Source organism: Eublepharis macularius, chromosome 5, assembly GCF_028583425.1.
Source record: "Eublepharis macularius isolate TG4126 chromosome 5, MPM_Emac_v1.0, whole genome shotgun sequence".
Lineage (NCBI taxonomy): Eukaryota > Metazoa > Chordata > Lepidosauria > Squamata > Eublepharidae > Eublepharis > Eublepharis macularius.
This window is the reverse complement of record NC_072794.1, coordinates 115,358,942-115,431,030: the sequence shown is the minus strand read 5'-3', so window position 1 is coordinate 115,431,030 and position 72,089 is coordinate 115,358,942. Positions and strand designations below refer to the sequence as shown.

Sequence of the window (72,089 nt, the reverse complement as noted above, 5' to 3'; positions counted from 1 at the left end):
AATTTCAAGTTTGGTAGCTGTAGTCCACCTCTCTCCTTTGCATCATATAACACCTTCATCTTGACTCTAGGCTTTTTCCTTTGGAAGGCAGAGATCTTGAAGGATATTGTACTCCCCACTTTCAATGGAGTTCATCTGACCCTTGCAGACTCGGTTAAGAGACTAGGAGTTATACTGGATCCAGCACTACTACTAGAAAAACAAGTTAAGGCAATGGCAAAAAATGCTTTCTACAACCTCCCTCTAGCCTGGAAGATAGCTTCTTATCTGGACATGGCCGACTTGGCCACCTGAATCCATGCTATGGTAACATCAAGGCTTGACTATTGCAATACATTATACATAGGTATCCCATCTAAGTTAACTAGGAGGCTCCAATTAGTCCAAAATGCTGCAGCTCGACTGTTATCAGGAGTGAGCAGGAGCATGAACATCACTCCCATCCTACAGTCACTACATTGGCTACATATCAGTTACCGTACTCAATTCAAGGTATTGGTTATAAATACAAAGCTCTTCATGGCCTTGGTCTGACATACCTATGGGACCGCCTCCCTCCCTATGTTCCTCCACGGCAGCTTCGCTCATCTGAACAGGGTCTCCTGCAGGTGCCAAGCTGCACACGGGTGAAGTCAACAGCAGCCCACACATGGGCTTTCACTGTGGTGGCCCCTATCCTGTGGAATGACCTGCCTGAGGAGGTCAGGAGAGCCCCCACTGTAGGGCTGTATTGTAGGGAGGGGGTCTCAGATGTTTCTCCAATGAGATAGGGACCATAGACTTTACCGCTATGTTGCCTTACATATTATCTGTTGCTTTAAATATGTACTCCTGTGCTTTATGTTGTCTAATGTTAGCACTAGAATTGATTATGTTCTGTTTCAGTATTTCTTCTACTCTGTATTGGATTCATGCTAATGCTGTCTTTTTAAACATGTATCTATTTACCCAATGGCATTGCTTATGGAAATATTCTTGATACTGTATGGACATATATTTGATACTGATTGTACTAATCTCATACTGTGTAATCCGTCTTGAGTCTCAGGGCCAAGCTACACATGCCGAATGACACTTGAACGGCAAGTGTATTTCTCCCTGTTCACTTGCCCTCCACTCAATCCACTTGCCGTTCAAGTGTCATTCATCATGTGTAGCTTGGCCCTCAGTGAGAAAGGTGGACTATAAATGACACAAATAAATAAGTTTTGAATGTTCATCCATAGGAACAGATTTAATACTATTCCCAAACTTTTCCTTTATTGGTAATAAAATAAATTAGGAATCTAGTGGTACCTTACAGACTAACAGAATTTATTCTGGCATAAGTTTTCATTTATTTATTTACATTTTTTATAGCCTGTCTTTCTCATTGAGACTCAAGGCAGATTACAGAATCTAAATCAATGCAGTCAATAGGATGAGACATCCAATAAACAATGTAATAGGATTAGGACTGCATAAGTTAAAACAAAATAAAAATCTGAAACAAAGTGTAACTATTAATGTGTTATATTAAATGATGCAAAAATTACATTATAGGATAACACAGTAACAGATAATATATACTATATACAGTTGTATACTTCACAATTCCTTTATTAAAGCAACCTGAGCCATTCCATTATATTATAGTCTTCTAATCTTTGTAAAAATGCCCTCCTGAACAATTCAGTTAATGAGCTCACTTCATCAGATGCATGACGTGTACATCTACAAAGTCAATGAATTTATGTTCACACCTGAATGACATAGTGGTAGAGGGGGAGATGTTATCAAGAGAAGCTAGTTTAAAATAATATCTAATCAAAAGAGCAATCTGCTGGCTACCTCCTGTTGTTAGATAGCCAATGTAGGATTAACAAAAAATCTAGGGCAGGGTGAAATGAGATAAAAACATACAGTAGGAAGTTAACATATGTAAGGGATGTGATATGCAAAATAGGGAGTGAGGAATCCCACATCCTTTGTTAAGCCATGGGGGTAATATTCATGAACTTATTAATGAATTTTATTTTAGCAATTTCCCTGTTGGATTCTCCTTTTAAAATTCTTCCATAGGATAACCATGATTTTTAGATCAGCAAGATTAAAATGCTACTCCACTAATATATTCTCTTTCCCTGGTTGTCCCAGAGTCTGCTTCACGTGACCTTGACCTTCTGGTCCATATTCATCAGAATTGTGTGCTCCACATCAGTAGCCAGGGCAGAAGCAGAGGATCGTCATGGGCTCACCCTTCACCTCCTCCCACGTCACTGATGGCCAGGTCGGAACTAAGTGACCCACAATGCTGCACGGAGGACTCTGATCAGATCTGACTGGTGCCCAAGTGGTGGAGGCAACAAGTAAACTTCCACTTGTTGTCATGCATACTAACCAGGTATTAGCCAAGTGACCAGTGACTCTGGGACTTAACTTGGATTGTTCCTGGCAGTCAGCAGCCCTCTAGGGCAACAGCCCATAGGAAACTGGCCCAGTAAGTTCAAGTGCCAAGCTGTCTCTATGAGCAGCAAACAAAAGGAAGACAAGAGTTGTTAAAGAGCAATGAGCATTAACACAGCAATAATGTAACAATGAACATCACAATTATTCCAAGTAATGCAGGTTTCAAGGTTTTTAAAAGATGTGTGTGAATGTAGCCTTGGATCCATTTGCTTACAGTCATATGTGAACACACAGGAAGCTGCCTTATACTGAATCAGACCCTTTGTCTACAGAGGTCAGTATTGTCTATTGTCAGTGGCCCTTAATGGTCTGAAGATGAGATCTTTCACCTCACCTACTACCTGCTCCTTTTAACTGGAAATGCCAGGGATTGAACCTGGGACCTTCTGTGTGCAAAAAAGCAGAAGCTCCAGTACTTGGTCACGGTTCCTCCCACACATCTGCTGTGGTGGTGTGTGTAATTACATGCCACACAGCACTCTCAACAGCAATGGCTGTGCTCTCTCTGTCTGTCTATGTATTTATATAGTTATTTATTTATTTAAACATTCATATTTTACTTTTTGGTCCAACAGATTTATTCCCCCTGCATAGTTTACAGCAAAATATCCGTGTAAAATCTAGAGCAGAGGTAAAAAAATTAATAATACAGAGAAAAATCAAAACAGTGGAGTAAAACTCAACAAAACAGCCTTGTAAAATATTAAGGTTGCATAGCAACAGGGTTAGAAGGCACAGAGCTGGATTTTACTGCTCAAATTAAAAGCCCTCCTAAACAAAATAGTCTTTACTACCAGGTTGTGAACTAATCAAGAGAGATAGAGCCCAATGTGTCTCTCGGGAGAGGGAAATCTGCAGCCTTGAACTTGTGTAATCAACCACATTCTAAATTTATAGGAGTGATTGAGCAATACCTCACCGGGGGATATCAATATATGAATAGGTCTCATATACAGGTAGGCTATGTGGGGGGGGGGTTATAAACAGGGGGGATGTAACAAATATCACATTTTATTAGACAATTTATTATGCTCTGAATTCTTAGAAAGTCAACAAAAAGTGAAGGAAAGATGTATGGACTGCATGCAACATGCTGATTTGCATAGAAGAAATGTGATCTTGCAGAAAGACCCTAACCCCGGTGTTGTTTAAACTCTGAGGCTTTGGTGCAAGGCTGTGCATTGACTTCATCCCAAACAAATCCTATGGCTGTATTCAGATACTGGAAACTAACTTTAGTTTATTCAAGATGAGACCAAGTCAGGGAATATTTGGGCTCACACACAGTAATCATTTAGAATCTTGTCTTGGAGACAAACTTCAATTTGTTACAACACCAAACCTGAGCATCACCAAACAATCTTCAACCTCAGCTCTCCATACACAAGCAAAAAGGGGAGGAGGAGCATATGAACCCAGCCATCAGAACCAGGCTGGCCTAAATGTAGCTCCTCAGGCTCATGTTCCAGAGGAATTTTTTAGCAAAAGCAACACACACACATACAAGAACACTAAGGGTGGTACATACATACTTGATTCCAGAAACTCCCTATGAGCTGAGGACCCACAAGCAAGGCCTATTCCATACACAATATCACATACAACTCAAAGTATAGGCACATATGTCTACACACACCCCTGTAACCAATTCCTACACTTTTCTGATCCAGTGCTGGGGAAAAATAGCCTAATCTTTGGTCACTGGAAGGTACCACATGTGCAGTGATTAATTTCTATTCCAAAGGTGCTGTATTGACTCTAAGTGGTGTGACTTTTGCAGTGTAGATTTCCCCCCCCTTCAGCTTTATCTCAAGGGTTGGGCTGGATTTGTGGATATAAGTGCAGGGCTTTTGTTCAGTTGCAACAAGTTACAGAATGCGTAAGACCTGCGCCACCAGAATGAAGCAGTTGATCCTTCTGATGTTTTTACTGTGTGTGGCCAGTGGAATACAAAGGTAAGCAAGTTTCCTTGGCCTATTGTTTGCTTCTTCCAGGCTATTGAAGTTAGTTACCTAGCCTCAAAGTCCAGATCTGAGGAAAGTCCCTCTGCACCATAGACTGCTGTAGTTATCATTTGATTTCCTACAAAAGTGGTACAGTGCACAGGCCCAATTTCAGAACAAGTGCACCAAGAAGGGAACTTCATTGATATTCATACACATAGTCCAGGTTCACAAGCAGCACTGTACTTAGGAACCACATAGCAGGCAACAAGAAATGTCAGCTAATTGATGACTCACAAAAGAAATCTACCACTTAGACATATTGGATTATTTGATTTTATTGTATGCTGTGGATGGAACTCCCAAAGTTTGAACAATTCATACAAATATAAAGTGCTGGTAACCTTAGAACTGCCTTATAAAACAGGGTGTTTTTAAAATTTGATTAAGAAACTGCATTTATCATGTGATTTATTTTCCTCTCCCTGCAGAGTTCCCCTAAAGAGACACAAATCTTTGCGAACAACTTTGAGAGAACGCGGGCAACTGTCTGAATTCTGGAAGGCCCACAAAGTAGATATGATCAAGTACACCCAAGAATGCTCAGCAGTCCAGGAAGTCAATGAGCCACTCCTCAACTATTTTGATGTAAGTTATGAGCAGTGCATATGTAACTATGGGGAGCAGAAATGTGACAGCAACAAAGGGAGAAAAACCTGCATTAATTTTGCATGAAAATTCTTGAATGTGCTGAAGATAAACTCTTAATCATCACCACATTCAATGGAGCCGATATAAATTCAGGAATAATGTGGTAACGTGCCAGATATTATCTACCTGCTTGATAAATGGCTGGTTTATTAACCTTTTCAAAATTATTTGTCACTTAGGAATACAATGCTGGTTTTCAGTATGGATGTCTTTGTCTGTCTAGGAGAAGGAGACAGGGCAAGTGAAAATGGATCATTCTCACTGAATTTAAGATGGATCATTCTCATTGAATTTAAAAAATTGTATATTTAGTGCTGTGCTCAGACTAGCCCTGATCCAGCCTCATTATTATGTCCATATAATGGATTTTAGGGTGGCTGGGAGACTGTCTTGCTACAGATTGTAATTCCTTGGGTGGGGGGAGAGAATAGGCCCAGGGAAACCCTACTATAAGTGGGTGTGTGGGAGAAATTAGGTATATTTATCTCAGGTAAAATCAAGACTGGTATGCAAATTGAACCTCAAAGTTCGTGGGGTGTAAATTAATCTTAAATTAGGGGACATTTTTTCAACTGGGAATACTTAGCTATGTTTTCATTTCAAGTCAGTAAATGCCAGGGGATGTATCAGTTTGTTGGCAGGCTTATCAAAGACCACAGGGGAGTCAAAACAGCACCCTGCCATTTCTTACTGGCTCTGTGACTGCACCTTAACCATTGAATGCTGTGGGGGGGGGGAAGGCTTAATCAGAGGGATGCCCATGGCCAGTTGTTTCTCGCTGGACAGTGGCAGTCAGTAGGGGGTTGGGGATTTTTGCACTAAGATGTCTGAGTTGACCTACTGTATAATGTGAGCAGGAGGAGCAACCTATCTGAACAGTGAAGGATAGTCCTTTTGAACCTGTTAGTGCTAGTGTCTCTATATATACTATTAGGAGACTATCCTGGGTGTTAAAAGTGAGTGCACTGCAGGTAAACAGTCTGGCATTAATTACCACACAGCCCGCAAATGACAGAGTTTAGGGGAGGAAGTGTTCTTTCTCCTTTTCAAAATGTTTTAAAGAGCTGTCCTGCACCACAGCTATTCACTGCCAGAGCAGAATATGAAAATACAGAACATTCACACAGTAGTATGGGCATGGATCAGAAGTGTGTATGGGTGTGTGTTTGTGGAAGGAGCAGTTTCATCATTATTTTTCAGACTTTGGCCAATAGGTGTGACCTGAACTACCTCCACCACCTTCCTTTAGATAATTATAATATCAATAGAAGCACTCTCTGGGGGAACATTTTTCCCTCACTGAAACTTAAGTGTTAGGAATAATAATTACTCTTGCTGGATCAGTTCTAGCCCAAGGGCAATGCTAAGGGTCACCATTTTAACCTCTAAGGCTCTTAGCATAGGTGTATAATGCAAGCCATCTGACATTTTCCTTCACCTTAGGAGGACTTCCTGCTTTGTGAAGCTTTATGGAGCTCTGCTTTCTGAGACTTCCTTGTTTTTTGTTTTCTGTTAGGTGGAATATTTTGGACAGATCTCCATTGGGACACCTCCTCAGAATTTCACTGTGCTCTTTGACACGGGTTCCTCCAACCTCTGGGTCCCATCTGTTTACTGTGTCAGCAAAGCTTGTGGTATGAACAGGTTGGGGGGCTGGCTGCTCATGGATGTTTTGTTTCTGCATATAAAATGTGCATGCATTGATAAACTGTACAAAAATAAGTGGCATGCAGAGCTTCAACGACCTGGACAGTTTTATGGCTGAGGCAGTGATTTGGTTCCCTGGATACAAAATGCTTTTTTTATTATTATGTAGGAGCTGGATTCCATTTAAACTGGCCATGAGTCTACTTTAAGTTGATCCATTTGGAAGCTGAGTGAGAGATGTTCTTGTTTGTTAACCATTCATACTGGGCAATTTGCCTCTCGCATCCCACATTGTTATTAATTACAGTGGCTTGATTTCACAGTGAGCCATTGGATACAGATGGCTCATCACATGACTCTGCTGTTGTATATAACTACTTACAGGGCTCTGTGTTTGGGCCAAACACTGCACTCTTCCCAAGCTATAAAACTTGAGTAGATACCTTTTAACCAGTGTTTTAGGTTGCCTTGTAAGTTTGTTTGTTCGTTTGTTTCTAGTCCGTCTTTCTCACTGAGACCCAAGGCAGATTACACAGTGCAAGCTAGTATAAACAATAGCTAGGACATTCAGTGAACAAATACAATAGGGTATAGGTTGGAGAAATTTGAAAATAAGCATAAATCCAAACACAGAGATGAATAAGTAATCAAACATGAAGTACTGGCTGCGGTTACATTATAATTGTGACCCTGGGAGTTTTATATATCAAATGCTTTCAGAGTCCAATGTGTCAAATTGGTCAGCATATATTGTGGAAAAATTAAAGGCATGGGTATATCTGTGGACTCACTGTCTATGTTAACATCAAATGCCGCATTTCAACAAATTAAGAGTAGGATGCTAGATATTGAGTGCCAGAAGTTATACAGCCTGGCTACTAAAGCCTGCTCTCCCCTGAGCTTTGAAATTCCTCTCACTGTAGGGAGGATGGCTCCATATTTATCTTTCCTACAGGTGCCACAACTTCATAGAGCATTTTCTTTGGCCAGGTGCAATGCTATGCCTTCGGCCATTCTATATGGCAGATTTAACAGGATAGCCTATTCAGCTAGATGCTGTTTATGTGAACAAAAATGTGTTGAGTCAATTTCACATGTTCTTTTGCATTGTCATTTGTACGCTGGTATACGCCAAACATATTTAAAATCTGTTCTAGCTAGTATGATGGATTGCTCTGACTTGCTCAAAGTCTATAGACTGTGTTGAATTATTCTTTTCCTGATGTCACTGAGAAGGTGGCTAAGTTTCTCCATTCCGCTTTGAAGTTGCATCAAAGGATATCACAGAAATAAGCTATCATTGTATTATGTATTTGTAATGTAGTATCCTTTTAACTTTGTATTTCTTCTTTTGTAAGTGGATAACTTGAATTGTTGATATATGCCAATAAAGGCTAACTTGAACTTGAAGTAATTAAACATGACATCTTTAACAACACAGAAACTACCCTGTAGAAATATATTTACATCAACCGACAGGACCCAGTAGAATGGCCTACAGTTCCTTTACCTTTAACAAGGCATCTCTCTGAGCCATTTATTATTGCCCATTTCTATTACCTGAGTGAAAAAAGCCCTCCTGAATAATTTGGTTTCGCACAGTGTGTGGAAGGACAGGAGAGTGGGAGTTTTCCTGACCTTCTCAGGCAGGCCATTCCACAGGGTGGGGGCTACCACAGAAAACGCATGTGTCTCAGCTCTGTTAGTCTGTTGTTATTAGAACTGGTTTGCAGTTGGCAACAGCCAGCAGCATTGACAAAAGGGAATATAATTATGGGACGTTACTTAACTGTAAAAAAATATCTGCACTGGCCAGGAGAGATTGTTAACTACAGAATTCTTATGTTCATCTCTATGATATTGGTCTCTCCACATCTGGGCATATTTACAATAATAAAATATGCAATCATAAGTATCATCCTTTCAGAAGACAGATTCAGCATGTAAAATTGAGGTGAGGAGACAGAATTCAGGGTGATTTTCTATGCCAAAAGTTATTGTCTAAATGAGATCTTGGTGGACTGTGTATATGAGGCCTAATCAGAATATACTCTGAGGCTGCAGTCTTTTGAACACTTGGGGTAAGTTTCACATATACAGTTCTGACTGAGGAAACTTTATTTTTAACTACAGTTGAACATTCCAGATTTCATCCATCGGCCTCCAGCACCTACAGTGAGGTGGGGACTCCTTTTTCCATTCAATATGGCACTGGGAGCCTGACAGGAATAATTGGATCAGATCAAGTGACTGTGAGTGGAAGATCTCATTGTTTCATTTACACTCCCCTCTCAATACCTTCTTTTTGAGCCTTGTTAAAAACAGGATCTAACCAACACTTACCTTTTCTTTCTTTGAGGAGGGACAACAGTGTATCTATGTATGAGTATACCAAATGCAGAATATTCTCTAGCTTCAATGACTTAAGAGGGCCCAGCCTAGGAGTATATTCTGCAGTTCACCGTGGTCTTATATGTTGTCTTATATATCATTTCCATAGCCTATTAACAAGACTACACATTAATATTATGGCCATTCTGCTTGAATAACTGTACATTCATTTTCTGAATGCACCTTGAGGTGTTCATTGAATGAAGGAACACGCTTTGTTTGTTATTGTGCACACTGTCCAATATCCATTCCTTTAATGCTTGTAACAAAGGAAAGAGCAACAGATTTAACCTTTATTTGAACATTATACCTTAAACACGTGCATATACATATGTGTGAACATATAATGCTGCCTTACATTGAACAGATCATTGGTCCATCTACTTCAGTATTGTTTGCCCTGACTGGCACAAATCCATGCTCAAATCTCTGCAATTGCAGTCTTTCTTCATATTTTCCCATTATGACCTTTCTCAGCCCCCCAGATGCTTTGCTTTTTGCTCTCTCTTTACTTTTCCCCTGGAGAGGCATTATTCTTGGGGGGAGGGTTGTTTATTAGTTTGTTTTCATGACTATAGGATCAGAATTAATGAGTTTCTGCCCTTCAGGTTGAAGGAATTACTGTAGCCAATCAACAATTTGCAGAAAGTGTCAATGAGCCGGGCAGCACCTTTCTGGATTCTGAATTTGATGGGATTCTTGGTCTGGCCTACCCATCCCTGGCAGTGGATGGAGTCACTCCGGTTTTTGATAACATGATGGCCCAAAACCTGGTGGATCTACCAATATTCTCCGTCTACATGAACAGGTGACATAAGTGAAATTCTGGAACCAGCTACCAATGTTTCCTTCAAACCTAGGCCCTGCTTTAACTAAAATGCTTGAAAGTGAAGACTAAAAGACAATCCCATACTGGCTATTTTAAAAACACATTCTTTTAGAGGATGTGGGGACTTCATGATGTTCTTCCCACATAAAAACACAGAAAATGTAAAATGAAATAATACTGAGGAGAATGTCCTTGCTAAATGAAATCTCAACTGAAATGCCAATTCTTTTTTCCACAGAAACCCAGAATCCTCTGTAGGAGGGGAACTGATTTGGGGTGGCTTTGATCCTTCCCATTTCACTGGGAACCTCAACTGGGTTCCAGTCACTAAACAGGGCTATTGGCAGATCCAGTTGGATAAGTAAGTGTCTTGTTTTGGGAATCCTTTGGGTCAACTGTGGAGATAATGTGGGGAAGGTTTGTTGAGGGAATACAGTAAAGAAAATCTATAAGTTTCAATGTCATTGAAGAAGGCCAGACTTTAAAAAAAAATCAACCTGTGCACTTAGGTTTATGTATCCAGTGGATTTCTGGAGCCCCTCCCTACTCTACATAGCAAATTGTTCCATTTTGAAAGTTGGGGGCATTTCAAAAGCGGTATAGATCTAGGGACTATAGAAGTTAATGGCTGCTAACTTCTGATTTCAAAAATAGTAGTAGCTGGATGAAGCTCACAGGATGTGCTAGAGAGAGCCTACTCGACTTTGCTCTGCTGGGGGTGGGGGGCTGGGGGTAGTACAAATTGGAATAGCTTTCTGTTTCCTCCTGTGGTTGGTGCTGGCAGCTGTAAGGCAGTAATCCTGTGTGTGGGATCCCTCATGGGGTGGACCGACTGCTTATGGAAGTGGATGTGAAACAGTTTCCAGAGATGTTTCTACCACATCAAGTTATTTCTGCACCACTTCATCCTTTTTTTTCTTCTGGTTTTCTGCTACTCTGCATCCCTCTGCTTCGAGCCTGTGTAGGGAGGTACAGAGGACTCACAGACATGTACATATGTCATCATGACCCCCTCTGACCAGCCCAGTGACTCTGAGTACTCAGTGGAAGAGCCTGAAGAGCCAAGGCCAGGGAACCCGGAGGACCAGTAGGATCACGGAGGGTCTGATGTTGCAGAGGCACCTGCTGACCATGTTCCAGCAGCACCAGAGGCCAGCCTACCAGAACCTGCAAGTGAGCCTTTGCCACCAGCTCCCTGCCTGCAACTCCACACTCCAGTCTGCCCTCCCAAGTCTAGCTAGCCAAGCCTGCGGCCCTTGTCCAGAGAAGCCCAGACCTGGCCAGCCTGCAGAGCACAGGACAACATGATAGTCTCTCATGCAGTAACGGAAAATGGAATTCTGAGTCTCTGTTCAATGAGCTGGACCCTGACTGTGCATGCGTAGGCTACATAGTTCAAGCATGCTCACTGACAGAAAATCCTGACTTTTACAGATATAAAAATGGCAACTGCCCTTGGCAACCAGCAACGTCTTCTGGAGCTCACAACCTTTTGGCACACCCAGAAATAATTCCCTGGATAGTGTCCTAAATCAATGGCCTATGTCCAGCCATGCATACACAGAAGGCATTCCTCTCATGCTTCTGGCACCACTTTCTGCCCCCCCATAAACGTAATTCCTAGGTCTGTTGAACTTACATGAAAGAATAGCCACATGAGTCAGGGCACTATAGTAAGGAGGAAGGAGGGGTCAGATTGCCCTGCCTTCTCTTTTTCATCAGCAGCACTGTGCTTGTGGAAGACACGGAAGGAGCTATTCCTCTCCCTTCCCTGCAGTGCCCCCAACCTAGGGCTTTCCTCTGTATGAGTCCCTCCACAACCCCAAGAAAGATCTTTCCCATGATTGGAACGGCTGATGGAATTGAGGGTAACCCAGATTTACCAATTTACCAGGTGCCAATTTATTTTCAAATTATAACTTGTAAAGTGCAATGTTAAAGAGGCCTATTTCAAATATTGCATTGCAATATCCTTTGCATCTGTCTTACCTCTCACCCCACTGAAAATTAGCCACAGAAGTCAAGCAGTTGTTTGAACTCCAGTTGCAGAGACGTCACAGAAGATGTACCCACCAGCTTTAATTCTGATATTCTTTCCCCTGGCCCTCTAGAAAATGTGCATGTGTGTGAAGGGGCGGGGGAGACTGAGCTAGAATTAAAACTTGAAACAAATTATTTTCCTGGACAAGTATACCAAGTTCCATTACAACATCTCAATTTTCAGCAGAAATATCCTAGTTGTATATTTCCTGCCTCCCTACCCTGAGAAAAGTGTGTTGTAGCAGAGGGTCAAACACAGGATGTTGTCTTGGATGCCTTCATTCTGACATCTCAACTTTTGAGGAAGATATTACAGTGTGGTGTTTTTCATTTTCCCAAGTCCTCTTTAAACCAGCATACATACTTACAATGGCTTTCAGTAGTTATTAGGTATCAGGTGCAGAACAAAGGGATAGATCAGACAGGACGAGAGAGTCCAAATTCAAACCATGAGTCAAGTAGCCACGGGATCAGACACAGGCAGTGGTTCATTAAGGCATGACATAATCATGGTCAGGCCAGAAGTCAGGAAACTACATGGCTGCTCAGGGAAGAGAAAAAACAAAGTCAAACAGGTAGGAACCAGAATAAGCAAGGCTTCCACAGCATGGACCATTTGCTGAGACTTCATACCTTCTGGTGAGATTTTCTTGGCCCTTCAGCCAGCTACTCACAGCTGCTTTCATTGGATCCTCCAGGCAGGGTGTACTTTGGCTGACCATATTCAGGAGGGTGCTGCAGTGGAAAGGAGATTAGTCCAGTGGCTCTTCCCTGAAAGCAGGTGAGAGTGTGCAGAGCAAGGCTGTAGAGCTGCTGGCCTCAGGTTCTGTGTTCATGTTCACCATGACGCCTGATATGGGTTTGCAAATGTATTAAACTGCCAGTAAGAGCCCAAGTAAGTTAAACTTGATCCTATACTTTGTACTCTTTTTAAACTGTTGAATAGATGGTTGAGTAGATGATAGACCATGACAAACACCTTTTAAGCATAGTGCCCCAACATGGCACCTGAGTCAAAGCGCTGCCTTTCCCATTTTTCTCCAAGACACATTTCATTTTCTTCCTTTTCAGTATCCAGGTTAATGGGAACATTGCATTCTGTGCAGAAGGATGCCAGGGTATCGTGGACACTGGAACATCTCTCATTACAGGTCCTTCTGAGGACATAATACAGATGCAGAAATTAATTGGGGTAGTACCTCTGGATGGAGAGGTAGGTGCCTATTGGCAACTCAATCCTGGCATGTCAAATGAGCAGATGGAACAAGCTGTGTTCGCAGAAATTCCTTTTTCCACTTGGTAATAGCAGATATTGATCTATGAACAGCCCTATCAGTCCTTAAAGCTATATCTAAGGACACATTTTGTACATTTTCTCTGCACTATTATTATTAGCTTTTTACTGTATTTAAGTCTTGAACCTCTTATTTGTTTCTTCAATAAAGTGATGTCACAGGCCTCAGAGTGCTCTAGGAATTTACCCAATATCTATTCCTAGAGTATTGCAGATGCTGTAAAGTCATTTCTGGGGATTATGAATGCTGTGACATCATTTCTGGGGATCACCCAGAAATGATGTCACAACATTCATAATGTCATCTCCCACCATTTTTCTACCATTGCTCAGTTGCTACTTTATACAGTATTTGATACGCAACTTCAAGTCCCAAGTGTGTTAAATATAGAATTGCTTGGGTTTTGACTAGGTGACTATTTTGGAGCAAGCTATACATTACTTGCAAACATGTGTAAGAAAGCTCCAGTGCTATTTTTTTAAATGAAAAGTATCTTTTGGAGGGGACCGTTCTGAAGGGAGAGAGGGCAAGGTGGGTGCTTAGCTCTTTCCCTAATATTTTTCTGCTACAGATCAACCTCTCAAACTACCGTTCCTCTGTGGGGTACCAGATGTATGTGTATAGGCAGGGCTTTTTTTCAGGGGGAAAGCGGTGGAATGGAGTTCCGAAACCTCTTGAAAATGGTCACATGGCTGGTGGCCCCGCCCCCTGATCTCCAGACAGAGGGGAGTTTAGATTGCCCTCTGCACTGCACGGAGGGCAATCTAAACTCCCCTCTGTCTGGAGATCAGGGGGTGGGGCCACCAACCATGTGACCATTTTCTCTGAGGGCAACCCACTGAGTTCCACCACCTCTTTTCCCAGAAAAAAAGCCCTGTGTATAGGGCACTATCTTTAAGTGCATATCCCTTTTATATGCTGCAGGGCAGCAAGAAAGGATTCAGTCAGTGCTATTCCCCAGATGTTCCCTCCAATTTTGTACCTTCCAACCCTTAAAACTGAGTGTATTGCTTGTTTTTTTAATTGCTTGTTTTTTTAATTGAAAAGCTTTTGACAATGGCAAATATATGTATTGTTCTGCAGTATGCCACGGAATGCAGCAACCTGAATGTGATGCCTGATGTTACTTTCACAATCAATGGGAATCCTTATACCCTCACTCCAGAGGCCTACACCCTTATGGTATGTTAGGGTGGCCGGCCAGCCCTGTGTATGCCAACCATGGGAGTTTGGGGGGTGGCGGGTGGTTGGAGACGGAGAGCATTGAAGACACTGTAGCATCTCCTTTGGGCGATCACCCAGAAGTGATGTCACAGCCCCCACAGTGCTCTAGGGATTTGCCCAATTTCTATTGTAAATACCATAAAGATTAGGAGAAATTCTTAAGAGTACAGTGGATGCTGTAAAGTCACTTCTGGGTGATCATCCAGAAATGATGTCACAGCATTCATAATGTCATCTTCCCTTCATTTTTCTCCCATTGCTCAGTTGATCAAGCATAGGCAATGGAGGGTGGGGGTGGGCTTTTGCCCACTATGGACAGAAAATTGTAAGCCTATGGGATGTACAGCATCTCAATTCCTTTCGTGCTGGATTGTGAAAAACACACAGTTCTTAGGAAAATCTAGAGAGAGAGTTCCGTCAATCAGCTGCCACAAAAATAGCAAAGAATCTTGTGACATCTTAAAGGCTAACACATTTATTATAGAAAAGGTTTTTGTGAGCGAGAGCCTACTTTGTCAGATGCAGAAATAACAAATAAATTCACTAGCTTTTAAGGTGTCACAAGACACTTGGTTATTCTTGGGAGCATGTGGGCTATGTGTGGTGATCTTATTTTAGCATGACATTGACATGAGACCAGACCACTTCTGTTTTATGAATCATGAAGAAATACAGTTACTGTTAACAGCTTTGAACCAGAAAACTCTGAATAAAGGTAGTGTGGCGAAATATTCAAAACAGAATTTCTAGTGATGCATAGTCCATATAACTTAATGGGGATTACTTATTTATTATAATATATAATAATAATATATAATGTTTATTATTCTCTGCAGTACAAATGGTTAATTAATGGGGAAAGGGCAGGGAGGTTTTTCTGCAATCTCATTTTGTAGTATTGTGTAGTGGTCAGAGTGCTGAGCTAGGATGTTGGAGATTCAGGTTTGAATCCCCACTTTGCCAGGGAAGTTAACTGGGTGACCTTGGGCCAGTCCCACTCTCAGACTAACTTACCTCATAGGCTTGTTGTTGGGAGGATAATCATGTATTACAGTAGGGCACGTAACAATAAGTTGTCAGCATCTGCATTTATACCTTTCCAGCAATACAAGACAACATTGTTTACAGTACAGAGGATCTCATATAGTTCTATAAATGAACAGTTAGGTCTTCAAATAATCAAAGTTACATGATTTCCTCAATGTGATAGATTGAGAGGTCATGACTAGCATTTAGAAAGGTCTCTGTACTAAAAACACTCTGCATGGCAGAGTGGTTTTATAACATAACATAGGAAGGAATATGCCCAAGGCTGAGACTAAAAATTGTGGACATAAACAATTAATCTTTGGTTTGTAATGAAAATTACTTGCAGTTCTTGCTGTGCTTTTTCAAATCCTTTGTAGGAACAAGAAAGTTAAACAAAAGAGTGCAGAAAGAATTCATTCACAAGCATTAAGTAATCTAGATCAATGGATTTTAATGGGTATACAGGGGGCTCCCCCAAATTCCCTAACACTCATACATAAGGGTGCACCAATATCCATCAATTCTCCCCTCAGAATTTGGGAGAGCTCCAAAAAGAGGTGCCGGTAGTTAGTAACCAAGAGTACCATCACAAAAAAATCCTGATCATCCTGAGGGCTTGCAGCCATATGGCAGCTGCAAGTTCCCTGTGTGAACTCAGGAAATGCCAAAGGGGCCCAGCTCAGATCACAACCACGGAGATGAAGATGGAGGGCTCCTTCCTCCTTCTATGCCATTTTCATTATCTGAAATGCCCCAAGGCTGTTACTCATTCCATCAAGAACTGCAGTGCAAGTGCACCCCCCAGGGTAATTTTGGGTTGGAAAAATGATACAGGAAGGAAGGCACGTAATCCTCCTCTCCCTACACTATGGTCCCAATCCAAATCAAGCCCATGCAGCATTTCCAAATTGAGTTCTCACAGAGAACTCACAGATGACTTCCTGCATGTGGTATATGTAGTTTGTTCCTCAGTCCTTGAACCTCTGGGCAAGTAACATTTAGCCAGAGGAGAGTCACCGGCTGGGTCTTGAGAGAGGGATCAGTCCTGGCCACTCCTTAAAAAGTTTACATATCTCAAGGACTGTTCTAATTAGGGCTCATCTATACAACAAGCTGAAAGTTCCATGAACAAAGGGAGGAAGTCTTAAATTCTCCCTCTTTATAGTCCTAAAACTGAGTCCCTCCTCCCCACATGACTTCTTTAAAAAACCCAAAAACTCAAGGTGAGAGCTCAATATACACAACTCCCCATGTCTGAGGTAGTTGAACCTTTATAGTATATAAAGGTGCAAGTCTACTCTCACCTTCTTGGGGAGTTAGTAATGCCAGTTCTGGGATCTCAGATGCATACCTGGCAGTTACAGACCATCTCTATGGGCTCATTTCTGGCTCAGACACGTCGTTCTTAAACTTAGTTGACCTTAGTGATTCAGGCACTTAGAGATTGTTTTCTGTTGAGTCTCAGCACCCAGAAGTACACTGACAAGCTCTCAGAAGCATTCTGGTACTTATAGGACCATCACTAAGTGCCAAGACTGAGTCTTGATCCCAAACCTGGCCAGGCTGCTCATTACAAGTGCCTTGGAACTGAATTCAATCTGATGAGCAGTCCAAGGAAGAGGGGGGACCTGATTCAATTGTGAAATCTGATTGAATCAGACACTGCAATCATTCTTAGTTCTGATCAATCTGGCACTGAACGCTGATTGCTATATTGTGAGTTAACTGTTGCCATTGTGAGTGTGATTGATCTATAGTTATTTAAGGCTTTCAAGTTTCACTGAAAGCCTTAAATTACTATAGATCAAACACACATAAGTGTATTTTCACTTATTCAAGGAAAATACATTAAGAGATCATAGATGGCAAAAATGCAAAATTGGAAAAGAGAAACGAATTCAGGTCTAGTAACCTACAGCTCCAAGCTATCTATCCTGCCTCGTGACAACTTTGTGTGAGGATTTATAAGGCGCAACAATAAATGTGTCGTAAATCAGTTGGGCCCTCAAAAGATGACATTCCTGGAATCCTAAAAACATGACAGTTGTTTATCTCAAGAAAATAAAGCCCATTGTTTCTGGATGTTAATAAACTTTCTCTACTACACTCAGAGGAAATAGTATCAACATAGTTTTTGTCAGCTCCTTAAAGTAGGTTCAGGAATTGATCTGACTTTCTGATGTTAATATGCCAGGGTAGGAGAAAACCCTTACATGCATTTATTTATATGAAATATTTCTAACACATCTTTCTTCATCAGAGGCCAAGGCAATTAACAACAATTCTACTAAAGACATATTATTAAAATTAAAACCATAAAAACTGTGGTGGCAATAGCCCAGTATTTACTTGTTCCTCAGAAGAAACCACCTTCTAAAATAAAAATTCCTGCCCTCCTATAAGTCCACAGTGAGGGGCTCAGTAAGGGGCTGTGTCAGAACTGCAAAGGAAGTGTGTTTGCCAATTGACAGCAACGGAGACAGCACAAGAGGTTGTGATCAGGTTTGGAATTGGAGAGTATATCCTTAAACAGCAGAAATGGCACTAGATGCATTTTTAAGATTAAAAAAAATAGCTACCTAGTTTATTTATTCTAGAAGGGAAAGTTCATGTGAAAGCGGGGACTGAAAATTTCTGAGGTAATTCAACATATATATCTCTGAGGTAAAATCAGAACATGTACAGCCTTTAATTCTTATGCTCTTCACTAGAGGTAGGCATGGATCAGGAAAACCCCACAGACCACCGTCTCGTGGCCATTGATTTTCATGGACCACAGACTACAAACTTTTCACAGACCAGCCTGGTTCATGGACTGGTTTGTCGGTCTGTGGTCCATCACATCCGGCAGCCCTGGCTCTGCCTCCTTCAAACCCAGAGAGCCCAAACTCACTGAGAATTGTCATCAGCCTTTCCTCCAGCCACCCTACAAGTTTGGTCAAAATTGCATTTCAGACGTCCGAGTTACAGACTCCCAAAGCAGCCACCCCCAGGAAACTTCCAGTAGATACTAGGAGTCACAAATGCCAGTTGACTTGCATTGGCTAGCAGCACCAAAAAGTTGCAATGAGGCAAAATCAAACAGAAAAGGGTGGGGGAAGAGCCCCCTCACTCACCACACAGACACTTTCCCAGCCCTTGCCTAAGGAATTAATTCTTGCTCCTTGCTCACATAGAGAAGAACGGGAGCTTTCTGGTTGGCAGGGAGAGCTGCCTATCAAGGTTTTGAGGGCTAAGATTGGCTGCAGAACGTACACTCCTCCATTGTAGAATGGGAGCTCTCTGCTTGGCAGGCAGAACTGCCTATCAAGGTTTTGAGGGCTAAGATTGGCTGCAGAACATTCACCCCTCCGTTGTAAAATGGGAGCACTCTGCTTGGCAGGCAGAGCTGCCTATCAAGGTTTTGAGGGCTAAGATTGGCTGCAGAATGTACACCCCTCTGTTGTAGAATGGGAGCTCTCTGCTTGGCAGGCAGAGCTGCCTATCAAGGTTTTGAGGGCTAAGATTGGCTGCAGAACGTACACCCCTCCGTTGTAGAATGAGAGCACTCTGCTTGGCAGGCAGAGCTGCCTATCAAGGTTTTGAGGGCTAAGATTGGCTGCAGAACGTACACCCCTCCGTTGCAGAATGGGAGCTCTCTGCTTGGCAGGCAAAGCTGCCTATCAAGTTTTTAAGGTCTACAAAAGGTCTGCAGAGGTCCCTTCCACTGCTTAAGGAATTGATAGATCATGCTAAAATGTCTGGACTCGCAGACCATGGACCAACCCAAATGGACCAAAATTTGTGAAAATGTGAGTCCCACAAACCACGTGTTCACAACCACAAATGGGACTGTGTCAAAATTAGGTCTGTTTTCTGGACCGTGCCCACCTCTACTCTTCACAGATACTTACAGGCTTCTATTTTGAGACTTTTGTTCCCTTGTTTTCCCCCAAACACTCTGGTATACTTTCTTTTAGTATTCTCTTTCTCTTTTGGAGTTAGGAATGCTGGTACCCAATTTCTAGTACCCCAATCCCTTTTTCTTTACACACCAGTGATTTTCTTCATTGAATAACTGAATCTGAAGGTCTCCAAAGACAGTTTCCAACCACACATGATCAGGGATCTCTTTGCTTCCCAAAATTACCTCCCTGTTTGACTGGGTAGGGAAAATCTCCTCTCCTCAGAAGACCTATCCCCTTTCTTTGGTCTGTTTGCAAGTCTGCACCTACTTCCCAAACCTCCTTCCAACTTTCCCCAGTTTTCCTGCAAGAGTTAAAACTGCTTTTCCTTAGTACTCCATCTCCCACCTCACACTCAATTCATCTCTGCTAGAACTGAAAAAAACCCTCCTCTCTCCCACCCATGCTACCCAATCAGATACCTTGCAGTAGCCTGTCACTCAAAGCTCTCTGTTTCTGTGAGACTTTAACCCTTAACAGGCCTGCAGCTATGTCTGCAGCACTTCCAGGCTTTTAAAAGCATGTAATCTGTCACAGAAGCCAATAGGTCTGAAGAAAAATATCCTATCCCTTTAATAGAGGCTTAAGGTTTGAAACCTGGCATATGAAGCTTTTCATGGCATTGAGATAACTAATATCACCTGGTAAATAACATCCCATTAGGCCTCTATTAAAGGGGCAGGACATTTCTTCTCCAGGTTGTTAACTCTAACTATGTGTAGACATAGATCAGGGTACAGTTTACCACTGAGATTCCTTTCGCCTCCCACACACATTCTGTTTTCTTTGAATATCTGAAAAAGGTTCCTCCCTTATCTTGTCTTTCGGCCCTGTGCTAGGATCTTGGAATGTCCACATATAGGCACCTCACTTCACAAACTGATGGGAAATAAGGGGGATCTGCAAGAATTTGTGGAGAGTATCTCATTTTCCCGTTCCCCAACACGTTCTCTTTTCTTTTCCTGGTCACCCACATAGCCTCTCCTTTTTTTCTGCTTCCTTCTCTCCAACCACCTTGTCTGCCCCTAGGGTTGCCCTCCTCCACTGGGGATGGAGGATCCCCTGCTCCCACCCTCCACTCCCCCACCCTGCTTACCTGGCTGGTGTAGGAAAAGGTGGGGAAACGTGCCTTCTGGGCCACATTTCCTGGCAGTGTGGCACACTCCTGCATGCTACAGTAGTCCAATTTCAGCCCAAAATGGGCCCAATCCAGCCTGCTGCAGAGCACAGGAGTTCTCCAGGGCCCATTGTGCCGCCCCAGCAGCGCTCCCAGGCTCCACAGTGGCCCGCAGGAGCACTCCAGAGGGTAAGGGGACCTGGCAACCCTATCTGCTCCCTATGTCTTTAGGTCCCCCCCCCCCCACACACAGCAGCCTCTCCCCTGTGGCCCAGTTGCATGTTCCCAGCTGAACCAGGCCCAGTTGGGAAGTGGACTTATGCTCCATATTCATTTTCCACTGTATTCGCTTCCTTTTTCCTTTCTGAAATGCTCACATTTCCCTAATTCATTCTCTTCTTCAAACCCACTAAACAGATTACCTTTTATCTGTGCCCATCTTCATCTATATTTATTATTTATTTACTTCATTTATTTACTGCCTTTCTCCACAATGGGGACTCAAAGCAGCTTACATCATTCTCTTTGCCTCCAGATTATCCTCAGAACAACCTTGAGAGGCAGGCTAGGCTGAGACTGTGTGCCTGGATCAAATTCACCCAATGGACTTCCACAGTAGAGTGGTGATTCAAACCTGGGTCTCCCAGATCCTGTTCTGAAACTCTAACCCACTAAACTACTCTGACTTGGGGTGGGGTGGGGCTGCTATTGAACAGCAGCAAGCAGCCAAGCCTGGATGAGTCATGTAAGCCACATGGTAGCAAGTCACCGGTGGTTGCTTGTGGTCCTCCTGACCCCTTTGAATCTTCCCTCAAAGACTAAAAGAGCCCCCTCCCTTTGCCTTTAACTGACAGGAACCAAGTGTGGAATGCTGTTTAAACTGTTATGGCTGCTTAGCAACAGCCACTGTGGGCATCTAGTTAAAGCTATAGGCAATCCTTTTATCATTTTAACTCCCCCAATGTATTTTCTTTAGATTTTTCTGCAAAGCTGGGATATTTATTAAGGTGTGTAGGAAGATCTGTCTTTTCCATTAATGGCTCCAAAGTCTGGATTTAAGTATCCGCAGATCAGAACCACTTGGCTATTAATATATGTGAATAAAGAATCAGGAGAGTAGATATTTTGGATTAATTATTTTGGAATGGATGTAGGAAGGTGGCATGGTATAGCTTGATCTCACCAGATCTTGGAAACTAAGCAGGGTCAGCCATAGTCAGTGCTTGGATGAGAGACCGTCAAGGAAGGCAATGGCAAACCATCTCTACTCCTTACTTGCCTTAAAAAACCCTTGATGGGGTCACCATAAGTTGGTTGTGATTTGACAGCACATGCATACATACATTGTGGAATGGAAGAGTGTGATAATCATGTGGAAGTGGCATAAACATTGCCGTCAATTCAGAGTGGAGTCAAGCAATACCATTAGAGTTTAAGATTTCAGATTTTTCCTTTCCCTAAAATTTCTGTGTACCTTAAGAGTGTATTCAAATTGGTCCTGCATTAGCTCTTAGCATACAAGATTGGTCCTGGCTTGCTCTCAAGCAAGTTAATATTATTTGTTGTCATATCTATAATTTCTCTTCCTATTAGGAAAATAGCGATGGGATGACACTGTGCACCAGCGGCTTCCAGGGCCTAGACATCCAACCTCCAGCTGGACCACTCTGGATTCTGGGGGATGTATTCATTGGCCAATTCTACTCAGTCTTTGACCGTGGGAATAACAGAGTGGGCTTGGCTCCTGTTGTCCCTTAAAAAAACTCAGAGAGTAAGGAAGTCTATGGCTGCTTTCACACAGAAGTTTTTCTCTTCTTCAGCTACCAAACTGGAGCACTTTTAACAGTCTTTCCTCCATTCTTAGTAGACTGTTTTCACTGCTTTTCTGCACTGTTTTGGGGAGGAGCACAGTGCATGTGTGTTGGTAATCTGAAATTAAAGCCCATGTGTGTTATCAGGTGGTCTGGAATTAAAGGTAGATATTATCTATAGTCCTATCCATGGCAGCATTACTTTCATTCCCACAGTCCCTTGTGACTGCCATTTTTCTAGAAGCACCATCAAAGAGCTATTTTCAGGCTTTAAAAAACGGTAATTGCTAGATCACTATAATGTTATAATGTTCTAACAATCTACTGCAAGTATCTACTAGTTCCTCAGAATTCCCAGCTTAAGTTTTAAAGTTAAGCCTTTCATCCTTTTTTGCAGAGGACTGGAGCTTTTTTAAAAAATCAAGACTGGGAATTCTGAAGGAATAGTAGATGGTTTAGTAGATCTTTATAACATTTTGATGTTACACGCAGGGACCCACAAGGAGCTTGGGGGGGGGGGAAGCTGTCATCACTGCTTCCCTATTGATGTCCCTTCTTGCTCACCTTCTTTTCCTGACAGGAGCATCAGGTGGGGAGGGAAAGACAGAGAAAAGAGCACCACACTTGCTCACTTTCTCTCCCTTGTGGGGATGGGGAAGACAGGAAGAAGCAGCAGCAATGCCTTCGCTTCCTCCCAGCCACCACTGGTTCCTACCTTCTCTCCTGGTGGTGTTGGCAGCCAGCTGGAGAAGTCAGTGCCCTCACCTCCTTGTTCTGACCACCGCCTGCTGCCTTGTTTGTCCTTTTCTGCTGCCAACCACCACCGGCACCTGCCTCCTGGAAATCTTTTTTCTCTCAGCTCCCCTCCAGTGGATATTGAGGTCAACATTAAGCTATGACAAAGTTAAAATTCAGATAATTTTATCACAATAACATATTGATCTATGCATATCTGAATGGCTTTCCCCATTCTTATCTAATGCAATGAGTAAAAAAGGATGGGTGCACCCTTCAATTAGATGAATTAGCACATTCTTTTATATTCATTTGGTTCTGGTGTGTTAATGTAATATAAAATAAAAGGGGGAAATTATAGCTAGCCTTTCTTTCTACCCATGACAGATGGTTATCTCATATCCCTTTTAGTATTTAAAAAGGCACCTATATTAAGTTTTTCATAATATGCACATTTATTTAAATATAATCAATTTGTTTGTTGAGAGGTGGATGATTAATTATCTAAGAATGTTTTAATCAGCTGAAAAACCTTTCTATATTCCTGAAATCTCATTGTCTGCAGTTGTGATTTTACCTATCTGTTTCACTGGAATTAAGAATCATAATTTCACTGATGCAGTGGGTAAAGCATCAAAATTCAAAAGTAGGTCACAGACACAAAAGCAAAAAAGTAGGTCTCAGACAAAATGAAGACAGTGTAGTAACTGCAGGTGACTATAAATTTAAACATACACAAAAAGCATCCAATTAAAACTAATGACACTGAAAACACATGCCAAACAAAAAATTCTTCAGGTATCACAGTATTTTAAGCAGTATCCATCAGGAGAGAATTGATTGGTCATCATGAGTTTACTTTGCCTCACATGAAGCTTTCTCTATGCCTTTGTTTCCTAGATTAGCATATTTGTATGCTGCATGCTTCTAAGCATTTTTATCAATGTATTGTCGAAGGCTTTCACGGCCGGAGAACGATGGTTGTTGTGGGTTTTCCGGGCTGTATTGCCGTGGTCTTGGCATTGTAGTTCCTGACGTTTTGCCAGCAGCTGTGGCTGGCATCTTCAGAGGTGTAGCACCAAAAGACAGAGATCTCTCAGTGTGAGAGATCTCTGTCTTTTGGTGCTACACCTCTGAAGATGCCAGCCACAGCTGCTGGCGAAATGTCAGGAACTACAATGCCAAGACCACGGCAATACAGCCCGGAAAACCCACAACAACCATTTTTATCAATCTCTCTTTGTTGATAAAAGGATCCCCTAATATATAAACCAGCTCTCAAGATTTTTCATGGTACTGATTGCATGTTACTGTAAGTAACTGGCAATAATATTGAAAATGGCTGTGACAAACTCTGCAAATAGAAGATGAAAGAGGATATCAAAAACAACTGTGATTATGGATCCTAAATATATGATTGTCATGGTACACATACAGGTTTGTACAGAGACTAAGGGCTACATTTTAAGACATTAACAAAATTTAACTATAAACAAGATTATATAATTATATAACAAGATTAACTATAAGCTTGTCCCTGTGTAGAAAGCACCAGCTGGTTCTTCTTCCAGAAATGAATCCAACATAAAGCTCAAATATGAATCTTTTAATGGTCAGCCAATCGAGTCTGCAACAGTACCTTTGTACTACAGTCCTCCTGTATATAGATGATGCCATTGTGCACTGAATTTGCATCTATCACTGGTGTTTAGTGCTAACTGTACCTCTTTATATGCCAATAAAGGCTAACTTGAACTAACTGTACCTCTTTTGGCTGGGTCAGTATTACGTGACATGAAGTAAGATTGTACGATTGTACACTAATTTATCTGCTTACATAACCATCTTCTCAAATAAGCAGCGAAACGTTGGAGAGGCAGGGAATTAATGGTAGACTGCACTTCCTCTTCAGCAGATGAGTAGTGTTCCATAAGTGAAAAGAAGAAAATGAACTGGAATGAATGTTTGTCTTAATGGTACATTGCTCATATGAGTAGACCACAGTGAAACACACAAGAAGTGCACTCGGAATCCCTTGCTCTAGCACAGTGCAGACTAACTACTGAAGAGGTAGTAACACCTTGGGCCTTGCTTGGACAAGGAATGGTGTTCGATTCTGCAAAATTGCTCCTTCCTTATGTTGGCAAAGTATCTACACAACAATAGTCACGTGAACTGATTAAAGAGTAAAGAAAGTTTATTTAGGAACTAACATACTTGATAGTAAAGTGGAGAGACAGAATTCCAGCTATCTAGCCAACTGAGAGAGAGAGTTTCCAAGAAGAAACAGGATATTGCCCTGAGAGTACCAATCTGGGGACAAGACAAGGAAATGACACTCAATAGAAAGAGAGGTGCTGACCTCATGTTCCTATCTGACTAGCCCTTGCTGCCCCATGTAGGGTCTTCTGCTCTTTCTCTTTGTACACTAGACATTGCTTCTTCCAGCACCTTAGGGTGGATGTCTTGAAGTCAAAAGGAAGAGCCATTACAGTTGCCCTCTGTCTCCAAGCCCAGATTGGACTTAAGTCACATCTAGCCTGATGGCCTTTTCAAACCAAACTAAATTTTATCTTTTGTATGAGTTTGCCAGAGTCAACTTGTTCCCCACAGCCACATAACAGCTGCAAGGAATGGCTTCTTTTAAAATAGGAGAGCCCAAACAGGCTCAGAACACCACTGTGAGTGAGGGGGAGGGCTCCTGCATTCCCCTCATGTCATTTCCCACACAAAAACAATGTGAGGGGGAAGCGATTTCCCTGTTTTTAATCCTCCACATGGAGTATTCTTTGCATGAGCAGCAGAAACTATGAAATATCTTTCTTGTCCACACTGTTTTTATGTGTGAAAGCTATTTGGGGGAAAGGCAAGAGCTCCCACCAAAGGTCCGCCAGTGAGGATGGGGGATCCCCTGCTTCCAACCTCTGTCTCTGCCACTGCTCACCTGGCCAGCAGGAGAGAAAGGCCCCAGGGAACAGGACCAGGAGGCAAAAAAACTCCCAGGCCAGTGTGCATCAGGTGTGGTCCTCATGGGCACAACAACGTCACTTCTGGAAGTGATGTCATTGTGCCCATGGGTGTACGTACACGCATTTCACACACACACAAGGAGACCGAAGAGGTAAATGCCAGGTCATTCCTCCTCCCCTCTGGAAGGGTAAGGGAACCTGGAAACACTATTTTCCAGTGCTGGGGCTCTCTGTTGGAGCTCTCCTTTTTAAAAAAAAGAAGCCATTCCCACCAGTTGCTGTGTGGCTGTAGGGAACATAAGTTGGCTCCGTGGTGAACTTTTTAAAAATGGTAACACTTAATTTGGTTGTTAAACAAACATAGGCCAGTGTTTTGCCTGGAGCATGTGCTGCAAGAGAAAAAACAAATGTGTCCAGGTATGCTGTTTAATATGGAATAGGGTCAAATATTTAAGTTAAGGCAAAGGGAAAAAATGCTTTCTTCAATCTCCCTCTAGCCTGGAAGATGGCTTCTTATCTTGACGCAGCTGACCTGGCCGCTTGGATCCATGCTATGGTAACATCAAGGTATTGTCGAAGGCTTTCACGGCCGGAGAACGATGGTTGTTGGGGGTTTTCCGGGCTGTATTGCCGTGGTCTTGGCATTGTAGTTCCTGACGTTTCGCCAGCAGCTGTGGCTGGCATCTTCAGAGGCGTAGCACCAAAAGACAGAGATCTCTCAGTGTCCAACACTGAGAGATCTCTGTCTTTTGGTGCTACACCTCTGAAGATGCCAGCCACAGCTGCTGGCGAAACGTCAGGAACTACAATGCCAAGACCACGGCAATACAGCCCGGAAAACCCCCAACAACCATCGTAACATCAAGGCTTGACTATTGTAATGCTCTATACATAGGTCTCCCATCTAAGTTAACTAAGAGGCTCCAATTAGTGCAAAATGCTGCAGCTCAACTGTTATCAGGAGCAAGCAGGAGCATGAACATCACTCCCATCCTACAGTCACACCCATCAGTTACCGTGCTCAGTTCAAGGTATTGGTTATTACATACAAAGTTCTTCACGGCTTTGGTCCAGCATACGTACGGGATCGCCTCCCTCTCTATGTTCCTCCACGGCAGCTTCGCTCATCTGAACAGGGTCTCCTGCAGGTGCCAGGCTGCACACGGGTGAAGTCAACAGCAGCCCATACACGGGCTTTCTCTATGGTGGACCCTATCCTGTGGAATGACCTGCCTGAGGAGGTCAGGAGAGCCCCCACTCTCCTGGCTTTCCATAAATGATGCAAAACCGAATTATTCAAAAAGGCTTTTTACTCAAATGGGAGGGCTGCATTGTAGGGATGGGGTCTCAGATGCTTCACTAATGAGTTAGGGATCGTAGACTTCATCACTATATTGCCTTACATATTATCTGTTGCTTTAAATATGGACTCCTATGTACCACCTGTGCTCCATGTTGTCTAATGTTATTCCTAGAATTTTATGTTCTGTTTCAGTATTTTTTCCACTCTGTATTGGATTCTTGCTAATGCTATGTCTTTTTATACTGGTATATATTTACCCAATGACATTGTTTATGGAAATGTCCTTGATACTGTATTGAAATGTACTTGATACTGATTGTACTAATCTCATACTGAGTAATCCGCCTTGAATCTCAGTGAGAAAGGCGGACTATAAATGACATAAACAAACAAACAAATAAACAAACTCTGGATCATTTTTGATCTGGTTTAGGGTTGGGCTATGAGACAGAAATGTCTCTGGTGGCTTTAGTTGATGGCATGTAACCAGAGGCCATGCTTCTTTGTTGCTCCTACTGGATCTGCAACCTTTGATACAGTAGGTCATGCCATCCTTTGGAGGTAGAAGTAGGTGTGTGCCTTGGATTGGTTTATCATTCCTTATGGATCAAAGTCAAAGGATTGCTGTTGGATGGTTGTTGTGGATTTTCCGGGCTGTATAGCCGTGGTCTTGCCATTGTAGTTCCTGATGTTTCGCCAGCAGCTGTGGCTGGCATCTTCAGAGGTGTAGCACCAAAAGACAGAGATCTCTCAGTGTCACAGTGTGGAGAAGATGTTGGCAGGTAATTTATATCTACTCAGGAAAGTGGGTTTGGGCTGAGTCATCCTGTAGGAGTTTCCCAGGGTGTGGAATGCTAATGGAGGGAGGCTTCACTGTATCCTGATGAGGTTCTTTTGCATATGGAATGGTGCTTGATACGCTAATCTTCTCTGCAGGGCTATTGTGGGATGTGGAGTATTTCGTTAGCCTGGTGTTTTGCAGGGCTGGAAGCCATGCTCTATTCATTCTTAAAGTCTCTTCTTTCCTATTGAAATTGTGTTTATGCTTGTGAATTTCAATGGCTTCCCTGTGCAATCTGACAAAGTAGTTGGAAGTGTTGTCCAGTATTTTGGTGTCCTGGAATAAGATACTGTGCCCTGTTTGAGTTAGGCTATGTTCAGCCACTGCTGATTTTTCAGGATGGCCAAGTCTGCAGTTTCTTTCATGTTCTTTTATTCTTGTCTGGATGCTACGCTTTGTGGTCCCGATGTAAACTTGTCCACAGTTGCAGGGTATATGGCAGGACTCAAATTCTGATCCTAGATCGTAATAATAAACTTGATAAAACTGAATTATTCAGGAAGGCTTTTTTACACAGTTAATAGGGCTGTTCTGTGATGAAATGGTTCAGAAAGATACTTTGACAAAGGGATACGGATTATATTACTGTGCTCTATTTTTTTATTGTAAGTATGCTCCTACTATGTAATTTCTGCATTGTTTGACATGTCATGTTTAAACGATTATGCGTTTTTTCAAGTTTGTTTCAGCTCTGTTTCAGATTTCTGCTTGTTTTCAAATATCTGCCATTCAAACCCTATTGCGCTATTTTATTGGTTCCCCATGCTGTTGATTGTATTTCTATTTGGCTTATGCTATGCAATCTGTCCTGAGTCTCAGTGAGAAAGGGGACTGTAAATAATATCAAACAAACAAACATTCTTCTCTTTAACTACTTTCCCCACAAAGAACCCTTCATATGTATATTAGGTTCATTTTGTATGCACAAACTATTCTCAGGGCATATTATAAAGTGTCCAATACCATCCATCTGGACTGTGTCAGATAACGTGATAGCTGGGACTCCCGAAGGAAGCTAAATTGCATCGTATGTCTGTTGTGCTTTCTCCTAGTCTTCACAATGAAGATCACTCTGTAAAATGCTACTTTGGAACTTCCCACCTCTTAGGGAAGTACAGATTGTGAAAGCACACTATTGAGGAACAAACTATTTCAAATACCATCTGGTTATATCCAACAGAGAATAATCAACCTCAAAGGTTAAGGGAAAAGCAATACACGAATGTCTTTCATCATCTTTTAGTAATCCCAACCACAAACCAAACTGCTGCGTCATCATGTGACTCTGGGCAACATCTGCCAGCTCAGCAAACCATAGTGGATCGTTTGATCAGAGCTGATTTAAATGTTTAAAAAATACTGTTTTGTACTGTGTATGTTTGTGGGTGTTTACTCCACTGTTTCAAAAAAAAAATCCCTGCTTATGGAAAGCTAGAATTTAAAGGAGAAGGTTGGAGATATTGAGAAGTTTGGAGAAGCGGGGATGGGATTCCAGCGCAAGAGGAAGATAGGCCACCTCAGATGATCTGAGACCACCCCTAACAATCCACTTTCATACAAAGTAGTACAATGTTCCACAAGCATCATGCAAATAAAATTTTTAAAAGCCAGAAATGTTATGTTCTGAATGTTTCTATCTATTGTTTTCTGTTAACACCTCTAAATGGTTAAATATTGAAAATCTAACACTTAAGATAATAACAGCTAGGTACACTGGGCCAAGTAAAGAGTGATAACATTTCTGGAAATCTCAAGGCCATGGGGAAATATTATTATTATTATTTAAATTTATAGTATTACAACATACAAATAAAATACAGATTAATTACCATAAATAGGGCAATAAAATCACAGAGTTCCTAATCTAAGTTCAGTGGCATAAAACAACCTCTACGATCTAACTTCTAGTGTCCCAGGACAGGATTCCCTTCACCCTTCCCAGCAACTCATAAAAGGAGGAGAGGGGAGGAGATGTGAGATGGATGTTCCGAATCATTACTCATACATGGGAGTAGATGGTTGTGCCCCCCTCCCCCACTGATAGGAGACCGGCAGGGAGGCTAATTCAGTAGATCTAAATGCTGGCCTCAACCATATGCCTGGTGGAACATCTCTGTCTTGCAGGCCCGCCGAAAGGACGCAAGGACTTGGCAGAGAATTTCACCAGGTTGGGGCCAGGACCGAAAACACCCTGGCTCTGGTCGAGGCCATTCAAGCCTCCCCGGGGCCCAGGACCACCAGGTCCCGAGGGGGCAGAATTTTTAAGGAAAATAAAGCATATCACTCAATCCAAATGAAAAAAAAGTTCATACAATTTTTTTCCACTGCTTGTAAAAGCGCCCCCAAATTTCACATTTTCCGTTAGAAAAATTGGAGAGATTCCTTAGAATACACCTCCCCCCAACCACACACACACACACACACACTTTTTTCTGAATTTTCTAGTTTTTTCCAGGTCTTCACATGTCTAGATCAAGAAACATTCAAACACGTGAATCCCACACTTGCATTCTGAGGTGGTAGGGTTCTAGCATGCTGTACTATGTGCGCCTTCTGAACCCTTGCATCAGCTCACAGTCCATAGATTTCATATCACCTCCTCCAAAATACGTTCCAGTGAAGACAGTACTCACGCTTAGCTGTAAATTATCCAGTGATACATGTCTGCAGCCTGGGAGTGGAAGATGATTTATCCCTACAGATTAGCATCCTTGCAGAGTGTTCCCTTAAGTATGGAATTAACTGATCAAGGGGGGAAAGTGGCCTGTCCTGCTTCTCTCCCTTTAACAGCAGCTTAATTTTAAGAAGTCAGAAAGTGATGCTTTTCACGGCATCAAAGTAAAACTAGCCCTGTTTCAGACAATCAAAGACAGGTAAATTAATACATGTATTGGTGGACAAAAATGGGCCGTTGGTTACTGATTAGTTCCAGAGTTCTATTCAAGATGCTAGTTATTACGTAACAAAGCCCTTAATGACCTAGGACCCACTTACTTATAGAACAGTCTGTCAATGTATTCCACTGAGACAACTTCACTCATCGGAGCAAAGCCATTTTGAAGACACAACCCTGCAAAGGAGTGAAAATAACAGAGGCTTATTTCCAAGATTTTTCTCTGGTGACCTTCACCTGGTGGAAGGGCCAGCCTGATGAAATAAGAAATGCACCCACACTTCTGTTTTTTGCAGAATGTGTAAAATGTGTTCAGGAAATTGTTTTCATAAATGGAAAATGGATGTGTATGTGTTATGGGCCATCAAGTTGTTTCCAACTTACAGTAACCCCCCTGTGAATTAATGACCTCCAAAACATCTTATCATTGACAGCCTTGCTCAGGTCTCACATACTGAAGGCCATGGCTTCCTTTGCAGGTAATACTTAAAGTATTGGTTAGTGTACAGTGCTGGCTAAATACATTGTACAGCTGATCCTGTATTTATTTATTTGCTTGCCAGTCAGGAACAAAAGCTCATTCATGTGGGTAATGTGATTAAGACTGTGGGTTGTGTGTTTGTGTTGTATGTCCAGACACTTTTGACTTAGGGAAACTATGAATTAATGACCTCCAAAATGTCCTGTCATTAACAGCCTTTCTCAGATCTTGCAAACTAGAGACTGTGGCTTCCTTTACCTGAGTCAAGTCATCTCATTTCAGGTCTTTTCCTGCTGTCTTCCATTTGTCCTAGCATTATTGTCTTTTCCAGTGAGTCTTGTCTTGTCATGTGACTAAAGTATGATAGCCTCAGTTTTGTCATTTCAGCTTCTATGGAAAATTCAGACTGGATTTGATCTAGCACCATTCTATTTAGTTAATATGGTTGTGATTTAATTGTCTGTGACATTTTTAGGCAGCTTTCCCCCCCCCCCGCTCCCTGTTTATATTGCATTGTTTACTATACACATTATACATCTGCACTTCAACATTCCTTAACTGTGAAATCCAGTTTATGAGATTTGTTATACTATTTTAATCTCATTGTTCTTCAATTGGTGAAAAAAATGGTGAAATCCAGTTTTATTGTGTTGTTCATTTTACATATTGTGCTGTTTTTTCCATTGTCTTTTATAACTCTGTAATCTACCTTGAGTATCAGTGGCATTTATTTATGACTGGTTTATATGATTTGTGTGTGGTTTACTTGTCTATTTAAACAATTGCCTGCTGAGTAAAGCAGTCATGAAACAAAGATGGAGGGGGCGGGGGGGGGTTGTAGAACTTGATTGGGCTGCATGAGAGTGTACGTGCACAAAAATTGTGTGGCACTGGATGGTTAAGAAGGATTATACAGTGAAGCAACCCGATGGACACCAACGAACGGATCAACAGGCTATCAAACCAATTGTCAAAAAACCAGGTCCCTGTTCACTACTTTGTATATTGTCTAGCAGGCTATTTTTCAGTAAAAGAAATACGCTTTACACTAAGGTAATGTTTTGTTGCAATCTCTACTGAAATTTTGTTACACTGTTTAAAATAAAATGTACATTGTTTTGTTTCAGTTTGTGATGTACACTGTTTAAAATAAAATGTACATTGTTTTGTTTCAGTTTGTGATGTAACCAACATATGTATTGTATATTTCATTGTAGAATTTATTTGTGGCTTTTGATGAAGCTGTGAGCCTTGCGAAGGGACAATTTAGCCAGGCAAACCCGTTGCCAATCTCCAGCCGGGAGCAGCCGGAGAGTGTGGGCGCTCCCCTGTCTTCTTGATTTGACCCTCGGCACTTGTGAATAAAGCTTTGGATGGCAGCAGCGGTCTTTTGGCGTGTCCTTAGCGTGCCTTTTGCCCTATTCACTACTGGCAAACAGGACCTGAGCCAAACCAGTGGCTGGTCAAACATCCCTCAGTTTCCCCAGAGATGACCTCTATGAACCAAATCAAAGGCTGCTGACCAGTCAAACCACATATATTAATTAATTCAAAAATCTGTTGAAAGATAGTAAATCTTTTTCTAACCTTTTAAAAAAAATCATGCTTTTTTCTTCTATAATAACTCAGTTTTGCTGTAATTTGTTAAAAGGTAGCAGCTTTGCAGTCTGGAAGCCACTTCTAAAGCGCAAGTTGTCTGTGGTTCCTTGGTTCTTTTTTACAGCCCCTTTTATAAGTTCAGGACTGTGGTAAAACAACCTTGCAGACTGTTGCCTTCACTACAGGGAATGAAGGATTTACCTAGCAGCTTCCCAGCCTTGTTAGTCCATGATGAGTTCACCCCTCCAGCTTTATCCCACTCTCCTTTTCACAAATAGGGTTTACCCTGCCAGCATCAGGCCACCAAGAGAATTGCAGCCTGGTGCCCTGCTACCAGAATCTCTGGAAAAAACCAGAATCCCCTCCCGTCTGAGGCATGTTCATTTATTTTATTGTTCATTTATTTTATTGATTTATTAAAATATTTCTACCTCACCATTCCCAAAAGGCCCCACATTTTGCAGAATGTATTAAAACAGAACTGTTCAAGAGATCGTTGCTTAGAGGCAATAAGGAACATAGTAAAATGGATATCTGCAGGAGTTCAATTTCTATATAGGTAATAAAGTTTTAATTTTAATTGCCTGTTAAATTGTTAAGCAGCCTTCTCTTCCTCCCACTTTATACTGCATTGTTTACTGGTTGTATTATACTGTCTGAACTCCAACATTCTCTAATCGTGAAACTCAGTTTATTGGGTCATTGTTCTCTAATTCTGAAATACCTTTTATGCAATGTATTATACTATTTCTATTAACTCTGTAATCCACCTTGAATCTCCTAAATAAATTGATCCTTCCAGCAAGCAATCGGCTTCATAACAAATGATCACCCAACAGTTATAACAACAGATTTCTCCCTTCAGTCTGTGATTGTACGTAAGTTTTCACATGGAAGAAAATAACACCGTCAGGCATTTTACGAAGTAAAAACAATGTACAGGGCGTGTGTGTGTGTGTGTGTGTGTGTGTGTTAGACTTTGTGCTGCTGTCTCTTGATCCAAATTGGGACCCTGGCCTGTACTCACGGAAAAGACTTTTAAAAACGTTGGGATCTCCTCCTGACACAGACTTCCTAGAGAATGGTCTAGTTAGGCCCCCAAGCCACTCTTTTTCTGTGGGATTGGGACTAGAATTACTGTACACCTAATGCAGCAGATTTCTCTTTATTTCTGCCTATCCTGAATTTGCCAATAGTAAAGTGGAAATAATAGTCCCGCTTCGCTCAGTTATTTTGAGGACAAATACACTGCAAATGAGGTTAACCAGAAGCAATTACACTGAAACCAAGATTAAGTATGCAAATAAAAAATGTATTGTAGAAGTCACAAGAATTTTAAGCCAATCTTATGATTTTGCAGTTCTTCTGACTCACTTTACTGCTTGTGTATCCTACTGTGAGTCACATGCCAGTACTATACTTACTTTATTTTCTGTTCTTCTGGGAGAAAGGAAAGTCATTAACATACAGTCCCTTCTGCCTGTGTTAAAGCTGCTGCTGAAATTTATAATCAGAAAACATTTTACAGGCTGCTGAATACACAGAGCAGTTATGAAAACAAACCTAACTTGACAGGAACAGGACTCCAGATATTATGTTCGTCCAGCTCTTAGTGACAATCTGTGAAATGTTGCTTTCCTTGGGTAATATTTTTTCAAGAGAAAACAACTGGCAGAACAAATGAAGGCTTCTCAAAATTCCAGGAAGTTCCGGCAGCCAGAAAACTAAGGCATCTGCTTACATCTTTGCTATTATTCATATGACCCAGGCAGAAAGTCACTCCCTTCTCCACTAAGCTCTGAGTCAGGTCTTTGTACAGCCTGCTTTCTATCTATGTTTAGGATTGCCTAAACACGGCCAAAATATATGATACACCCAACACATGCTGGGTCACAGGCGCACGACTCTTATATTTGGGGAACTCACCTTTAAAAGTGCTTGTTCACTTGGCATTGGGAAGGAGCACTGTGAGAGGGGAGAAGGAGCTTCCAGTTTCCCTCCCGCCTCCACTTCCAGCTCCTTTCAGCAATGGAAATGGCAGTGAGGGGGCTTTTTACTCCTTTTCTCTGGCTACACATGCTCAAGGACACATGGAACCAGAGAAAAGGGGTAAATGCTCCCCCTTACCATTTCCTCTGGCAAAAGCATAGTGGGAGGGAAATGGAAAGACCTCCCTCGCCACACAGTACTCCCTCCTAGCACTGACCAAACAAGCACAGTTTAAGGTGAGTTCCCCTGACTGTGAATCAGGTAGCACACTTATAACCTGCCACATGTTGGGGACATTGTTTATCTTGGCCCACAGAACAAACTGCTCTTATGCCTTTAGCCATAAATCTGCAGGAGAGGCTTTACAAGGCAGGGAGTTAAAAAGTATCCCCTGTTAATTGCTTGGAATAGTTAGCAGGGCCACATTAAGGTAACAATCAGGGCTCATTTTGAGGGGGAACGCACAGGAACGCAGTTCTGGCAGTTCCCCAAAGAGGTCACATGTCAGGTGGCCCCGCCCAACTGACTTTCGGCCATTTTTGGCCCATTTCAGCCTGGATTGGGGCTGAAACAGCCTGGATTGGGCCTCTGATGGGTGGTGGATCACTCTCCCATTCAGCAGTGGCCCAATCCCGATCATTTTGGGCCCCTTTTCAGCCATTTTCAGCCCCTTTTTGCCATTTTGGGCCCAATTTCAGCCCTGAATGGCCAGGATTGGGTACAAAACAGCCAGGATAGGTGATGTTCGTCGGGTGTAGCATATGCAAATCAGTTATGCTAATGACACACTTCTGGTGATTTTTAAGGGGCGTGGCATATGGTAATGAGCTATGCTAATGAGTTCCTCCAGCTCTTTTTCTACAAAATGACCCCTGGTAACAACTTTACACCCCTTCTGCGTTAGAGACATGTTAACGATGAATTTGTAGCAGGCTTTTTACACAGAAGAAAGCACTGATTTTATACATACTTCTTTAGGGCATAATATCTTTAGCTTACTCCTAGAAAAAATTTTAAGCAACGCTTCTCCAAGCTACACTTAACTGAAGGCCTTCAGCCCCACAGGGCATGTGCTGTGGCCCAGAATCCCCTCCCAACTCTTTCCTACCATCACACACCCCTGCCCCTGCTTTTATACCACATAAGAAGAAGGCAAAAACCTGCCGAAGGGACAGAACAATATAACTGTTGCTACATATATGTTTTTGTTTATTTTTATAATAGTTTTTAAATATACTGTAAAGCAGGGGTCATTTCGTAGAAAAAGAGCTGGAGGAACTCATTAGCATAGCTCATTAGCATAACTCATTAGCATATGCCACACCCCGTGACATCACCAGAAGTGTGTCATTAGCATAACTGATTTGCATATGCCACTCCCCCTGACATTGCCTATCCTGGCTGTTTTGTACCCAATCCTGGCCATTCAGGGCTGAAATTGTGCCCAAAATGGCAAAAAGAGGCTGAAAATGGCTGAAAATGGTCAGCATCAGGCCGCTGCTGAGTGGAAGAGTGATCCACCACCCATCAGAGGCCTGATCCGCGCCATTTCGGCCCCAATCCAGGCTGAAACGGGCCCAAAATGGCTGAGAGTCAGTTGGGCAGGGCCACCTGACATGTGCCCTCTTTGGGGAACTGCCAGAACTGCGTTCCTGTGCGTTCCCCCTCGAAATGAGCCCTGCTGTAAAGTGCAGTGTGCCCAAAGTGCTCAGTGAATCTAACAATAAATACTAATTAATTTTTAATTATTTTTTCTTGGGAAGGTAGTTTTCAGCATATTAATTTTTTTAATGTGACTGTGTACAAAAATAAAAATGGGAGACTAGGGGTACGTCCTTATAAGAAACCCACAGACAGGGACTCTTTTTTTTTTTAACATTTCTCTTCTTTTCACCCCAGCCCCTTAAGTAGAAACATTCCCACAAGCCAATTTCTAATTCTACTGACAATAAGGATTTCATAAAAGGGAGTAAAGAGTTAAATGAGTCTTTTTTGATGAGAGGTTATCCACAACGGATTATAACAGCAGCAAATGAGAGAGCTACTCTCACCCCTCGAAGCACTTTATTAACACCTAAAAACAGAGAGTCTGAGAACGTTATCCAATGGACAATTGATTATACTCCCCTTCCTACTAAAATTAGCAAAATCACTGGGAAGTTTTGGCATATAGTCAGGGATCTCCCCCGAAGTGATGAGTCTTCAAAGATAGGATTTTGTCGTACTAGAAACCTAAAGGGCATATTGGTACATTCCAAGTACCAGGAACGACGAGTTAAACCCTTAGAACCTATGGGTCATTTCCCCTGTAGAAATTGCAACATATGTAAGTTTGCAGTTAAGGCTTCTACAATCCTAAATCCTTGCACTAATTTGCCGCTCCAAGACTCTACTTTTCCACCTGTAAAATAGCAAATGTAGTGTATTTTATACAGTATATACTGCAAGTAGGTAGCACATCAAGACCTTTAAAAATAAGGATACAGGAACACAGATCAAGGATAAAAAATAGAATCTTGGATGCCCCCCTTGTTTCCCATTTTATAGATTTCCATTTGGGCAATAACGTCTTTAAATTTTCAGTGTTAACTGTCATTAAATCAATAGTGATCCTCAACAGAAACTATTGCAAAAAGAATCAGAATGGATCTGGAACCTGAACTCACTAATCCCTAATGGTCTGAATAATGGTATTGAATATTCGTGTTTTTTGTGAATGAATTGTCTTTATGAATGAGCTGTCTCTTTAAAGTTGTGATTAGCTGCTTGTACTAGGCTTTATAATTAAGAGAGTCACTGACACTGACACTGATTGTACTAATCTCACACTGTGTAATGTGCCTTGAGTCTCAGTGAGAAAGGCAGACTATTAATAAATAAAGATGACTATATTTGAGCATGTGTGGGCTTTGTCCGTATCACTTAGTAACTTACAAACAGGCCCAATTATCTTGGCTATATCTGACAGAAGGAGAATAATTCTCTTAGGAGCATTTGTTCTAACAAAAAAAAACCCCTCCAAGATAAGTCTGTTCAAATTAGTTATTCACAAAATGTGAGCATATATAGTGCATACTTGTACAGTGTCTCCATGTCCATCCCTGCCCCATTGCTTGCTGTTACAGATCCTAATTCATAGACAGTCTTCCCTTAAGAAGCTTGTATCATTTTTTTTAAAAGTATCTCATAACAACCAGACACTTCTGGTCTTAACTCTCAACAGAAAACTCACAGTCAAAACAAAGAAGGCTTCTTGGTGACAATAAGAAATAAAAATAAAAACTTCAGTTACTAAGTTCTTCACAAGGTGAGAAGTGAACTATTAAAGCCAGGTTAGGGTGTATTCATCACACATAAAAGTTTATGCCACAATAAATCTTGTTAGTTTTTAAGGTGGGACAAAACTTTTTTTTCCTGTAACAGATTATCACAGCTACCATCCTGGAATTTGCCAGGTAAACTTTTTCTGATGGTAGTTCTACCTGGTGAATGTTCCATTCTATACAACTCTTAAAAACAGAATATCTTTCAGGTACTGAGCTTAGTATTCTGGCTCACCTATTTGGAATTAGAGGACAGAGATTAATACAATTAACTAATGATTCTTTATCAGAAAACCGCTTATGGTGTTTTTGTTTCCATCCTGGCTATTCAGAGTCAGCTACCCAGTTCCCCCACCCCTGGAACTGTTCCTATAGAGCAACTGGACAGACAGAAGGTTAGTGAGTGAAACTTTTCCCTACAGTTCATCTCCATGCGGAGAAAAAGTTTCACATGCTTAATTTGTGTCAGGTCAGTTACGGCTGACAATGCCTATTCAGATGACACAACACTTTTCCAAGCACAGGGGCCGTTCTCACACACGCTCCAGGACATCGTGCAAGCTCACGGCATGAAGCGTCATCCTAGTACGATCTCTTGGCATGATCCCCTTTAAAGACACGATGATGTCAGAAAAAGCGCCATTAAACGGGATCATGCCAGGAAATCATGCCAGGAAGACGCTTGTATGCCATGAATTTCACGCGATCTTCCAGGCACGTGGCCATGTGAAAACGGCCAAGGAAGAGTGAGTTTCAATTTGCAAACCTAAAAAATAACGAAAAGGGAGAACATCTGAAAGATATGCAGCCCAACTGTCTGCATATATTCCAGAGTAAGCCTGACTGAGAATCTCTCTGCACAAGACTCTTACACAGGGTGAAAGATTTAACCCTTTCTCTCATTGTGGATACACAGGGGATCTGCTAGGGAGACAGAGTACACTTGAATATAAGACCACACAGTCACTTGAGTGTCCCCCTGTAAGATATCTTGTGTAGAGAGACTCTGAGTTCAGTAGGGCTTGTCCCCAAGTAAGGAAGCATAGGACTGGTGGTGGAAAGTGCCATCAAGTCTCGCTGATTTATGACGACCCCTGCTGGTGTTCATTAGGCAAAAACCAAACAGAGGTGATTTGCCATTGCCTGCCTCTGTATAGCAACCCTGGACTTTCTTGGCAGTTTCCCATACAAGTAACTAATCAGGGCTGACCCTGCTTAGCTTCTGAAATCTGATGAGATGGAGTTAGCTGAGACCAGCCAGGTCAAGGTGTAAGCACAGGACTACACCCTTTAAAAGTACTGTAAACAGGACTCAGGAGAAGCTGATCTTTAGCAGGGTGTGTGAATGTAGATGGCTAAAATTGAAATTGGAGTTGAGTTTTGCAGCAGAATTACAAATGTCAAGCTAATCAATCCCTAAGCAAGTTCCTTTAAAAGTTGGATTCCTGAAAATACATACCGGGAAATGAAATGCCAACAAACTGTGTGGGATATCCTTCGGAGTGATCAGACTTAGCAGTATTTCCTCTTTGCTTTGCACAGTGCAGAAATCTCAGTGTGCATAAAACTATCTCAGCCCTCTATGAGTGATGTCATCTTTGGACAGCCTCTAGTAATCCTCCCACTCTGATACTTGGGTAGATAAAGGGAATAGTGAAGGAAATCTGTGCTTCAAGTTTCTACCATGGGGTGGAATCCTGCTCGGTCTGACTTTCTGATGTTAAGTCTGCTGTTTTCTTTTTGACAACGCTCAGGAACACACACAGGAAGAACTGCTTGGAGTTTGCTTTGCCAAGTTTCCACACAAAAGCTTTCAGCAAAGCAAGGAGGAACCACGCAGCAGGAATCTCTGTAAGTAGCTTTCTGCTGCAATTTCTCCCGAGTTGGTCACTGAAGCAGATACTTGTGATAAACAACAGTAGATTGCTGCAGAAGCAAAGGGAGGGGACTGGGACAGGTAAATAATAACCAGTTGCTAACTGAATAGGGAAGGTAGTGGGAAGGACGTTAGCTTTCCAGATGTAGCAAGAGATTTCCAGATGTAGCAAGAGTAGAAGAGGCAGATAACACATAATGAGCCAGCATTAAGTTCTCTAATAGTTGATGTAGGACCCCAGAAGATTACGTGCCTGTAGGGGTGAAGGAGAGCACTCACTTTTCTTCCTTTTTTTGTTTCAGCAAAACAAAATGAGGGGTCCTGTAGAAGAAGTAACGGGATCATCAGACCCCAAAGGATCTCACAGTAATCCAAATGCCTTCTGAACTATCTTGTTCGGAATCTCTGCATAGATTCTCCATTGTTCTTTTTGAGATGCTTTAGGAGAATGCACACGGACAAAAACTGATCCCATTGATAAATATTCCAAGTGGTATCCAGGGCCAAGCACAGGCTGGCCAGCAGAATAACACTGCTCCTTTCTGCATGCTTACAAATTGGTTGAGTAAAGGCTATTTTAGGTACCAAGGGGAAGGTTAATGCCTGACCAGTTTCTGCAGATTTAACGCCCCCTCCCCCTTCTTATTTTCCAGTTGTTCATCTGTAGATTGTGTAATAATTTACTGAGTTCATGTACTGGATTTGTAGCAAAATCAAGCAGCTAATAGCACTCCCTTTTTACTGACTATGTTTTTGAGATATTAACAAGCTGGATTTAAATGGATGACAGGTTTCCTGGCATGCAGACCAGTGACCTCAAAAGCGGTACTTGCTTATTCTGCTGCTGCTGCTAAATGACCAGAAAACGGGACAAACAGGGAGGCTCCAGTCCTTGTGTTTGTTGGGGAACAACCTGGGAACTTTGCTCGAGCCTGTACAATTTTCGAGCCTGTACTCGCTCATAATATTTATGGGCCAGATAGCAGTTCTAATATGCATGTTAGAACTGCTATGCCTGTTTATTGCTACTTTAATCTGAACCCAAAACACACAAGGAATGAGTAATTCTTACAGTGATTCATATATGAGAGACTGTGATCTGGTTGAGGGTGTGGACAGTTTGCATCTGGGAGGCCTGGATTCAAGCCCTCATTCAAACATACCACAGCTTTTTTACTTCAAATCAGGAATGGGACAAAAGAAAGAATGTCAAGCTTTCCAGGAGAGCACCTGCAGTGTTTTAGAATATTTGCTTACGCTAGAAGAAGATATATATATTTTCAGTTCTCATGATACTTTCCTGAAGTACAAAAACTGGAACAAATGAAAAGAATTCAGCACTTAATTATGTTTTTATTTAATAGTAAAGTTTCACTATAAGATTTGGTATGCACAAAAGCTCTAAATGTTTGGAGACTGCATTGCTAAGCAGACTGAAACCTCATCCCATGATAATAAGAACTGTTAAAATTTCATAAGCGTGCTATTAAATATGCAAACTAGGAGATGCCTTCCAGATTGCAAGCAAGGCTTCTAGTTTAATATGAGGCCCCATGAATCGTTGCCTAGGGGTGCCTTGACAGGTTAAAACGTGTAGTCATCAAAGTATATAATTTGACTGGCCTATTTTCTATTGCACAGGCTATGTTTTTTCAGTCCTCAGAACACTGTTAAAATGTGTTTATCTAAGCAACCAGAAAAATAATAGAACAGAAGATTCATGAAAGCCTCCAGTCCACCCAAGCTGGTCTTCTGCTTCAAATTGCAGTGGCTACATGATATAATTTATCTTTTAAGGGCTGAAAAAGGCAAGGGGATTCCATGACGTGCAGTTCTGACCTTTGCACAAGTATGCAGTGGCCTGGATTGGCTGGCAGCCCAAGGCTGCAATCTCCACTCATTATACATAGCCTGCCTTTCAGGTTCTTAGGATCTGCTGGGGCAGCAAGCAGCCATAAAATAATATAATTGTGCCACAATACATGTAATTTTGGATACGTTAACACAACAAAAAGAAAAACATCAGTAAAACCCACTTAAACTCAGCATGGAGTTGTGGCAGAGGAGGAGCTACGCAGGGACAGTGGTACAGGGGGAGCAGGGCTCCCTTGCAATATCTTCCCAACATAAAACAGCCTGTGGGTGTTATTGGGCTGTAGGGGGCTGCCTGTACAAACATTCAGTGCACAGGCAGCCCCCTGATGGGCAAATAATGCCTCTGGGTGCCATTTTGGGTTTGTAAAACAATTCAGGGGGAAGGCAGGTGCCCCTCCTCCCCCCATACCACAGTCCCAATTTGATTGGATCCCTGCAGTGCTTCAGAATTGAACTCCCGTGGGGAACTCGCAGCTGCCATCCTGCTTTCAGCTTCTTAGGATAATTCCCTGTGGCGATCACATGGTAGATACAACATGCAGTTTGGACCTAACGGCGGTTGTTAAACAAACTTCAAACCATGATTTCAGGTACCGCTTTGATGGACCCTAACTAAGCATAGTTATGGACTGTCCTGCATTCAGATGATCAAGCTAACCAGAGTTTAATTAAACCTTAGTTTCTCATTATGTGTGAAACAAGCCATTATGGACTGGAGTGGCAGCTAAATCTCAATTTTTTGTCTACTCACCGTGGTTTCTTGATAAAAGGTTTACCTCTCCCTTATTAGTTTTGCTGATCACAGCCTACTTTCTTTGACCCACAGAAATTAGTGGGAGTCAGTGGGAGTCACCAATCTTGGTTCTCTTTGCTCGTTTGGTGACCAAACTAAAGCAGATGTTTTTGGAACATCCATGTGACATCCTCCTCCAATTGCCCACGTTCTGGGTCCCCCCCCCAGTTTGCTTTATTCTTTCCCCAGTCTGCTTTGCTATGTTCTCTCTTGAAAGCATGTTTGTACACTGTGTGGACTTGTGTAGGTTCTGCCCACAGCAGTGCCATTTTCCTTGCCTCAGTCCCCTTAGGCTGCAAATCCTGGCACCCCTCACTAGGGGGCTTTTTCAAGTTTTTTACTTTGAATGACTTAAAAGCAGTAACTGATATATTGCTGTCAGAATCAAAAAAAATTTTCTGGAAAACAGACAGACACTCTCAGGCTGCACATAGCTTGTCTGTCTAAACCAGAATGAATACTTTCTCTCAGCACATTCTCTCCAAACTGCAATTCACTCCACCCCCTTGGGTACAACTACTGTCCAATCAGATTTCACTCCACTCACCCAGCCAGCCTTCTTTCCTCAGAGGCCTGCATTTTAATTAACAGCAACAGTTTTAAAAAAAACCTACATTAGGAAGCAGAAATAAAATCTAAACTATTCGAGTACAACACATTATATCCCCAAATTAGGGTTCCCAGGTCCCTATACTCTCCGGGTGGGGGAGACGATGACCCTGGGACTTACCTGTTTTGATCTCCTCATGAGCACTTTGCGCACACACTCCCAGAGAGGTGAGATGGTGTCACTTCTAGGAAGTGATGTCATCACTCCAGCCACAGGCATGCTCCCGAGCTTTGCTCAAGACTAATTCAGGCCCATTTGTGGCCAAAATTGGCCCCAGCAAAGCATGGGAACGCACTCATGGGTGACATGATGATGTCACTTGAGGAAGTGACATCACTGCACCCTGCCAGGAGCATGCCCAGTGTACGTTTTTCCGGGTTGCCTGCTGGTGGTGAGCAATCTCCGGGGGGTTTGCCACCTCCTGACACCAGTCTCCAGTGATTGGCAGGCAATGGGGCAAACCCTCGGGAGATTGTCCACCACCTCTAGGCAACTGGGAAGTCTACCCCAAATACCCCAGTAGCAGAGGGAAAATAGCAACCACAGTGGACGGAAGCAACAAAAGTGTGTGTTTCTGGTGGTGGTAGTGGGACTCCCATGTGGATGCTGTGAAATCCCCTGCATTCACATTGACAATGGAAGGGACAAGGAAAATTGTTCTTGTTTCTTTAGTCTCGCCCCTTAACCTGTATAACCTCTCTTTGGTTTCGGTTTCTTAGTCATGCTGGAGTGACTGAACCAGCAGAAATTGGCTTTTAACTGTGTTGTTGATGATGATATTTGAAACCTGGCCTACTAAAGGGCTCAATGCTACTTTAGTTGTGTGTGTTATTCTGCTATCAGCTTGGGACAAGTTAATTTCTTTACGTACTTTAATTTCCTACAAAAACATATTCCTAGATAAAGATTGCAGACAATTGTATGTATGTATAAAGGAGCAAATTCCCCTGAACTTACTTCTGTGGAACACACATAGAATGGATTGTGTATGGGTTAGACCTGAAAGGCTTTCACACCACCAAGGGACAAGGGGAATGGGTAAATGAATTTTTCAGGACTGGACTACATGCTTGAGTCTGAATTTTTTATTCTTGTGCAGCCATGCAAAAAGAGAGGACAATATGACTAGTCAGCATTATGCATATTCAGAAACTGTCATTATGCACTGATCCATAATTAAAGCAGCATCTAGTTACATTGAATGGCTAAACTTGTGGCCTATTTTCCAGCATTTTGAGTCCCTGGGAGGTCCGGAAACTATTTCAGACAAGAAATAAGATTCCTGTTTGAGATGACCAATTGTCCCAACATACAGCCATTTTAAAAATCAAGTGTCATTCTAAAGACTATCAAATTTATTGTGGCATAAATTGCTTGCGCTAGAATCTATTTCTGTTATAATAAACGTGTTAGACCTTTTCCATATGGATTGTGTACCGTTGGAAAGTGGGTCCCCCCCCCCACTTACCCATAGCATCATGGTGCATTTGTGCTCCTCCGGGGTTTCCCCTAGCTTTTCTCTGAGCTTTTCTAAACGTTTTTTTGCTGTGAACTTTTGGGAAAGATCACAGCAAAGCCTAGATGGCAGCCGTGTGGGCAGGAAGGTCTGGATTTTCCCAGTCACACCCACACGGCAGCCATTTTTCCTGCTCCAGGCCCTGCAACCGTTGCCACCTCCCCCCAACTAGCTGTTGTCTTTGTTTTTTTAATTGGCAATTGAATCTTACTATATTGTTAGAACCAGGGCTTTTTTCTGGGAAAAGAGGTAGTGGAACTCAGGACCACACAATGACATCACTTTGGGTCAGCTGGAATAAGGGGGGAGTTTTTTAAAGTTTAAATTGCCCTCGGTGAACATGGTCACATGGCCAGTGGCCCTGCCCCCTGATCTCCAGACAGAGGGGAGTTGAGATTGCCCTCCACGCCCACTGGCGTGGAGGGCAATCTCAACTCCCCTCTGTCTTGAGATCAGGGGGCGGGGCCACCGGCCATGTGACCATTTTTAAGAGGTTCCGGAACTAGGTTCCACTGTGTTCCAGCTGAAAAAAAGCCCTGGTTAGAACATTATAACAATGTGTCTATCAGGTTAAATGAATTCCCATTGTTCGTTTTCATAGCTTTCCTTATATGCCCGTTATATCACCACAATAAAAGCGGCAACAGGCTTAATTGTTTTTTAAAAAGAGAGGGGAATTCAGAGAACCTGACAACATACTGTTATAATGTTATAACAATATTCAGTTTCTGATTTTTTTTTTTTAATAACTGAAAACTCCCTGGTGGTGCCACTGCCAGGAAGCTGGGGCAGCAACGGGCAAGGCATACAAGCCAGCCTCTGCGTGAAAAAGACCTAGTCTTTAAAGTAATTTGACCATTTGCTGTTTTGACTGCAACAGACCAAAAGTGCAATCCTAAGAACATTTTCCTAGGAGCAAGCCCCATTAATTAGTCCCGAGTAGATTTCTGGGTAGAACTATTTAGGATGGATTTCTACCAAATGCAGAAGATGATAACCCTATGCAGAACTAACTGGAATTAAAACAGCGAAGATATAATACAGATGGCCACTAACTGGATCCCTTAACACAGCCCCTTTCCTTTGCCAATAGCTGAAACATGGTGGGAAATTTGTCACGTGAATCTAATCAGTGAATGACCCATGCATCATTGACAATTGCTCTTATTTTGGAAAGAAGGTGGGTGAAATCAGAACTATGTCACAGGTTCTGGTAATTGTTATATTTGGAATTATAGTCCTGTCAAATAATAATGGAGATGGTGATTTCTTCATATGTCTCTATAGCAAGGACATTTCACAAACTGTAATTATGAGGCTTTCTTCTGCCAAATCCCTAAATAAATGATTCAGCTACTTGTAAGATACTACTCATTGAGAAAGTGGAAAAACTGGGCCCTTGGACTGTTGTGTCTATACAATATCAGAAATCATGCATGATGTTCTTTGTGATCAAGGGTAAATGGTTCATAGTGTTTCATTTAAAAGCCATCCAGGCAAATTCTGGATAAGAGCCTCGTGGTGCAGAGTGGTAAACTGCAGTACTGCAGCCCAAAGTCTGCTCATGACCTGAGTTTGATCCTGGCGAAAGCTGGGTTCAGGTAGCCGGCTCAAAGTTGACTCAGCCTTCCATCCTTCCAAGGTCGGTAAAATGAGTACCCAGGTTCCTGGGGCTAAAGTGTAGATGACTGGGGAAGGCAATGGCAAACCACCCCGTAACAAAAGTCTGCCAAGAAAACGTCATGATGCGACGTCCCCTCATGGGTCAGTAATGACTCGGTGCTTGCACAGGGGACTACCTTTACTTTTACCTAGGTAGGGCTACATCTGCCTGTGAGCAGCCCACATAATCCCAGCTTTAGAAGAGGGTTCATACTGCTGTTCATGAGACAGCACTCCTGGGGACTAACTAAATGTTCTGGAGCAGTCATTTGGTATGTTACAATCCGGGGACAGTAGGATGCACTGTGGAATGGAAGGAAAGAGAGCCAAAAGGGCTTCCTATAGCCACCTTTCAATTCTTCCCCTCCACTGGCCATCATAAGTACCACTCAATAAAACAACAGTTTCTTGGCTTTCTTTGCCCAACAGCTTTTTCTTTATAACTGTATAGGTTATAAACTCACACTACCAAAAAGGGTTGGATGGCTTCAGACAAAGGGTGGGAAAAACTGGCAATGCAGTCCCATGTAGTCACTCTAGTCTAAGATCTAAGCTACAAGTGATGCCTGACACAGGTTGGACACTTGTCAGCTTCCCTCAAGTTTTGATGGGAAACGTAGGCAGCTCAGCAGAATGTTGGACAAGTGACAGTTGAAAAGTCCATTGGATAGCAGTCAGAGAGCCAAGCTGCAAGACCAGGATACATTTCCCATCAAAACTTGAGGGAAGCTGACAAGTGTCCAACCTCTGTCAGGCGTCACTTGTAGCCAGGGATGGATCTTGGGTTCCCGGCGCCTGGGACAACCCAATTCCAGCCACCTTTGCACAAGCGCGCAGCGCACGCGTGCTCCCGGCACTGCATGATGATGTCATTTTGTCACGTTATCATGCAGGGCAGCGTGCCGCCAGTGGAGCAGCAGCACTGCTGATGGCTGAGAGGCCACCCGTGCCACTTGCTTGCCCAGCTGAGGGGGTGGCTGGCTTGCTGCATGCTCCCTGTCCTGCGGGGCAGGCGAATGGCGTGGGCAGCCTCCATGCCATTCACCTGCCCGGCTGAGGGGGCAGCCAGCTTGCCGCATGCTCCCTGTCCTCCTGGGCAGGAGAATGGCGTGGGCAGCTGCTCAGCCGCCTGCGCTCCCAGCGGCATGCTCCCGGCAGCGTGCTCCTAGTGGCTGGCAATTGCACCCGGTGCCCCCTCTTTGGCGGCACCAGGGGCAGACTACCCCCCCTGTCCCCCTCAATCTGGCCCTGCTTGTAGCTTGGCTCTGACACTTGAACGGCAAGTAGTGATCATGTAGAGATCAAGTGGAGCGCAAGTGGAGCGCAAGTGAACAGGGCGGAATACACGTGAGTCTGTTCACTTGCCGTTCAAGTGTCATTCATCACTTGTATCTTGGCCTGGAGTCTATTGATTTCATTGGGCTGAGAGTGGAGTGACTCTGCATAAGATTGCACTATAAAATGCTTACACAGCAAAGTTGCATTTTTACTAAAGATTTCTAAAAGTGTCAATAACATACACCAAAAACTTTTTTCGTAGCATACACCAAAAGCATAAGAGCATTTGGGGTAAGAAAATAAGGGAAAATACATCCAGCTAAGCATAACTATTCCTGCAGGTTCCAAGGCAAAACCATTTCTTTTTTGCTCATCTTGGCACCTTTCTTAGAGTCAAGACACATTTATGAATCACCAAGGTATAGAATAAGGATTTTGCTTCACACATGCAATGAGAGATCTCTTTTTATCAGGGCTATTTAAATTTACTTTCTTGTTACAAAGAGGACACTAAACAGAACATTAGCAAACAGTCGGCAGTTCAGGCCAAGGAGACAAGATGGGGTAGCATTTGCTATTAGCTGAGATGTAAGAAGAGAGACAGCCCCAGCCCAGGGTTGCCTCTTGGTACTGTCTCTTACATACAGCAGCAACAGTAACGGGCCTTGTTGACAGCCATTTTACTGACAATGGTCTCCTTGTCAGTTGTGTGTAGGAGATGCTCCCAGTCTACTCTCATTTCACTGCTGTAGAAAGGACAGGGTTTGCTGGGGTCAGGAGGGAGGCACAAGTGCAGAGACAAATGCTCATCATTTCATGGTCCTTGCAGTCCTAGAACACTTTAATACAGAGGCCTCCTAGCATCAGACATGATTAGATTCATGATGGAAGTCAGTGTGAAACCAGATTCAGGACCTTTCACAAAGTACAACGTGGAAACCCATGAAACAGCAATGCTAGATGGTGCCAGCATCCAGCAGATTGTATATTAAATATTTTTAAAAATAGCCGTTCATTTTCCATACTGCACTGACAATGTTTAGAAGATCTAAGACTGTAAAATGTAAAGTCCCTCGGGACTAGCTCATTTGTGCAGGAACCTTTATGGTCGGTTCGGTTCACATATGAACCATGAAGACCACCCTGAGATCCTGGGGGGAAAGGTGGGTAGAAATGTTCTATAAAGATAAATAAATTATGAGGGACAAGGTAAGAAACCATTAATGTAATCCTCAAGTCCCATCCGCTATACATGCAAGCACAAGGGGCTTATAGCATCCCTTATACCTGGAGAGGCCAAATTTCTCTCCCACCCATGTACTTTTAAAAATAGTAGTTAAGGGGTCTTCACAAGACTGGAGGCACACGGAACACTGAACTGTCTGCTGGATTCTCTCTGAAGGAGCTGCTCCTAAATAAATGCTAACAATAAATAAATGCTAACAATTGAATGAATAAATGCTAACAAGAAGAAAATGGACAGCATACTTAAGAAATTCTATACATGAGACATCTTACACAAGGATGCTCAGGTATAGGGAGACAATGTTAGCTAGGAAGCATAGTTTAAAAAGACAGAGCCAAAGGCTCTGTCAATTTCACCTCCTCTTTGGGGAGGCAAAGATGAAATGAACAAACTCTGTAAGGAGCAATCTCTGTAGGCTCTATCTTTTTAAACAATGCTTCCCAGCTAACATTGCATCTCCCTACACTTGAGTGTCCTCATGTAAGATGTCTCGTGTAGAGAGACCCTCAAGTTCTATTAGTATGGCAGTGCAAAAATGTACTGTTATAAGTGCAAAAATAGCTACAGAGGTACCTCTATGTGCAACAGGTTCACATGGTATTTTCTTCATTTAATCACAGGCAGACTGGATGATCCCTTATTTTTTTTTAGGATTGAGCTTGATCACATAAGGCTTAGTTTATAAAATTTACAGTGCATGGAACAGCATTTGCTCTACATTCTGATCAGCTCCACTCTCCCAAGCCACAGCTATAGTTTCCACCTCAGCTCAGTTTGACAACTCTCAACACTTAAGAGTTGCGCCTTTTCCCAATGGAGAAAAATGGAGAAAAAGAAAGTGGGGACCTATGAAGATTCAAGGGGAGGGAAAATCCCACCCTCTCCAGCTCTGGCTCCCATTTCCCCTCTACCTTTGCCTCCACTTCTGCTGCCTTCCGAACCAATTCCCGCCTCCAACATTGCTGGGTCTGATTCCACTTCTTCTCCCACACATCTGGTTATGCTTCCTTGCACCGCCACTCTTGCCAGATGTTATTGCTTTCCTCTCCTTCCCTTCTTGCTAGCACAACTATTGAGAGCTGCCATAGGTCTCCAGAAATAGATTCCTTCTGGGCCCTGCTCACAACCCAAACATATGAAAACAGATCACATAACTTGCTAGCTCTATAGGACCCCAAAGTTCACAGCCCCTCACCCCAAATTTTGTTCCCCTAGTCTTCCCTCCATTGCAGTTTCCTGCTTACCAGTTGTCCTTTGCCCTCTTCACAGCCCCTGTGTTCTCTCCTTTCCTTGACACCCAGCCTTCTACCATCACCACTACTTATCTCCTGGTGGTGGCCACACAGGGAAGAAAAGTTCAAGTATGTGTGAATGGGAGAAAGAGATTCCCAGATGTGCAGCTTTATGGAAAAATGGTTCATGGAGGACTTAGGAGAAGTTGGCCAGGTAGAAAACAATGCAGTTCAACTGATTTAAACTGATACCATTTAAAATGGTATCAGGGGCTACCATTCTGCTGCTTAGGAAAAGCTCCACAAATCCATTGAATGAAAAACTAATTGGCTAATGTTACTTGAAAAGTCTTCTCTGAGAAGAACCAGGTGTGCTACACTCACAGTAACACACTGTATGTGTTACTGTGGCATTAATCCTTGCCAATGGTTGGGCTTTTATGCTATGGAGAAGGGATTTTGTCATCCTATTGGCTGAAGATATAAGGTGCTGCTAATTACTGTGTTTCTCCTGCCTTCCTTTAGGTTCCATTCATGGATGCAAGCAAGAAAGTGGATTTGAAAATCATTATCATTGGAGCTCTAGGGTAAACCGCATTCGTTGCTTTTAGAGTTTCCAGAGTCCACCACCACAATGACTGTTTTTCCTTTGGGTTGATAATTCCATTGATTATTCTTACATAATAATAATAATAATAATAATAATAATAATAATAATAATAATAATAATAATGTAATATTTGTCTTGACTTTTTTCAAGCCCTGTCCATTATGACCTTCTAAAAATGAAATTCAATGAATTAATGGAGAAAGTAGAACTTAAAAGAAAGTATAACTTCATTTCTTTGATTATTGGCTTGGCATCTTGCCATTGGAGTACTGAGCCTTCCACAGTTATGCTTTAAACATCAAATAACATCCAACAACAGAAAAATACACATTGTGTTGTGTATGGGGTTCCCAAACCTGTGCTGCTTGTTCCATAATATTAAAAAGGGTATATAAAACTGGGCCTCCATAAACTAATAGGAAAGTAGCAGAGTAGCATCAATTGCAGGAAAGAACATGATGGGTTTAGGAGCTTGCTGGCTGGTGTGTGAGAAAGAATGAATTTACACTTAGCTTAAGTTGAGAAAAGAAATTAGAGTTCTTTGTTATAGGAACTTCATACTCTGATAGGCAAGAGAAGAGAGAGATTCCTATCTATCTAGTTTAAGGATGGGACTGGATTGCAGGACGAGTCCTGCATCCATGGTGCAAGATGGAGAGAAGAGATAGTTGTGTGACAAAGAGAAAGATGCCAGGAGGAGAAAGTCCTGAGATTAGCAATCTACACATCAAAGGATAGTTCAGGGCAGTAAAGAGTAAACAGATGCTCTGACCTCTCTATCTTTCGAATTTTCTGGTGTGTCCCCCCCCCCCACATCCCTGAGGAAAGGGACAGCATCTATCCTCCTCTTCTAGCACATAATACTAATTTGGGGTCAGGGTAAATTTGCAGGGAAGATGCTGCAGGCAGGAGGTAGTGTTGAAATTTTCCTTTCTCCTGTTTCTGTCTTCCAACACTTCATTTTTTTAAAATCCGCCAGAAACAAACACATCTGGGGATGGAGAAGGAGAGGTTGCAGGGGGAAATTAGCATGCAGTGGAGGAATTCAGCTCCCCACTTCCAATCTGCCAATTCTCCCCTGCAGATGTCCCCTGACCTTTTTATTTCCTTTAGCTGGCAAAGATCTATTTAAGAAACTACTGTTTTTCATGTGCAATTGGCAGTTTATCTATTAGACAGTCAAAGGATATGGCAATCAAAACAACCCCTTAAGCACTTAATTCATGCCTCTGGCTTCTGGAATTATATATGGAGGGGAGGAAGTGATCTTGAAAACAGATGTCAAAAATAAGGCTAACGGTATTAACATCTGAGAAAATTTGACAATGGCATAAAATGGTTCTCTTTTTTAACACAATAAAACCTAATGGTGTTTAGGAAAGTCACGTCTCAGAAGTTGACAGAATCAGCCATAAGACAAGGGGGATCCCCAGCAAATCAGGACAGTACAGAAGGCATTTGGACCTACCTTTTATGCTGAGTATTGGTGCTTGTGATCAATAAACCAAATTTTGCCCGATGCCAATGCCAAAGCATTGTTACCCAGAAATACTGCAGAATCTTTGAAATACTTCAAAGTGGGATGTATACCTATGAAAGCAGATGGTGATGGTGAGAAGGAAGAGAAACCAAATGTACAGTAGGACCAGAAGCAGTTGAGATTTTTAACAGTGCACAGCTGAGTTTTACAAAATCCTCACATAGTCATACAAACAGTAGTTGCTTCTGCACAAAACTCTTGCTCTGCGCACCTCTCCCAAAACTGCAGCTGTTTTATTTTTGCTTCCTCATGACACCATTGTGCTTCCATTGGCCTTCTGAGTTTCCCCTGGATCTGCTGTGGGTTTCTTCAAACAGACTCTGGTACAATCTTTCCTGAATGACTGTACTAAAAGCAGATTTGGGGTAAGTGTGGACAGGAAGGTGTGGGTTTCCATATCTCCCTGGCCACATCTGGTCCCACATTCAGTGCCAATTTCACCTCCCATTTATCATTGCCCCATAAGTCTGGCAGCCATTAGGTGACACTCTTTACATGATTGGTGGTGGTGGTGGTAGTAGTAGCAGTAATAACAACATTCGATTTATATACCGCCCTTCAGGGCGTAATGCCCACTCAGAGTGATTTACAAAGTATGTCATTATTATCCCCACAACAGTATATAGTAATATAAATATAAATCACCTGCCAATAATTTTAAAAACCCTGCAAAAAATGAGAAGGGGAAGTAGTTGGCAGGAGAGGAAAATCTCCATGTGGAGCCTCCATTGCTGCTGCGAATGGAGTCTTTGCATTCCCAGTATTAATGAGAGGGAAATGGGGAATTGCCTCAATGTGGAAACAACTGTTATATAAAAGTGAAGCCAAGTAATACATTTGAATGAAGACAAATCATTTGAAGACCTTAAATCAGTAAGTACCATCTTAAAAGATCAGGTTGTAATTAGAGTTAGAGATCCAAAGTCTAACCTACTGCCTCACAGGATTGTTGTGAGGATAAAATGGGGAAGGGGAGCACGTGTGCTACCCTGAGCTTCTTGGAAGAAGGGCAGAATGCAAATCTATATATCTAGTAGATGACTGAATGTTGTGTCTGACAGGGGCTCTCAGTTTGCTGGGCAAAAGACAAAATGTTTGACAGGGGCTCTGGGCTTCAATATGTTACACCAATCCCTAATTATCTACAATCAAAAAGCTTTGTAGAAAATGAGGTCAAGGTAACAAAAATGGGTGTCAAAGGGTATAAATCAAGGGAGAAAACCACTATCTGGCTAGGCTGAATTTCAAGCTGTTCGCTGGAAAGTCTCCATTGGAAACCTAGAAACATGCTTTCAAGCATAGTGGCCGCATCTAAAAAAGTGGGAAGGAACTTGGCTACCTAATAAATTATGGGATGGAAATTTCTGTATTCCAATTGAGAGGTTCACTCATAATTTTTGAAAACATGACGAGACTTTTGGAGTACAGAAGGCACAAGTTATCAGAGTAGTGGTACCACAGAAAGTCTGTCATACTTTTAAATGCAACAGAAAACTCCTTCAACTTATTCCAGAAAAGAAAAAAAATGCAACAAAATGGTGTACAGATCAATTCACAGATCAAACAACAGAAGAACGACATATATAAAATTACTAAATAGAGTCAAAACTATGTGGATAAATCAAACTGTGCACAAAACCTAACCAAACAATATCAACATATACACACTAGTAGTCTTTTAAAAATAATTATTTATTTTTCTGATTACTAACCAAAGGCTTACCATTATTATGTATAAAGAGGATACGTTAAATTGAAGACATCCTTGGCTTCTTATCTGTTTAACTTAAACTGAATACATGTAACTGGTTTCATCTTCTAATTCTTGGCTGCAGCTCAAACAGCCTAAAAATACTATATAATTTTTCATGGTTCTTTCATTCTAGTGTAGGCAAAACCTCTCTTCTCCTTCAGTATGTCCACAAAACATTTCATGAAGACTATCAAACTACCCTGGGAGCCAGTATCTTGTCTAAGATGGTAGTGGTGGACAACACCCTCCTGAAGCTGCAGGTGAGATGAAGCTCGTGTTAAATCTCCTGCTCCATGATCATGCAGAGGTTTCTGGCCTGGCTGCACTTTGTCCAGCAATGTGTGCCATTAGATGGCTATTGTGAGATACCAAAACCCAAATCGATGGAATAGCTTTTATTAAGACCAATCAGAATAACACAGCAGTGTGGAAGCTTTCCAGTTCTGAAGAACTTGCACAACATGTTGTGTGTTATTTTTGTTGGTCTCAGAGCCAAGCTACAAGTGACGCCTGACACAGGTTGGACACTTGTCAGCTTCCCTCAAGTTTTGATGGGAAATGTAGGCATCCTGGTTTTACAGCTTGGCTCTCCATTACAGCTGCAAGACCAGGATGCCTACATTTCCCATCAAAACTTGAGGGAAGCTGACAACTGTCCAACCTGTGTCAGGCGTCACTTGTAGCTTGGCTCTCAGTAAAAGCAATTAAATAGATTTGGGTTTTGGATTTTTCTACGGACCAATATGGCTACCAACTTTTATTGTGAGGGAGTTATTGTGGCTCATATTGCTGAGGATAGCCACATTCCAAATGATGTAAAGACTGAATTTGGTCAAATCAAAATTTTACTACTCACAAAAATAGTTTTTTGGGGGGTAATTGTTTTTATTGAGCAGATGTAAAGGCTTCAGAATTTACTCCTGTGAACCCTTGAAATGTTTGCTTATGGGCACTAAGAACCTACATCTCAGTGAAGCCCTCCAATACCCTCTGCAATTCAGCATACATGGCCAGAACCTGAAGTATATCAGGATCAGCTCCAGATCTGATGTCATTCCTCCTACTTGTCCCCATAAAAACACCCCTTGGTAACCATATCCTGCCTTTCAGGGTAAGCTTTCTTCCTGTGTATCCTGTGGTACGTCTATAAACAATTGCTGTGTTTGTGAAACATAAGCAAGCATGGCATCGGAGGTGCTGTAACATGGAGTGTAGTTCTCTCTGTTACCACAACCCTTGGAGTAATGTTAACACTAGGGAAGAAAACAGTGAGGGACAGCCTCTTTGCCAGGAATACAACCAAAGGCAAGGACTTGAAGGGTCCTCCAGCCATGACCCTGTGTAGTAGCTGCCACAACTACTGAAGATGCACAGAACCTAATCGAAGCTCCATAAATACAAAGTATGGCATGAGGACAGGTCCTCCAGAACTGGATCCCTTTACTTTGCATGATGGCTCATCTGTAGTTGTTCTGAAGTTGCTAATGCATGTATGTTCACCCTCCTTTTAGATCTGGGACACTGGTGGACAGGAACGATTCCGTTCCATGGTATCATCATTTTATAAAGGCTCAGATGGCTGCATCCTGGCCTTTGATGTCACAGACAGAGATTCCTTTGAGTCTTTGAGTTATTGGAGGAAAGAATTCCTGCAGACGGTCATTCCTACAGAGCAAAGCTTCCCCATGGTGGTTCTGGGAAATAAAATTGATTTGAAGGAACGACAGGTAAGAAAAGTAGATATGAGGAGTGGTGGGAAGATGCAGGATCTAAGAGCTCTAAACTTAGTTGGAAACTGCAGATCAGGATTGGACAGTGTGTTCCTCACACTATAACACTATGTGAGTAGTCTTCTGACAACGGAAGGCTTTAGCAAACACCCTCCCCCCCCCCACACACACACTTGCTTCATATTTCCCTGATTTATACAATTGTTTTCAAAGGAATTTAAGGGTAACTTATTCTTTAAGTTAAGGCCAGAGGTTTTTCAGAGATCAGGTATGCTGAATCATATCAAACCACTTGGAGCTAGCAATGGGATGATCCCCATTCTTGGATTCAGCCTGATCTGTGCACGTAGCACAGTCTCATTACGCAGTCTCTGCTCTTCAGTACATCCCAGCACATGCACACATTTCCCAATCTGCTTTGAGAACTCGCCTTCCACATGCATCATTCTCATGCATGTTTTGTGGATTTTTGTCGTGGGGGGGGGGGAGTTTCCAAAACAGAAAATGTGTTCTTTATCTGTCTCTCGTCAGAAATGACATTGGTGCATTCCCGCCTGCAGTGAGTTTGGGGAACTGCATAGGCTTTGCTCTTGCACCAGTGTAATTTCTTAGAGCAGTGGAAGCAAGGACGGAGAGCAATTTCACCCAAGCATAAATAGCAAGGATAAATAACAACTCATGCCAACCTTCTTCCAAACAACTTCCTCTACCTGCACTTCAGATGGACTGAAATCTTACAGTTCAAATTGGTTGGGACGTGCCTCTTTTTAGGCAATGAGAGAAAGAGTAAAGATAGCCAGTCACAGGGAATAAAGTGCAGTAATGCAGAAATGCCAATCTGATGTGCAGAAATGATGGGCCAATTCACAGAAGAGGATTAGTCAGCATGAAAATACAAGTTTTTTCCCTAGCAGTTTTAGCACTTAACCAGAACCAAGAAGAGCTGCTAAGAATGTCAGATGTAGGAAATCCTTAATATCATACTTGACCAAACTTAGTATGGCAATTAAAGAAAGCAACATAAAATAAATAAAAACATTCTGTAGCTAAAGTTCACTGTGGCAGCCATCTGATCAAATGCTTTCTCCTTTTGTCTGCTAGGTATCCGAGGAAGTAGCTTCATTATGGTGCTTGAAGAAGAACATTGACTATTTTGAAGTTAGCGCCAAAGATGATATCAACATAGTGCAAGCCTTTGAGACATTGTCAAGGCAAGCACTCTCAAGGGTAGGTAGCAGTAGTTTCTGTAAGCAATTAGCAGTTCTTGCCTGGATCCACATGGTGATGATTTTCCATGTTTCTTTCACTACAATGGATTCTCCCTGTGCTAGTTTCCCCTGTACTTTCCTAGCCTCAGTCCCATACGTGGATCAACATGGCCAAATCAGCTGAGAATAAGTAAGGAGAGTTGGCAAACCGAACAAAGCTGATAGAAGACACTCTTGGGCACTGCAGCAGCCTGCTGTTCAAATAGCATCCATGAGCTCTTGACGTGCTCTGCAAATACCAACTCCACTCCATCTACCACAGATCAATTCAGGCATTCAGGATTTTAGGCAGTCCCTTCTTCTCACTTGCAATGGCTTGACAACAATCGAAGGAGAGTTGTTTTATACAGATCACTCTGTTCTGATGATGAAATCACAGATCTTAGATTTCTTTCACAGACACTGAAGAACGGGCATTAGCAAACAGGAATCAAATCCAACATTAAGAAGTTGGCGAATGGCCACCAGGCACAACAGGGATCTCCCTTGAATGTATATCTGAGATCTTTGTCTCATATTCATAAATATAAATTGTTGCCTTGTCTGGTGTGCTGTTTTATATCCTATTTTTTCTTGTGTACTTATTATGAGCCTGTTTGCCACTTCGGAGCCTCTTCCTGGTGAGACCTCCCATTGAGCTGATCATTCGGCCACAGCACGGGCCAACTCTTTTTCAGTGCCTGCTCCACCTTTATGGAATGTCCAAGGATCTGAGTGTAGTGGCACCTTAGAGAGAGGCCAACACGATTTTCAGGATAGAAGCTTTTGAGAGTCAGAGCTCCCTTCTTCAGATGCAGGCTGCCCACCTAAAACTCCTCTCCAAGGAAGTGCAGAAGGTTCCTATGCTGCCCGCCTTCCTTAAGAAATGTAAGGCTGTTGTCTTTAAGTGAGCATTTTGCAGTTAATTTCATAAGGAGGATATTATTGTGAGGGAAAGTTATTTTGAGGTAAATACAACAATAATAATAATAACACTCGATTTATATATGCCCTTCAGGACAACTTAACATCCACTCAGAGAAGTTTACAAAGTATGTTATTATTATCTCTGCAACAATCACCATGTGAGGTGGGTGGGACTGGAAGCCAAGCTACAAGTGATGCCTGACACAAGGAGAACTCATGTCAGTTTCCTGCAATTTTTGACGGGAAATGTAGGCGTTCTGTCTGGCTTGTAGCTTGGCTCTAAGAGTTGATCTGGGCAGAGGTGATGGAAGTTGTTCACCGATCGCTTCCCTGCTCGTCGCTTGTCCTGATGGCCCTCCTGCAGCTCGAGGGTTCTGCCAGAACAGGCTGCTGGGCTGCATTGCCCGTAGGGGAGATGGAACCCTCCCTCCCGAGAGAGGACCTCGCTGCGCAGTCCTCCCAGCTCCTCAGCTCAGGTGCTTGGGTGCTGGAGCATGGGCAGAGTCACTCACCACAGGGACCATCTACCTCCCCCCCCACACAGCCACAGCCTGGCCCTGCTGCCGCTGGGAGCAGGGGCCTCGGCCCGTGGCTCCATCAAGCTGTGTACACGCTGGCTCCACAGCCCTTTGGCAGGGGATAAGTTGTGCTCGGGGCTGGATGTGCTCGCCCAGAAGTTGCTCCATTCCCTTGCCACCTGGCAGCAGGTAGAGCATGATCAGTTGGGCTGCCTTGTCCAGTCACCACCCCTTGGAGGCAGCCGCTCAGAGACCGTGGCCCCTGCAGCACTCCCGGCTCCTGGCTCCTCTTGGTCCAACAGCACGAGGTGGCTGCTAGGCAAACCTGCATGCCCAGCCCCGGCCATGGCCCATGATCAGCTGGGCTGTGCCCAACCCCCATCCTCTCCTGGAACTGTGCACGGTCAGGCCGCAGCCTGGGCTGGGTGGTGCAGGCTCACCCGGCAGCCACTTTGTAATGCTGGGCCAAGAGGAGCTGGGAGCACTGCTGAGGCCACTCTCCCTTGGCGGCTGCCTCCAAGGTGCAGCGGCCGGATGAGGCAGCCCATCTGGTCATGCCTGGCCTGCTGCTGGGCTGCGAGCGAATGGAGCAACTGCCAGGTGAGCACGCCCGGCCCACAGCACAACTCATCCCCTGCCAAAGGGCTGTGGGGCCCGCGTGTACACCGCTTGATGGAGCCATGGGCCAAGGCCCCTGCTCCCAGCGGCAGCAAGCGAGGGTGTGGCTGTGGGGGGGGGGGAGGTAGACGGTCCCTGTGGTGAGTGACTCTGCCCATGTTCCAGCACCCAAGCACCTAAGCTGAGGAGCTGGGAGGACTGTGCAGCGAGGTCCTCTCTCGGGAGGGAGGGTTCCATCTCCCCTACGGGCAATGCAGCCCAGCAGCCTGTTCTGGCAGAACCCTCGAGCTGCAGGAGGGCCATCAGGACAAGCGACGAGCAGGGAAGCGATCGGTGAACAACTTCCATCACCTCTGCCCAGATCAACTCTTAGAGCCAAGCTACAAGCCAGACAGGACGCCTACATTTCCCGTCAAAAATTGCAGGAAACTGACACGAGTTCTCCTTGTGTCAGGCATCACTTGTATCTTGACTCTTAGAAAGCTCTGGAAGAGCTGTGACTGACCCAAGGTCACTCAGCTGGCTTCAGGTGGAGGAGTGGAGAATCAAACCCCTTTCTCCAGATTAAAGTCCCACTGCTCTTAACCACTACACAAAACTGAGCTTTTCTTTTTTTTAATTTTAATTGTCTGCTACCATAGGCCAGATGGGTTTTTTGTAAGCTGCCTTGAGCCATGACAGTAGGTGGAAAAGGTATCATATAAATATTTTAATAAAGGCTGGGTGGGGGATTCAATGATAATGCTATGTACTTTGGAGGCAGCGGGCTGAAAATTTAAAAATGACTCACGGGTTTTAAACTCTGCATCCAAATTTCAACATATAAAGCATATATTGCCCTCTGGTGGTCATTTCAGTAAATTCCGATGGGCAAAGTTTTGTTTTTACTAATTTATAATTTAGAAAGTTTTTTAAAATAACAACAACAACAACAACTGTGCTTATATACCATTCTTCTAGATAGATTAGTGCCTCACCCAGAGCAATTAACAAGTTAATATTATTATTATTCCCATAACACAGCTGGGAAGCTGGGGCTGAGAGGAGGGGCTTACCCAAGGCCACCTACTGAGCTCATGGCAGTAGTGGGATTCAAACCAGTAGAGTACTGATTCACAACTGAAACACTTAACTACTGTGCTACAGCAGCTTGTGCATTTCCATCTGCAGGTCTAACCTGGATGTAGTTTATGTATATTCAGAATGAGAGGGAAGTTGTATGTATTTTTCTTTATATATTTTCACATTTTAAATGTTGAAGGTTACAATTGGATTGGATTTTAAAACCTTTAAAAATCTGGAGGTTTTTGAGACAGGAATTAGCATGAATACATAACAGTTAACTTTGGAATAACAACAACAACAACAACAACAACAACGAGAACTGCAAAAGGAATACAAACAGATTAATATGCAACGGAAGTGCGTTTCTAATCATGTAGCAAATCAGGTGAAAACCATTGCATTCAAGCTGTTGTTTGGCCATGGGAGTATTCTCTTTGGATCTGATTTATTTGGAAGCATGCTAAATGACATTACTGCCTCTGACCACACGGTGTTGCTCTCTGGTCAATCAGTGAAGCTCAGGCGCTGAATAAAAGCATTCCCATTCCAAGATGTGGTTATTATTAGGCCTATTGTCAAGGAAAATTGGCAAAAATGCCAGAGATTTTTTAAAGTTAAAAGTTTAAAATCTGGGCAAAATGAAAATACATTTATAACAATGAAAAAACACCTTAAAGCGATTAACTTTTCCCTGCAAAAGATAGTCTCAAAATCCACTTTTCAGTAAATGTTAGTTTGACAATTAAAAAGAACCTCCACACCCATAAATGGTCCAAGCACTGAGCATGCTCATTACCCTCAAGGATGTACTGAATGTTGAGAGCAGTTGAATGTCGGTTGGGGTAGAGGAAAATGGGCTTGCTCAAGCTTTTATCTTGGCATGGATGCGCAACATACCTACCATGCCTTGCTTATGTGCGTCCCAAGAACAAGCGGCTGGTCACTGTTCAAGTTCTGGCCTAGACAGACTGGTGGTCAGTCACTTTTTATCTTGTCTTCACTGGGGATATTTGGGACTTTATCCCTCAGTTTATGTTGGTTTATATATTTCTTGTAGTACCAAGGGAACATTGAAAGATATTTCACAGATTCTATTAAGCTTACTCCTGAAGACAAAGCCAGAAAGAAATGCTGCTGAGATGATGTTTGGAATGAAGGGATATTTTCACTCAGGGAACAGCTGCAGATGTTGTACATCTCTATGCCTATCGAGGATGGAAGGACACTTACAGCAACCACACTAAGCAGAACCTGGAAAACTACAGGTGATGACTGAAACACACAGATGGGAACCAACCTAAAGTACCTGGATTGCACTGACCAAGCCAAATCACTCTGTGGCTCTCATCCTTCCTGCTCCAGTTGCCTTCCAGGGGTCTCTACACATTACACCCCACCCCATCTCAACTTATGTTTCATATGTGACCAGATGTTTATTTTTAATGGAAAGTGTGAGGAGGAATCAGCTCCCATGCATGCACAGGAGAAGCATCATTCCTTCCTTTAACTAGCTGAGAAGACCATGGGGAAAGGGCTATTTGTCTTACAACTGGTTCTATGTATCTACTAGGGATCCCAGACCCCCCGGTGGGGGCAGGGGATCTCCCACCCATGCTCCCCACACCCCGCTCCCACTTACCTGAGCAGCAGGAGGGGCACACACCTTCCTTGTGTGCTCCCCTGCAGCACAGCGCACTCCTGTGCGCCACAGTCACCGGGATTGGGCCTGTTTTGGCCCGGATCGGGGCCCCTGCAGAGCCCAGGAGTGCACTCCACGGCAAACTGGGCCCGTTTTCAGCAGCTGTGAAGTGCAGGAGCGCTGCGCTTTGCAGCGTCCCAAAATGGGCCCATTTCAATGCGGATCGGGCCCGTTTTTGAGGCGCTGTGGAGCACAGGAACGCTCCTGCGCTCCACAGCACCCCAAATGGGCCCATTCTGCCATGGATAGGTCCCATTTTGAGGCACTGTGGAGCGCAGAAACGCTCCTGTGCTCCGCAGCACCTCAAAAACGGGCCCGATCCATGGCAGAATGGCCCATTTTGGGTGCGTTCTGCAGCGCCCAGCCGCACAATGATGTCACCCCCAAAGTGACATCAATGCATCTGTGGGGATGTGCATGTGCACCCCCCTCCCCAATAAGTGCCAGGCCCCTGTCCCCTGCCAGGAGATTGAGGGGGCCTGGCAACCCTAGTATCTACCCTGGATCTTTCCTTATAGTCTAAACACTCCCTCAACTTTGTGTATAAAGAGGTCCTCAGGTGTCATTTTGAAACTCAGTCCCTTCTTTCAGAGTGCCTCCATGAAACAACCTGGTTATTTTCCAAACTGAAGACTCTCTGATCTCTGGTTTATGCTTTTTCCCACCTCTTGCTACCTGTTAACAATGCCTGGAAACTCTTGTCAATTTCCACTCAGCCTTTGAGTGGTTAAATTTCCTACACAGTGCCTAAGGACACATGGTGTGACTAGAATGCTCATTGGCCTCCTTTAAAATAATCTGATCTGATTTTGCAATTCTGACATGAATTGTTTAATTTTGTTCACCATACACAAACTTGTTTGCAATACCACTGAGAACCTGAAGCTGATAGTATAGATGCAGGTCTTTTAAAAGTTTTATTATTACTAGAGGCGGGCACAAACCAAACCAATATTTGTTGGTTCGTGGTTGGCGAACCAGCAATTCATGGGAGCTCATTTCTCACAAACCATGATGAATTTTAGCCCAATTCGTTTGGTTCGTATTCTGGTTTGTCGCTGCAGACAGCCTGGTGCCAAATACACAGTTTCCTAGGCAACAGGGGGGATGGGCTCTCTCCAGATCTTCTGCTGACCTGGAAGTTGGGGCAAGTTAATGAAAGTTCGTGGTTCATGAAAAGCGACGAACCACAAACTGCACGGTTCAGAATTTTCCCAGTCTGTGCCCATCTCTAATTATTACTATTCAAAGAATAAAGAGTTGCCTAATTCCCAGTGTCTGGGTCTAGTTCCAGTGTCTGATTTCTTGTTTCCCTTCTCAAAAATTCAAGAACAGTTTGCAAAATCACCTGTCGAAGTTTGCAGTTCATCCTGGGAACCTTAGTCCCACCTTATCATGCACACTGAAGAGAACAGCATTTTTGGTATCCATGACACTGGTGCATCACATTTCTACCACTATTAGCAGAAATAGTGAAGAATACCTTCTGAGGTGCATGCTTGTTTGTGCAGTGGTAGGTGGCACACTTAAAATCACAAACTTGTCCTGTAACAGGAACAAATGAAACCATCCTCAGTTTCTTCATCTGTAAAATAGGGGCAACTTCCACATTTCAGTGGTATTATGTAAAGTACAAAGGCAGTAAGAAATATTATAGGAGAATTTTTTTGAGAAAATTATTTTAAATCCAAGGTCACTTCCACATATGAGTTTTGCTATTTAGCATCCTAAATTACCGTATTCTCTAATTATTTACTTACATGGTTTTCCCTGCTTTTCTCTGTTCTTTCTGAAACCTGCTTTGGCATGATCTTTCTGGCAAGATCATAGTCAAAGCAGATTTACCTACCATGTGGATGGGAAGATATGGATTTTTGAATCTCCCTGTCCACAATAATGCCACTTTCACCCACCATTATCCCCTCCCTGTGCCACCAGCAGCAAACTTTTTGCTGTCTTAAAAAAACGGCAATAGCTATATCACTATAGTGCTGTTAAGATATAGTGACATGCCCATTCTTGATGGGAATAGTGAGTATGAGAGGAAATAGAGGGGAAAGTATGGAAAATACCTCCGTGTGAATGCTCCATCACTGCTGTGAAGGCCTCTGCATCCTCAGTGGCAAGGAGTGCGGGAAGGCCACCCCCCCACACACACACTTTTATCATTTTGCAGAGTATGCAAAACAGAAATGTTCAGGAGGGCACTCTTATAACAGAATTACTACTGTGGTATATTGGAACAGCTTTATAAGAAAAGAGAAATGTAGGCTGTCATGTTCACTGTATGTATCACCTTGCTTTTACTGCATTGTAACTCACATTCTGCATTATAGTATGCCATGCCTTGAACAGGTTTTGTTTATTGTACTCTTGTCCCATTCTGTAATTCCAATTCTGCTGTATTTTTACTGCATGTCTTATGCTGTCTGATTGCATTATTTTTATATTTTGCATTGAGTCACAGTAAGAAAGTTGGGCTATAAGAGAAGTTAATTCATTGAGTTAATTCATTGAGTTAATTCATTGTAGAGCCCTAGTGAGTTTTCCCAGGAAAATGCTCAGGAAGATGGCTTGGCATGGGGAATTGGCAACTGCAGGAGAAGAAAATTACACAGGGCAATTTAGTGCTTAAAACTGAGGGCATTGTTCATGTGAGGCTTACACTTTTGGGGGCCTAAAAAGATCTATAATGTGAATTTTAAAGTGTATGAGCTTGAATGTATGTCCAAAATTTCTTGCTCCAGATTGGAATACCTTCCTCAAGAGAAAGAGGAAAGTATTTGAGGCATTTCAGCTTGGAGGGGGGGAGCTGAAGGGGAACATGGTGATAGATGATTCTAAAATTACAAATGGTATGGAGAGCATGGCCCTGACTTGGGTAGCCCAGGCAAGCCCGCTCTCATCAGATCTAGGAAGCTAAGTAGGGTCAGCCTTGGTTAGTAATTGGATGAGAGACCTCAGATGAAGATGAGGGTTGCAGAGGCAGGCAATGGCAAACCACCTCTGACAGTCTCTTGCTATGAAAACCCCACCAGGGATCACCATGACTTGAGGGCACTTTCCACCACCATCATGGAGAGTGTGGGTAGATTTCTCACAGTGCAAGCCCGTGCTCAGTTACTCCACTGTAAACCCATTTGGTTTAAACTGGAGTAACTCTGCATGGACGTACTGAGAGTCACCCACTCATCAGCATTATGTTTAAAATAGACAAAAGGAAGTGCAATTTCATACAATGCATAATTGACATGGAAGTCACCACAAGATGGGCACTGGCTTAAATGGCTGAAAGGGGTAAGACACATTTATGGAGTATAAACCTCTGCATGACTACTGTCAGTGATAGCTAAACAGTACTTCCATGTTCATAGGTAGTTTGACTATCAACTGGTGGGGACAATGAAGAGGGGCAGTCTTTACTCAAAGACTGTGGGTTCCCAGGGGTACCTTGTTGTCTACTGTGGGAACCAGAATATGGGCTAGATGTACTTTTGTCTGATCCAGCAGGGCGCTGTTGTTCCTTCCAATTTTGTCCTATAATAACATTCTAATAATGCACAAACAGCCTGACAGAGACTCAAAAGTGTCATTTGAAAACAGACACCTTTTGGTCTAGAATGTATTGGTTGTGAATAGGGGTGTGCAAGGAAAAAACTTTCGGCTTTCTTGTTTCGGGATTACCCGAAACAAGATTCTCTACCGGCATTAGCCGAATGCCGAAACAAGAATCTCTTTCGGGATTCGGGATTCGGCATTATTTCGGCATTCTTTCGGGATTCTTTCGGGTTTTTTTGCTGGGAAAATGCCTCCGTCTTTCAGGACGCCTGGAGGAGGCATTTTCCCACCAAATAAGCCCAAAATTGGTGGGGACCTTCCTCTAACCCTTCTCTAACACCCACCCAAGTTTCAGACAGATTGGACTTTGGGGGGCCATGTTATGGCCCCCCAAAGCAGGTCCCCCCATCCTCCCATAAAGGAGCATCTTCTTCATTATTTCCTATGGGGAAAAAATGAAGAAGCAGGCTTCCTTTGCCAGGGGTGGCATTTTGCATGCAAAATGCCCCCCAGCCCTCAGGGGCCCTTCTCCCACCCCTCCTCCCACCCCCCACCGAGGCTCAGCCTGCTCCCACTTGGGGGGGCCATTTCATGGCCTCCCCAAGTAGGTGCTCTAATCTCTACCACTGACAGCTGGGGGAGGCTTGTGTTGCCAGGGGTGGCATTTTGCATGCAAAATGCCCCCCAACCCTCTGGGGCCCTTCTCCCACCCCTCCTCCCACCCCCCACCAAGGCTCAGCCTGCTCCCACTTGGGGGGGCCATTTCATGGCCTCCCCAAGTAGGTGCTCTCAGCCCCTAAAGTCCACCCTTCACAGCCCCACACAAACCCAATTCCCCCCCAGCTGCCACACACAGACCCAAATCCCCCCAGTAGCCCCTCACAGACCCAAATCAACCCCCACCTGCCCCACACCCACCATAACCCCAGGAACAGGCTGGCCTGCCCTCCCCTTTTGGGAACCCCTAAACTCTCTTTCCCAGGGCAGTTCTGCACAGACAAGGGGTGCCACAATGGTGGCAGTGCCAAATCGTCCCTGGGAAAGAGCACCTGCCCTGGCACACAGACAACCACCCCCCTGACCCCCCCACCACCCGCAGAGAAGGCTGGCCAGCCTGCCCCATTGTTCCCTATGCTGGGAACCAACCTCCCATCAAAGAAGGGAACACAGACACACAATCATTAAGTTTAAAAAACCTTTATTTTCTCATTTTCAAATTACAAGTGGTCAACAAATCACAACATATTACACTTATTGTCCCTCATAGCACAACACAACACAATTAACTACACATCAGAGAATCTTAAACACATTTTTTTTTTGAAATGGACAAACAGTAAAGTTTTGAACATTACAACAGGTCACATAGTGAGCGGGCACAACAGGGCATGGAAACAGAAGATGATCATAATAACTACCAGCCTAATACAACTCTCCCTCCATAAAACGACTTAATGGGGGGGAACCACTGCAACAAAATCCCCCCCCCAACCCTCTGGGGCCCTTCTCCCACCCTTCCTCCCATCCCCCCACCAAGGCTCAGCCTGCTCCCACTTGGGGGGGCCATTTCATGGCCTCCCCAAGTGGGTGCTCTGCTCTCATCTCTACCACTGACAGCTGGGAGAGGCTTGTCTTGCCAGGGGTGGCATTTTGCATGCCAAATGCCACCCTCACCCTCAGGGGCCCTTCTCCCACCCTTCCCCCCACCCCCCACCACATGCATTCCTTGACAATCAAGAAATCTGGAGTTAAATATAATGTGCATGTAAGTCCCTCAAAGACAGAAGCAATATGACCCATTTGATTTCCACAACCTCAGACACAATTAGGGATCCGTTTCCCCTTGGTGGGGGATCCCCCACTCTCACCTATCACCCCGAAGGGGGAAAGTCAGTGAATGAGCCTTCAAGGTACGCTCCAGGGGCTGCTGCCGTGATGTCACTGATGTCATCTGGCTGCCCTGAGAGTATGCCTGTGCTTTGCAGTGGGCTGATTTGGGCCCTGCAGGCCAAAGCAGGATCCCTTGTGGCCCAAATCTGCCTGCTGTGAATTGTGCGTGCTCCCCAGCCTTGTGTGATGATCACATCACTTCCTAGAACAGACATCATCATGCCAGAGCATTGCCATTAAATGATCATGCGTGTGTGAACAGACCCTATGTATCCTGTAGGCTTCAGTGATGGTATAGTAATGTTTTCACTCACATTATAGAGAGAGAGAGAGAGAGAGAGAAGGGGGGGAGGCACTGAAGCTAGATTATTTCTTCTATTTTACTGTCCCCTTCCAAAGCCAGGGTGGCATTGGCACAATGCCCCCCTCCCCCCGGCCAGAGCCTTAGTACCAGTATGCATTGACAGGCCCATGCATCATAGTCCTTTTTGAGACCCAGCCAAGTTGTGTGCCTTTTGGAGAAAAATGTTCAAGTTGCTGGTGGGGGTATGAACAATTTTTAGATATCCACTGTAGTGCAATGGCTAGAGAGTTGGTCTAGAATCTGGCAGACTCTGATTCTGTGCCTTGTAGGCTTGATGGATGTTCTTGGCTCAGCCTAAGTAAACAATTGTGTTGTGTTTTCCGGAGGCAGTCTAGGTGATTTTGGGGCCCTGGACAAATGTTCTGGACGGGGCCCCAGAACCAGTGCCGCCCCACCACTGGCTCCTTGCCAAGGCCAAGCAATTTGGCAACCTAGGCCCCAGATAGAGTGGGCAGGAGTGCGTTGTTTCCTTCCTCCCCCCCCCCTCCACCCCCTCATACAACTAAGAAGGCCATCGGTGGAGTCACTCCAATGTGAGGCATGGAGCAGCTGTCTATTGTTAGCCTGGTTGTGATGAGGGTGAAACAAATCAAGGGAGAACAGCAATGTGTAAACCACTCTAGGTTCCCATGGGGGAGAAAACCGGGGCATAAGATAAACCTTTAATTTGGTGGGGAGGGGGTATATACATTTTATGTGTATGTGTCTGTATGTTTTATGCATTCAAATCACTTGTGGTGTACTTTAGAATTATATTGAGCTCCACAGTATCCCAAAAACCTTGTCCATGTATTGCAAACCGAAGTCAATCTACCACATCTACGGTTTTCTTCTTTTCCCTACTGCCTTCAATTTTTCTTAGCATTATTGTCTTTTCTAGTGAACCTTGTCTTCTCATGATGTGACATAAGCACTATCATCAATTGATATCTTCAAGGGAGAAAGCAGGCCTGATTTGGTCTGGACATGTCTTTTTCGGAGTCCATGGTACATGTAAATTGAAACTTTCTTCCCACTTCACAGTGTGAATGCTTTTTCCTCCTATGAGCTTTGTCTAAATTTTACTGTACTGATACTGCTCATTTGGCCAAAAGGCCTGCCCTTGATCAATGCCACATTAAATACTTCATAATAAAAATATGTTTTTAGAACCATTTAAAAGTGTCCTTAAGTGCCATACGCCGATTTAAAAAACCATAAGCTAAATGTTTGGGAACACAACCAGATATGTGAATGACTGAAATGCAGCCCAATCCCACTGCTACTTAAAATCCATTTTTGATGGAGGTCTGGATTGTCTTACATTGGTGTCATTGGGCTTGGAATCAGGAACCTGGAAGCGTTCCATGGGGGCTACAACTTTCATGCCAAGGCTAAGAGGGTGGGAACGGGATCTCTCTGGGGTGGCAAACTCTGGCCTTGGAAGTTACTGGCAATTTGGGGGTGGGACTTGTGCAAAGGAAAATCTGAGTAGGGATCTCCCCCAGAATCCATGGTCCGCATTTGCCCTCTAAAGAGATTGCCCTTGGAAGCAGCCAGTTTATCTGTAGGGAACTACTCTCTCTAACCTGAACTCAAGCCCAACCAGGAGTTTGGCAGCCCTAGGAAAATTTCTGAAAAAGATGGCAAAGGAGGGCCAGCAACTGATAGAGGCATGGAAGCCCACACCAGGACAGTAGCAGGGGCCTACTTGGGCAAAAGGGACGACCAGTGCTCTCATCCCCCATAGTCCACTCCTTTCAGCCCCACACAAACCCAGTTCCCCCACCCCAGCTGCCACACACAGACCCAAATCCTCCACTCAGCCCCTCTCAGAACCAAAACCACCCTCAGCTGCCCCACACCGAGTACCCCAGGAACAGGCTGGCCAGCCTGCCCCATTGTTCCCTATGCTGGGAACCAACCTCCCATCAAAGAAGGGAACACAGACACACAATCATTAAGTTTAAAAAACCTTTATTTTCTCATTTTCAAATTACAAGTGGTCAACAAATCACAACATATTACACTTATTGTCCCTCATAGCACAACACAACACAATTAACTACACATCAGAGAATCTTAAACACAATTTTTTTTTTGAAATGGACAAACAGTAAAGTTTTGAACATTACAACAGGTTACATAGTGAGCGGGCACAACAGGGCATGGAAACAGAAGATGATCATAATAACTACCAGCCTAATACAACTCTCCCTCCATAAAACGACTTAATGGGGGGGAACCACTGCAACAGGGTCCAGCAGAACCTATGTCATTTCCTGTGGCTGTGCTTTCAGTTCAGACACACAAAGCTGAACTGGGCACTTCCAAGGCACTGGACAATGGTATTTCTGGAGCAGTTCTGCAGAGGTCTCCCCCCACCCCCACACCAGCCTCAGAATTTACCTGGGAACATCTGTGAGAGATCATCATTGGCCGGTGCCCATCCACCACTCTTCCCGCATCCCCCAACCATGCAAACCCAACATTAACATAAAATTTTTTTTTTTAAACATGAACAGAACATCAACTTTTAAAAAACATAAGCACAACATTTTTTTTTGGGTTTTTTTTCCTTTTTTTTACATGAACAGAACATCAACTTTTAAAAAACATAAGCACAACATTTTTTTTTGGTTTTTTTTTCCTTTTTTTTACATGAACAGAACATCAACTTTTAAAAAACATAATCACAACATTTTTTTGGGTTTTTTTTCCTTTTTTTTACATGAACAGAACATCAACTTTTAAAAAACATAATCACAACATTTTTTTTTGGTTTTTTTTCCTTTTTTTTACATGAACAGAACATCAACTTTCAAAAAACAGTACAACAATTCTTCTACAATTTTTTTTACAATGATTTCATCTGATAAAAACACCTAAGCAATCCCTATCTAACCTGTTTCTCCCTCCAGTAGCAATCCATGTTTCTGGGGCATTATTTTTCATAATAAATTTGGTCCCACAGGGTATGTCTCAGTGATGGGAGATGTTTTGAATACCCTGGGGGGGGGCTTTCAAATTGCTGGGTGTTTTCCCTTTGCCACTGGTTCCTAACCACCCTCCCTCTACTGGCCGGTTTTAACTGTATATACAGGGTTTTATACAGGGGAGAGCGCGATTCCAAAGGATTGGACTCATAGAGGATGCAGGCCACAAGTTGGGCTCACCTCAGTCACTCTGGAAGTCCAGTCCTGAGAAATCGAAGAGGCGAGAGTTGACCTTCAGGAAGGTCAACTGCTCGACTCTCCATGGGAGAAGGCGAGTGCGATGTGGGCCGACAATGTCGCCCGCATGTGAAAAGACGCGCTCGCTCTCCACGCTCGTCGGAGGGCATGAGAGCAGCCGCTGCGCCTCGAGGGAGAGGTCCGGCCAGACCGACTCCTTCCTGGCCCAGTAGCTGAGCGGATCGGTGGAGAGCGACTCGCAGGGCTCCGCGAGGTAGTCCCTGACCATCGCCTCCGCCGGATCCTCTCTCACGGTCCTCACGACCCCAGAGGGGACGAGGGCCCACCGGAGCATCTCCATCTCCATCGGCACTCCGGTGGTGGCCTCGGGGGGGGCCTGCGCAGAGGGGGCGTCAGAGGGACCCGCACGGCAGGGCCCCTCTTGCGTCCCCCCTGTCGACAGGCGTCCCCTCTTGGCCTGCCTGCGCCTCACCCAAGAGCAGAGCCCGTCTCTGGCTTGGGTGAGGTTCCCGTCCCGCTCGGCGAAAGTGCCCTTTATGCGCGGGTCACACATGGTCGCCAACATGTATGACTCTTCCTTAGTGAGAGGAGTTAGCCTGGCAGCTATGCCCTGCTGCAGCCTTCTCACTAATGCGCGCACCGCTGGAACAAGGTCAGCACGGGGCGCGACCCGGTCTGCAAGGGTGGCCAGATTCCTCTGGAGCGTGTGCACCAGGGGAATGACCAGACCGAGGGTCGCCGTGTCTG

The 72,089-nt window shown here is 43.3% G+C and overlaps 2 protein-coding genes across 3 annotated transcripts; both read left to right on the top strand.

Annotated features, from left to right (window-relative positions):
* The first annotated feature begins 4,347 nt into the window (after window positions 1-4,347).
* On the top strand, window positions 4,348-22,376 carry CTSE (cathepsin E). The gene is made up of 9 exons (XM_054980817.1): window positions 4,348-4,403; window positions 4,883-5,039; window positions 6,619-6,736; window positions 8,883-9,001; window positions 9,749-9,948; window positions 10,208-10,330; window positions 13,081-13,222; window positions 14,388-14,486; window positions 22,212-22,376. The coding sequence occupies exons 1-9, from the start codon at window positions 4,348-4,350 to the stop codon at window positions 22,374-22,376; spliced, it is 1,179 nt and encodes a 392-aa protein (XP_054836792.1).
* Window positions 22,377-40,215: 17,839 nt separating this feature from the next.
* Window positions 40,216-64,990, top strand: RAB7B (RAB7B, member RAS oncogene family). Of its 2 annotated transcripts, none has more exons than XM_054981545.1 (6): window positions 40,216-40,413; window positions 51,176-51,237; window positions 54,687-54,813; window positions 56,065-56,280; window positions 57,385-57,510; window positions 61,716-64,990. In XM_054981545.1, exons 2-6 carry the CDS (start codon window positions 51,185-51,187, stop codon window positions 61,794-61,796), a joined length of 603 nt encoding a protein of 200 aa, XP_054837520.1. In that variant the 5' UTR covers window positions 40,216-40,413; window positions 51,176-51,184; the 3' UTR covers window positions 61,797-64,990. The 2 variants fall into 2 exon arrangements, with proteins under 2 accessions (XP_054837520.1, XP_054837519.1); XM_054981544.1 differs by lacking the exon at window positions 61,716-64,990 and adding an exon at window positions 40,741-40,804 and having other exon boundaries at window positions 57,385-58,095.
* The last annotated feature ends 7,099 nt before the right edge of the window (window positions 64,991-72,089 follow it).

What these genes read in the sequence shown, in the direction of transcription:
- CTSE (XM_054980817.1), top strand. Translation starts at nt 4,348, where the DNA reads ATGAAGCAGTTGATCCTTCTGATGTTTTTACTGTGTGTGGCCAGTGGA. An exon ending in CACTCCTCAACTATTTTGAT is followed by an intron (nt 5,040 to 6,618) that starts GTAAGTTATGAG and finishes GTTTTCTGTTAG; the next exon opens with GTGGAATATTTTGGACAGAT. An exon ending in CAGAGGCCTACACCCTTATG is followed by an intron (nt 14,487 to 22,211) that starts GTATGTTAGGGT and finishes TCTTCCTATTAG; the next exon opens with GAAAATAGCGATGGGATGAC.
- RAB7B (XM_054981544.1), top strand. Translation starts at nt 51,185, where the DNA reads ATGGATGCAAGCAAGAAAGTGGATTTGAAAATCATTATCATTGGAGCT. An exon ending in ATTATCATTGGAGCTCTAGG is followed by an intron (nt 51,238 to 54,686) that starts GTAAACCGCATT and finishes CTTTCATTCTAG; the next exon opens with TGTAGGCAAAACCTCTCTTC. An exon ending in ACACCCTCCTGAAGCTGCAG is followed by an intron (nt 54,814 to 56,064) that starts GTGAGATGAAGC and finishes CCCTCCTTTTAG; the next exon opens with ATCTGGGACACTGGTGGACA.